Source organism: Oryctolagus cuniculus, chromosome 19 (genome assembly GCF_051225735.1).
Source record: "Oryctolagus cuniculus isolate XC-2025 breed Fujian yellow rabbit chromosome 19, ASM5122573v1, whole genome shotgun sequence".
Taxonomy (NCBI): Eukaryota; Metazoa; Chordata; class Mammalia; order Lagomorpha; family Leporidae; genus Oryctolagus; species Oryctolagus cuniculus.
Genome location: NC_142885.1, coordinates 11,142,825 through 11,197,703, shown reverse-complemented (window position 1 = coordinate 11,197,703; position 54,879 = coordinate 11,142,825). Strand labels below are relative to the sequence as shown.

Here is a 54,879-nt window from a genome sequence, read left to right as displayed (position 1 = left end):
GCGGTGTGCCGGCCGCATCGCGCCGGCCGCGGTGGCCGTTAGAGGGTGAACCAACGGCAAAAAAGGAAGACCTTTCTCTCTGTCTCTCTCTCTCACTGTCCACTCTGCCTGTCAAAAAAAAAAAAACTTTTTTAAAGATTTATTTATTTATTTGAAAGTCAGAACTACACAGAGAGAGGAGAGGCAGAGAGAGAAAGAGACAGGTCTTCCATCTGATGGCTCACTCCCCAACTGGCCACAACAGCCGGAGCTGCGCCAATCCGAAGCCAGGAACCAGGAGCTTCCTCCTCCGGGTCTGCCACGTGGGTGCAGGGGCCCAAGGACTTGGGCCATCTTCTACTGCTTTCCCAGGCCACAGCAGAGAGCTGGATCAGAAGAGGAGCAGCGGGGTCACAAACCATTGCCCATATGGGATGGCAGCGCCTCAGGCTAGGGCATCAACCCCTTGTGCCATACAACAGCCCCATAACTTTTTTTTTTTTTAAAGGAATGCATTTCTCCATCCGCGGTAGCTGTCCAGTGATGGTGTGGGAGTGAGGGAGCAGAAGCAACAGAGAAGCTGGGCCAGGCTTGCAGCTTCTGGGAGATGCTGAGCAGAGCTCTTCCACCTGGGCTGGGACAGAACCCCAGGCTCAATCTAGACCCAGCAGTGCGGTCTGAGACTCTAGGTGTTTGCAAAGCTCTGTGCATGGTTTGTCCTCTACGTGTGGTCTGCTCTGAGAGCCCCCAAGCTGAGCTGCCTGAAAAGGAAGCAAAATGGCCACGCGGCCTTCTGGGAGCGGCTGGAAGGGCCGGGGAGCTGGCGGTCTCTGAGGTTGGCGGTTCTGCTGCATCAGCCCGGCACTCATCCTTGGAGAGTGCAAATCCCACTTGGTCCCGTAATAGGAACACCGGTGCTGACGCAGCAGGCAGACGGGAGCCCAGGCTGCAGCAGGGCCAGGAGGCAGGCGCAGGCACTCAGCACCAGCCCCTGCTCGGAGCCTGCGGACAGGCCGAGGAGAGAGGGGCTGTCCCCACCGGGGCCTTCAGCAAGCAGAGATGACACAGCAGCATCGGGCCTGCATCGTGTTCGACCGGCTGCCTTCCCCGTCTGACTGCGGTTGGGGCTGGCAAACTGGAGCAGCCTGCAGAGGGACCCTCGTCCAGTAAGGGAGGCCCTTATGGCTGCTGGCCACCTCCAGCCACAAGCTGTTTGCCCACTGAGCTCTCTCTCATGCCGGGGGCCAGCCCTCATGTCCCCAGTCCTTTCTCCCCGGTAGAATTAGAGCCCTTGCTCCTCCCCCAGCAGGCTTTTATATGTGAGGCCAACGTGTGTGAGCCCTTTGGTCTCCACATCGCACAGTCCCCAGGAGAGACAGCAGGTTTTTTTTTGTTTGTTTGGTTTTTTTTTTTTTTTTTTTATCTTTTATTTAATGAATATAAATTTCCAAAGTACGTCTCATGGGTTACAATGGCTTTCCCCCCCATACCGTCCCTCCCACCCACCACCCTCCCCCCTCCCACTCCCTCTCCCCCTCCATTCACATCAAGATTCATTTTCGATTATCTTAGTATACAGAAGATCAGCTTAGTATACCTTAAGTAAGTATTTCAACAGTTTGTTCCCACACAGAAACATAAAGTGAAAAATAATAGATTGTTTGTTTGTTTTTGACAGGCAGAGTGAACAGTGAGAGACAGAGACAGAGAGAAAGGTCTTCCTTTGCCATTGGTTCACTCTCCAACGGCTGCTGCAGCCGGTGCACCACACTGATCCGATTGATCTGATGGCAGGAGCCAGGTGCTTCTCCTGGTCTCCCATGGGGTGCAGGGCCCAAGCACTGGGGCCATCCTCCACTGCACTCCCTGGCCATAGCAGAGAGCTGGCCTGGAAGAGGGGCAACCGGGACAGAATCCGGTGCCCCAACCGGGACTAGAACCCAGTGTGCCGGCGCCGCAAGGTGGAGGATTAGCCTAGTGAGCCGCGGCGCCGGCCTTGAGACAGCAGGTTCTGTCCACCAAACACCATCAGCTCCGGAAGCCGAGGATCACGTTTCTCACACGTGAACTTTGGGGGACACGCTCGGACCTTGGCAGGAAGCCACGTGGCTGATGAGGACTCCGCGACACAGCAAGGTCCAGGAACCTGCCGGGTCGCGAGGCGAGTAAGAGAAGGGGTTGGATGGCAAACCCGTGCGTGCGTCTCCACCCAGGAGTCCCCCTCAGCGGGAATTTCTGCTTTGTTGACCGCTTTTCAGAACCACGGAAAGCACACCTATGTGCACATCTCGTCTCAAAAAAAAATATAGATAGATAGATAGATAGATAGATATTTTAATTTGAAAGGTGGAGACACACAGAGAGAGGGAGAGACAGAATGAGAGAGTGATCTTCCATCTGCTGATTCATTCCTCAGATGCCCACATTAGCCAGGCCTGGGTTCAGGCTGAAGCCAGGAGCCTGGAGCTCCCAGCGGAGCCTCCCACATGGCTGGCAGGGGCCCAAGTACTCAGGCCATCGTCTGCTGACTTCCCAGGTACATTCATAAGAAGCTGGGTCAGAAGCAAAGTAGCTGGGACTCTGATTCAGGATGCAAGCATCACCTGGGTTTATTTTATTGCTGGTTCACTCCCCAAATGGCTGCAATGGCCAGAGATGGTCCTGACTGAAGCCAGAAGCCAGGAGCTTCTTCCAGGTCTCCCATGTGGGTGCAGGGGTCCAAGCGCTTGGGCCATCTGCTGCTGCTTCCCCAGGTGCATCAGCAGGGAGCTGGATGGGAAGTGGAGCAGCTGGGACTTGAACTGGTGCTGATATGGGATGCTGGCCCTGTAGGTTGTGACTTTACCCACTAGCCTACAGTGCCAGCTCCCGGAGTTTATGTCTAACCGCATCTGTGGAAGGATGCACACACAGAAAGGCGGGCAGGGTGGGAGGGGACAGAGGGCTCACTCATGGCACAAGAAGAGGTGCGGTCTGGATGCGGGGTGGGGTGGGAGGGTGAGTCAGTGTCAAGGTTCTGCTGGAAACCGAGGGAGAGCAGTTTGCAGGTGCACTGTGGCCGCTGCAGCCATCCTAGGCTCAGAGCCAGCACAGCAAACAGAGCGCTGGACACCCGGTTCCCCCAGTGGCTTGGCGAACAATCTGAAACCAATGACACCTTTTCGCTGCATCTCTGTCCCTCCTGTGCAAAATGAGAAATCACTGATCCACCTACTCGAAACTAGCCCCTTGGGTGAATTCTGAAATTTTTTTTAATTAATTTATTTGAAAAGCAGAGTTGGGGGGAGGGAGAGACTGAGAAAGGTCTTCTGTCTACTGGTTCACTCCCCAAGTGGCCACAATGGCCCAAATGGCCAGGAGTTCATTCTGGGTCTCCCATGTGGGTGCAGAGGCCCAAGCACTTGGCCATCCTCTGTTGCTTTCCCAGGCACATTAGCAGGGAGCTGGATCGGAAGTGGAGCAGCCAGGACTCGAAATGGTGCCTATATAGGATATGGCCCTGTGGGTGGCAGGCGGTTTAACCCGCTACGCCACAAAGCCAGCCCCAAATTCTGAAACCTGTCTTCCTGCTGTCACCGAAACCATCTGAACGCCAGTTACGCCGCAGATGAGAAGCATCCAGTGATGTCCTGGGGATTTCCTGGCTGTGAGTGACAGCTGGGGAATTTCCGGGGTTCTAAGTGTGGGGGAGGGGAGGATAAGTAAGAAGTTCCTGAGAGGCACCAGGGGTTAGAAAGGTGGGATCTGGCTGGCGCTGCGGCTCAGTAGGCTAATCCTCCGCCTTGCAGCGCCGGCACACCAGGTTCTAGTCCCGGTCAGGGCGCCAGATTCTGTCCCGGTTGCCCCTCTTCCAGGCCAGCTCTCTGCTGTGGCCAGGGAGTGCAGTGGAGGATGGCCCACGTGCTTGGGCCCTGCACCCCATGGGAGACCAGGAGAAGCACCTGGCTCCTGGCTCCTGCCATCAGATCAGCACGGTGCGCCGGCCGCAGCGTGCTGGCCACGGCGGCCATTGGAGGGTGAACCAATGGCAAAAGGAAGACCTTTCTCTCTGTCTCTCTCTCTCTCACTGTCCACTCTGCCTGTAAAAAAAAAAGAAAGAAAGAAAGAAAGAAAGAAAGAAAGAAAGAAAGAAAGAAAGAAAGAAAGAAAGAAAGAAAGAAAGAAAGAGAAAGATGGGATCTGATTTGCATTTCGGAACATCCACTCTGACAGCTGGGATTCAGAGTGTATTTGGGGGAGAGGGGAGGGCCAGAGCTGTGGCACAGCAGGTTAAGCCGCTTCCTGCAGAGCTGGCATCCCATATCGATGCAGGTTTGAGTCCTGGCTGCTCCACTTCCAATCCAGCTCCCTGCTAATGCACCTGGGAAAGCAGCTGAGGATGGCCCAAGTGCTTGGGCTGGATCCTGCACCCACATGGGAGACCCGGAGGAAGCTCCTGGCCGTTGCAGCCATTTGAGGAGTGAACCAGCAGATGGAAATCACTGTCTCTTCTTCTCTCTCTCTGTAACTCTACCTTTTAATTTTTATTTATTTATTTATTTATTTATTTATTTTTGACAGGCAGAGTGGACAGTGAGAGAGAGAGACAGAGAGAAAGGTCTTCCTTTTGCCATTGGTTCACCCTCCAATGGCCGCCGTGGCCAGCACGCTGCGGCCGGCGCACCGTGCTGATCTGATGGCAGGAGCCAGGAGCCAGGTGCTTTTCCTGGTCTCCCATGGGGTGCAGGGCCCAAGCACCTGGGCCATCTTCCACTGCACTCCCTGGCCACAGCAGAGAGCTGGCCTGGAAGAGGGGCAACCGGGACAGAATCCGGTGCCCCGACCGGGACTAGAACCCGGTGTGCCGGCGCTGCAAGGCGGAGGATTAGCCTAGTGAGCCGCGGCGCCGGCCTAACTCTACCTTTCAAATAAATAAATCTTTGAGAGAGAGAAAGAGAGAGGGGGAATTGAGTGGAAAGCCATTGGAAGGTTCCTGTAGTAGCCCCAGGAGGAGGAGGTGGGGGTTGGGTCAGGGCAGTGGTGGTGGACACGGGAGGAGGAGATGGCCAGAATGACTCCCAGGAAAATGGATGCATGGGGCGGTCCCATCTCTGAGATAATGAGCTCCGTTCGGGAAGTGCTGAGTGTGAAAGGGTATCCAGGTGAGATGCGCAGACAGGGGCTGGGAACGGAGATCCGAGGCCTCAGTGGGCAGGGGCTGTGGTTTGAGTGAGCCCCCGGAAGTCCACCGAGCTGGGGCCCGGTGGGAGGTGTTCGGAGACCTCGTGAATGGATTCATGCTTTCCTGGCAGGGATGGGCTCTGTTAGGGGCCCCCCACTCTCCTCTGTGTGGGCCTGCTTCCCTCTGCCTCCTGCCGTGAGTTGAAGGAGCACGGAGCCCTCACCAGAAGTTGAGCAGATACTGGTGCCCTGCTCCTGGATTTTCAGAACCATGAGCCAAAAGAAATTTTTTTTCTATAAAATTTTGTTTTACAAAATCTATTTGAGAGGCAGAGAGACCAACAGAAATTCCATCTTGCTGGTTCACTTCCCCAGGTGTCTGCAAGAGCCAGGGCTGGGCCAGGATAAAGCCAGGAGCCCGGAGCTCCCAACCGGTGTCCCAATCTCTAGGCCAAGCCTGCCCCTGTCTTACGTATCAATTACCTGTCTTGGGTGCTCTGTTAGAGCCACAGAAGACTAAATAAGACAGAAGTGGAGCCTTTGATCACAGAAGAGAAAGCAGCAGGGGCAAGCCAAGGACGACGGACTCACTAGGAGACACGGAGGAGGCATGGGGGGTGGGGGAAGCCAGGGGTCTGTGTGTCTTGTGGACCACAGAAGGACATGGCCCATGGTGTGCTCCACTACAGGGCCAGCCAGATGTCCCCACAAAGAGTCATGTAATGACAGAAGAGAAGGCCATGCATGCATTAGGGCATCTCCATTGACCTTGGCAGGTGCAATTGTTGGGGGAGGGGCCAATTAGAGCCGTTGAGGGTGGGGGGGGTGGGGGGTAGGGAGAAGCATGGAGACTTGCGGAAGAATTGACTGCTCAGGGGAAGCAGGGAGGGGCCGGCCCCAGGCAGCAGGAGGGGTCCATCCGAGTTGGAAGAGCTTCGTTGCAGGAGACCAGAGGGTTAGGGGCTGTGGAGGGGAGAAAGGGGGGAGGGTCAGGAGCGCGGAGAGGGATGGTGTTAGGACCACTGCTGGGCCGGCCGACAGCAGGCAGGCTCCCGGGGAGCTGTTTCTCTGAGCAGTAGATGCTGAAGTCATCTGCTGAGTCACAGGAGGAGGAGGGGAGGCTGCAAACTGGCAGAGCCTCCTCGGGAACGGCCGGGAACAGCCGGAGCGACCGGCCCTTCCGGGACTGCCTGGGCCCGGAGGCCACGTGCTGAGGGCCCTCCGTCTGCCCGGCCCTGGGGTTTTCTCCAGGGGCCCTCAGCCAGCGTGCGTGCGTGCGTGGGAGCAGAGGTCAGAATCAGACTACCCGGAGCGGGCAGGGGGCTTCTACAGCCAAGGGACCGGGGACAGGGAGCCCAGAGGTCAAGGGAGTGAGTGCAGGGACAAGTCAGGCAGGGGCATCAGGGACTGGAGGCCTGAGGGACCCTGAGACAGAGGGGGACAGTGGAGCCAGCCTGCCAGAGGTCAGTGGGATGTCACGGTCTGAGAGCCCCCCAGGACCCACAGAAGCCCCTGGGACGGGGGAGCCAGCTGAAGGAGGGCTGAGGCCCAGGCGTGACAGGTGCATCCTGAGTGGCTCCAGTAGAGGATGCTGGGTCCTGGGGGTGCCGGAACCCCCCAGGAAGAGGTAAGGGTTGGGGAAGGAGGGAAAGTACAGCTAAGAGGCCCCTAGGCGATAGGGGAAAGGGACGGTGCCTGGAGCTGTGGGCCCCGAGCCCCGGGGAAGGGGGCAGGCAGCACAAGCCTAAGGCTTGGACAGCCCCACTTTTCAGTTCTGCCTGGGACAGAGCCCCGCCCCCCAACCCAGCATCTTGCTCTGTAGCCCTGGGCAGCACATCCATCCCTGTGACATGAGGGTGATTCGGGCCTCTTAGGTTCACCCCGAGGCAGGAGTGGAACAAATTGGAGCATGAGCATGGTGCTCCTCTCTTGGTAATTTTGTTTGTTTTATCCAGAGGTTCATGGAGGTGGCTAAAGAGAGGCACCAGGCAGAGGGAAGGCAAGCGTGATTCCTAAGGGCTGGGTGTCCTCCGGTTACTCCTGGCACAGGGCGGGGAGATCTCAGGCAGAGAAAGAAAAAGAGAGATGATTTAAAGAATAATGACAGAGAAGCAGTGTGGAGACAGAGAACAAGAGGGAGAGAGAGAGAGAGGTTCAAGGATCTGACACAGAGAGCGACAGGAAGACAGATTGCTCGAGACACAGACAGGGAGACAAAGTGCTGAGCAGGCTGGCCGGGCGCCCACGACTCGTCCCGGAAACAGCTGGGCTGGACCCAATCAGTGCAGGATGGATGGCTGCCCTGTGAGGGCAGAGGCCACTGCGCCAGGCAGCTGGGCCTCCTCCTCCCTGCAGCAGGAAGTCCCAGCCCAGGGAGCCTGCTTCCCACAGACAGTACAGACAGAAGGAGGGGTGTGCTCAGGGCTTCCCTGGAGCAAGCATGCGGGCGCAGAAGGGGCATCTTAGTCCATTTTCCGAGACTATAATGAGATACTTGGGGCAGAGTAATTTGTAAAGGAAATAGCATTCTTTAAACATTCATTTGAAAGGCCGAGTTATAGAGAGAGAGAGAAAGAGAAGAAGAAGAGGAGGAGGAGGAGGAAGGGGAGGAGGGGGGAGGAGGGAGAGGAGGAGGAGACACAGAGGTTTGTTAGTTTTTTTTTTTTTTTTTTTTTTTTGACAGGCAGAGTGGACAGTGAGAGAGAGAGACAGAGAGAAAGGTCTTCCTTTTGCCGTTGGTTCACCCTCCAATGGCCGCCATGGCCGGCGTGCTGCAGCCAGCGCGCCGCACCTATCCCAAGGCAGGAGCCAGGTGCTTCCTCCTGGTCTCCTATGGGGTGCAGGGCCCAAGCACTTGGGCCACCCTCCACTGCACTCCTGGGCCACAGCAGAGAGCTGGCCTGGAAGAGGGGCAACCGGGACAGAATCCGGCACCCTGACCGGGACTAGAAGCCGGTGTGCTGGCGCCGCAAGGCAGAGGATTGGCCTACTGAGCCGCAGCACTGGCCACAGAGGTTTTCCATCTGCTGGTTCACTTCCGAAATGTCCACAACAGCCAGGGCTGGGCCAGGCTGCATTCGGATCTCCCACGTGGGTGCAGAGATCTGAGCACTTCGGCACCATCTTTCGCTGCCTTCCCAAGGCGCATTAGCAGGGAGCTGGATGGGAAGAGGGGCAGCCGGGGCTGCAGGGGGAGCTGCTGCTGGTTTGGACGCTGGTGGTGGCAGTGGAGATGGTGGGTAGAGGGTGCCTCGTTGACCTGTTAGTATCGGGGCCTCTGGTGCTTTAGGATCAGTGCAGTAGAGCTCCCCCGCCCGGGCTTCCACTTGTTTATTCATTTATTCAACAGATCTGTGAGCACCACCCTGGGCCAGAAATTATGCCCAGTCTCCCAGGGAAAGGAGCTCCTGGCTGACCCAGCCAGGGGATGGGAGGGCAAAGGTGACGCCTGCAAAGGGGCGGTCGCCGACCCCACTGCGGCCTCCCAGCTGCACAGTATTTGCCCATTGTCACGGGTGTTCCTCCGGGGCCCTGTTCTCACCAGGGCCTCGCTCATCTCTTTGCCGCCAGGTTTTCAGTTCTATACAGCAGGTGCAGAGGCTGATGCTCGGAGAAGGGGCTGACCTGCCCAGGTCACCACCACCAGCACCAGCACCAACGCCCTCTGGCACTGTGGGCAGACTAGGAACTGGGCTCCAACCTCCAACCGGCTTCTCTTTCCCCTGCAACGTAGCTGCCCACATTTGGGTTTCTGCAGACTGAGTCCCTCTGTCACCATCAGGGGCGCCTGCTCTCTGCCTGAGTCCAGCTCCACCCTCAAGACTGCCGCATTATTATTAACAACAGCCCACGTCTGCACAGAGCTTCGCAGGCTCCCGCTTGCCCGGGGACTCACAAGCATTGTCTCACTTGAGCCACCTGGCCACACTGGGAAGTGAAACTTACTGTGTCCATTTTGTAAGGGGGGAAAACCGAAGTTCAAGACTATGAAGCATCCATTGAACCACACCAACAGTGTCCAGCTGCTACTGTGCTGGGCTCCATAGACGACAACGTTAAACTTCACAGGGACTCTGTCCCCAAAGAGCGGACCATCTGTAGGATACGATGCGTGTACACTCCAAGCCCTTGTAGGAGACCACAGTGTGGAGACTTTGGAGAAAAACCATGGCGAGCCTCAGGCCATTCCTAGTCCAAGTTCTGGGGAGCTGGACGAGGGAGCATTTAAACTGGGTTTGAACGCTATGGATTGGGGGCTGGCGCTGTGGCATAGTGGGCTAAGCCTCCACCTGCAGTGCCGGCATCCCATATAGGCTCAAGTTTGTGTCCTGGCTGCTTCTCTTCCGATCCAGCTCTCTGCTGTGGTCTGGGAAAACAGTGGAAGATGACCCACGTCCTCGGGCTCCTGCACCCGTGTGGGAGACCTGGAAGAAGCTCCTGGCTCCTGGCTTTGGATTGGTGCAGCTCAGGCCGTTGTGACCATTTGGGGGAGTGAACCAGTGAATGGAAGGCCCTCTCTCTCTCTCTCTCTCTGCCTCTCTGTAACTCTACCTCTCAGATAAATAAATAAATCTGAAGGCCATGTGTTTGGATAGGTGTAGATGGGGAGAAGAAGCACCTGGGCCTGGCCTCTTATCCCATGCAATTATTTGTCTCACCTACCAGACGTTGGAATAAATGAACAGACAAATGAGTGGCACACAGGCAGGATGAGGCCAGGAGGCCTTGGAGAGCAGGAGGGGGTGGAGAGCCGCCATCTGAGACCAAGAACTTGGACACAGCAGGGAAACATGTCATTTCCTCCTTGCTGTAATGGCATCAGGGTTCAGTCCTGGGCTTAGGGACAAAGGAGTGGTGAGTAAGAGCCCTGAGCTACTGGAATGTTTTTGAAAGCTTTTTAAAAATCTATTTTTATTCAAAAGGCAGAGAGATCTTCCATCTATTGGTTTACCACCCTCCTCCCCCAAAATGCCTGCATTAGCCAGGGGCGGGCCAGACAGAAGGCAGGAACCAGGGATTCAGTCCAGGTTTCCCGTATGGGTGAAAGGAATCCAATATTTGCCTCTCAGGGTGCATATCAACAGGCAGGTGGATCAGAAGTGGAGCAGCCAGGACTTGAACCAGGCACTCCCACATAGGATGTCATACAGGTATCCTAAGCAGTGACTTAATCCCTGTGCCAAACGCCTGTCCCTGGTGGAGGCACCTTTAGGAGGTGGTGCCTAGAGGCTGGTGCTGTGGCCTAGTGGGTCAAGCTGCCACCTGTGGCGCCAGCATCCTATATGGGCGCTGGTTTGAGTCCTCGCCACTCCACTTCCAATCCAGCTCCCTGCTGATGCATCTGGGAGAGCAGCAGAAGATAGTCCAAGTTTTTGGGCCCCTGCACCCATGTGGGAGACCCAGAAAAGGCTCATGGCTTCAGCCTGGTCCAGCCCTGACTGTCATAGCCATTTGGGGAGTGAGCGAGCTGATGGAAGCCCCCCAAACTTTGCCTTTCAAATAAATAAATATTTTTTAAAAAAGAAATTTTGAACTTAAAAAGAGGTGGGGCCTAGTGGGAAGTCATTAGGTAACCGGGGGGTGTGCTCCTAATGGTACTACAGGTTCCTGTCTCACTTATGTGCATCTGCCAGTAGGATGCCACCCACAGTCAGGCCCTCACTAGAGGCTGAACACAGGGATCTTGGACTTTCCACCTCCAAAATTGTGAGCCAAATTAACCCCTTTCCAGGGCTGGCACTGTGGCACAGTGGCTTAAGCCACTTCCTGCCACCCATAGCAGAGATCAGAGGGAGTTCCTGGCTCCAGGCTTTGGCCTGGTCTGGCCAGTGCTATGGTGACCATTGGGGGGAACAGAAGTGAATGGAAGGTCCCGATCTCTCTCTGTTACTCTGCCTTTCAAATAAATAAATACTTCTTTTTAAAAAAAAATTCATGGAAAAAAGGTATTATGCAAAAAAATGCATGGATTTCAAAACATTTGCACTAAAATGAACTTATCATTGCATTTTCCACGAATATTTTGAAACGCTCTTGCAACGCTGATGCAACCACTGGTCTGCCTGCCAGCTGGACAGACCTGGCTCTAGGCGAGCAGGCCCTTGGTTTGCCCTGGGAATGGCCTTGCCACCCTGCTGGCACAAGGAAGGGGTTCCTACATCTCGTTGAGTAGCCCGCTGAGCTGCACCACAAACACACCAGGAAGCAGCAGGTGCAGAGGTTGGGCCTGGGTGGAGACAGAGCTTCCGGGCTACACCCAGAAGAGCGACCCTCTGGATGGCTCAGCCTCCCAGATCCAGAAACCCCCTCCCAGCCTTGCACACCTCTCAGAGCCCCTCACTGGCTGGCGGGCATTGGGCACTGCAGTTCGGAGGCCGGAGTCCCCACCCCGCTTCTGACTGCAACCACGGGTTCAAGTAGCTGACCCCTGCCACCCACGTGGGCAACTTCAGCCTCGCCCTGCGCCAGCCAGCCATCGTGGTCATCCTCCGTGTGACCCCTGCACCGGCCCCCGCACCTTTGCTGGGTGCTTCCAGGCGCAGCTGGCTGTGTTAGTCTCAGTCCAGTGCGCGTGGGGGTCGGCTTCCCTCCTCATCCCGGTGTCCCTGAGAATTGGATTCCGGTCAGTCCTGCCCTCTGTGGAGGACAGCCAAGGGCCCAGCCCGAGCCTATAGGAGAGGGATGGCAAACACAGAAACGGTCGCCTACACCGCAAGCTTTAACAGAGAGCTTCTCGACCTTTCCGTCCTGTCCCAGCGCAGGCCGCAAACCGACACACCGGGCGGTCCAGCAGCCCGCGACCCCGCCCAGGCCACTTCGCTGCCCGCCGAGGGGCGCGGCCGGAGAGGAGGATTCGCAGGGCGCAGAGGGCGTCGCCTTCGCCCTCGACCCCGCCCCACCCGCCCTCTGCAGCTTCCTGTGATTGGCTGCCCCAGCTCCCAGGCTCTCCAATCAGAAAGCGGCTGCGGTGCCAGAGGCGGGGCCCCCGAGGGAGGGTGGGGGGGGTCTCACCCCCGCAACAGGCTCCACCTCCTCCCCCGCCCCCGCCCCGCCCCGCCCTGCGCGGAGGCCGTGACTCAGCAGGAAGGAGCGACCGGACTGGGCCGGAAAGGCCGCACCCGGCCACGCCCACGCGGTGCGGGCCGCGGGCCGCGGGCCGCCTGGGGCGGGGGTCCCGGGGGTGCTGCGCGGGCCGCCTGGGGCGGGGGTCCCGGGGGCTGCTGCGCGGGCCGCCTGGGGCGGGGGTCCCGAGGGCTAGTCCCGCTTGTGGAGAGATAAGGGATGGCGGCAGGTGGGCAGTCCCCGCGCGTGACCCCGAGCAGCCCCTACAGCTGGAGCTCCCCCGGCGCCCCCTCGGGGGTCCTGAGGAGAAAGGAGCCGGAGCCTGGAGTGTGGCTGCCCTGGAGGAACAGCTTCCGGCCGAAAACGGGGCGTCCCTGCTCCACTTCCCGCCAGTGCTGGCTCGGGTCGTGGGTCCCGGCCACCCGCGTGGGAGACCCAGGTGGAGTTCTGGCTCCTGGCTTCTGCCTGGCCCACTCTCGCTTTCTGTAACTCTTCCTTTCAAATTAAAAAAAAAAAAAAAGTAAAGATAGAATTAGCACCACATGGGGCCAGTGCTGTGGCTCAGTGGCTAAAGCCACACCTGCGACGCCAGATCCCATGCGGGCACCGTTTCAAGTCCCGGCTGCTCCACTTCCCATCCAGCTCCCTGCTAGTGCCCCTGGGAAAGCAGCGGGAGACGCCGGAGTTGCCTGGGTCCCTGCACCCACGTGGGAGACCCCAAGAAGGTCCCTGGCTTCTGTCTGGCCCAGCCCTGGCCTTTATGGCCATTTGGGCAGTGAACTAACAGATGGAAAATATCTCTCTGTAACTGCCTTTCAAACAAATAAAATCAATCTTTAAAAAGAGAATTACCACCCTATGACTCAGCAGCACTGCTCCTGGGTATATACCCACGATAACAGAAAACAGGGTTGTTGGTTTTTTTTTTTTCCCTCTAAGATTCATTTATTTATTTGAAAGAGTTACAGAAAGACAGGGAGAGAGATCTTCCATTTGCTGGTTCACTCCCCAGATGGTCATTAATGGCCAGCTGCCTGAAACCAGGAGCCTGGAGCTTCTTCCAGGTCTGCCCCGTAGGTAGCAGGGGTCCAGGCACTTGGGCCATCTTCTGCTGCTTTCCCAGGCCATTAGCAGGGAGCTGGATCAGAAGTGGAGCAGCCGGGACAGGAACTGGCGCCCATGTGGGATGCCGGCGACGCAGGTGGTGGCTTTACCCGCTACACCACAATGCTGGTCCCGAAAGCAGGTTGTTGACCAGATACTTGTACATCCGGGTCTGTGGCAGCACGAGCCACATAGTGAAGAGGTGGAAACAGCCCAAGAGCTGTGGTTTCAGCGTGATTTGGTTCCCAAACTCATGCAGGACATTAAACCCCAAGGTGGCCAAGAGATGGAAACAGTCAAATTATGCTGTTCAGGAGGTGGACCTGGAGGGGAGTCCGTGGGTCCTTGGGGACTGCCAGCCGGAAGTCGTTGTCCTGAGACGACTCAGGTTGGTTATAGAAAAACCTCAAGCCGGCGCCGCGGCTCACTAGGCTAATCCTCCGCCTTGCGGCGCCGGCACACCGGGTTCTAGTCCCGGTCAGGGTGCCGGATTCTGTCCCGGTTGCCCCTCTTCCAGGCCAGCTCTCTGCTGTGGCCCGGGAAGGCAGTGGAGGATGGCCCAAGTGCTTGGGCCCTGCACCCCATGGGAGACCAGGAGAAGCACCTGGCTCCTGCCTTCAGATCAGCGCGATGCGCCGGCCGCGGCGGCCATTGGAGGGTGAACCAACGGAAAAGGGAGACCTTTCTCTGTCTCTCTCTCTCACTGTCCACTCTGCCTGTCAAACAAACAAACAAACAAACAACCTCAGATGTCCCAGCCAGTCTCTCTCTCAGCTTCCTGGCTCGCCACTCAGCCATCCGCCACCAGCCACCCTCATCAGAGCCCAGATCTAGGGGTCACCTGATCTTGGATCTGAACCTCCAAAACTGAACTAAATAAACTTTTCCCTTTATTAATAGCCCAAGATATTGTGTTGCGATAAGGAAAAAAGTTGACTGATACTCTTAAGTGTTCTCCAACCAGTGAGTGGATAAACTCAATTTGGCGGATCCAGCTGATGGAATATGATTTTGTGATGAAAAGGATGAAGCGCTGATGCGTGCTACCTTACGGGGGCACCGTGGAGTCACTGATGACACAGAAAGGCACCCACTCGCGGGTCCATTTCACCGAAGTGTCCTGAAGAGTTCTACAGAACGTGACTCATCAGCCGGCCCCGTGGCTCAATAGGCTAATCCTCTGCCTGTGGCACCAGCACACTGGGTTCTAGTCCCGGTTGGGGCGCCGGATTCTGTCCCAGTTGCTCCTCTTCCAGGCCAGCTCTCTGTTGTGGCCCGGGAGGGCAGTGGAGGATGGCCCAGGTCCTTGGGCCATGTACCTGCACCTGGCTTCTGGCTTCAGATTGGCACAGGGTGCCGGCCACAGTAGCCATTTGGGGGGTGAACCAACAGAAGGAAGACCTTTCTTTCTGTCTAATTCTGCCGGTCAAAAAACAAAAAACAAAAAACAAAAAACCTGTGACTCACCAGAGTTCCGGAAGGAGGTGAGAACTGGGAGTCACTACCAAGAAGTATGAGTTGAGTGCGTGTGTGCACGGAAGGTGATAAAATTCTCTGGAGTTAGTGACGGTTGCATAACCATGTGGAGGGATAACAGCCACTGCATTGTGTAACTCCTATCCAAGGTGAATTCTGAGGGCTGGCATTGTGGTACAGTTAGGCCTTCTGGGAGTGAACAGCAGGTAGAAGACCTCACTCCTCTGTCTCTCCTTCTGTCCCTCTGCCCTTCAAGTAAACAAATATCTCTTAAAAAAAAAAAAAAACAGGGGGAGGGTTGGCACTGTGGTGCAGCGGGTTAACGCCCTGGCCTGAAAGCGCCAGCATCCCATATGGGTGCTGGTTCAAGTCCTGGCTGCCCCTCTTCCGATCCAGCTCTCTGCTGTGGCCTGGGAAAGCAGTAGAAGATGACCCAAGTGCTTGGGCCCCTGCACCCACGTGGAAAACCCGGAAGAAGCTCCTGGCTCCTGCCTTCAGATCGGCACAGCTCCAGCGGTTGCGGCCAATTGGGGAGTGAACCATCAGATGGAAGATCTCTCTCTCTCTCTCTCTGCCTCTCCTCTCTCTGTGTAACTCTGACTTTCAAATAAATAAATCTTTAAAAAAAAATAAAAAGAGGGGGGTGAATTTTATGCTATGTGAATTATAGCTCAATACAACTGTTATTTTTAAAAAAATACAATGAGCAAAAAAGGCATTTTAGCAGGGGCCTCGCAAACCAGGGAGGAGAAAGGAGGAGGTTGAGGGGTGAGAAGGACGAGAAGGAAGGTCCCAGTGTCAGGAGAGGCCGTCAGGGGTAAGAGAAGTTATCTGCAGATGGTGATGACAGTGGGGGTATGGTGGGATGTGTGTGTGAATACACAAGGGCTTTTTAAAAAATGTATACAGCAGGTGGACATTTGACCTGGCAGTTACGACACCCACACCGGGTGCTGGACGATTCTGCGCCCGAGTCCAGCTTCCTGCTAATGCAGGCCCTGGGAGGCAGCGAGCGATGGCTCCAGTCGCTGGGTCTCTTCCGCCCATGTGGGAGACCCTGATAGATATCTGGGCTCCCCATTCCAGCTTGGCTGCAGCCTAGGCTGTTGTTGGCTTCCAGGGAGTGAATCAGCATGGGAGAGGCCTCTCTTTGTCTCCCAAGTAAAATAAATACATAAAATGTTAAAAAAAAAAAAAAAAAAACACCTCGTCCCAGGGCTCCCATCGTGGCACAGCAGGCTAAGCCACCTCCTGCAATGCCAACATCCCCTACAGATACCTGTTCTTGTCCTGTCAGCTCTGCTTCTGATCCAGCAGCAGGTGACGGCCCAGGTGCTTGGGCCCCTACACCTGCGTGGGAGACCCGATGGTGTTCCAGGCTCCTGGCTTTGTCCTGGCCCAGCCCTGGCCATTGTGGCCATTTGGATAGTGAACTAGTAAATGAAAAATCTTTCTCTCTCTGAAACTCTTTCAAATAAATAAATAACTCTTTAAAAAAATAAATAAAACTCTTGCCTGTGACCTGGAAAACCCACAGGGGCCAGCAGTCGCCAGCTTCTCCGAGTCACCTCTTTGCAAATTCCCCTTTGCTCTAATCTCTGCTCCTTTGCCGGCCAGGCTACGTCCCCACGGAAGGATCTGGAATGGTCCTCCTCAAACCTCCTGGCCACAAAGTTCACAGCCAGCCTATCTTGCTGTGTAGGCTGAGCTCAAGCCTCATGTCCTTAGAGGCCTCCCCTGGTCACTCTGGCCCTTGCACAAGTCACTGTTTCTTGACAGCTAGTGGCATAGCTCAGGTTGCCTCGCCTGTTTGTTCAATGTCTTGCCATTCAGCTCCTTTTTTGAAATTTTATTTACTTGCGGAGCAGAGAGACAGTGAGACAAGACAGACAGAGAAAGCTTCTTACTGTTGGTTCACTCCCCAGACACAACAGCCGGGCCAGGTCAAAGCTGGGAGCCAGGAACCGAATCCAAGTCTCCCATGTGGGTGGCAGGGACTCAACTATTTGAGTCACCACTGCTACCTCCCAGGGTCTGCACTGGCAGGAACTGGAGTCGGGAATGCAGCCAGGACCTGAAACCAGGCACTGGGAAATGGGCATGAGAGTGCTAACCATGGTCTTCACTGCTAGGCCAAATGCCCATGCCCCAGCTTCCCGGCTTAAAGGTCATCTCTGTGCCACGAAAATAGCAGTTTGGCCTAGGTCTCTGCTTGCTCTGTAGCCCACAGCCCAGCACAGTGCTCGGCCAAGTACCCAGGTGCTCCAGAAATACATGCGAGTGTCTACCATTCATTCGGCGAGTGTTATGTAAGCACCTGCAGGGATGAGTGTGGTTATCGAGGAGGCACAGGGTGTGACGGAGGCTCCCGGTCCAGACCAGGAGTGGGTGTCAGGGGAGTCCTTCCATCCAAAGTGAAAGCTGGGGCTGGCGCTGTGGCGCAGTGGGTTAAAGCCCCAGCCTGCAGCGCTGGCATCCCATATGGGCGCTGGTTCAAGTCCTGACTGCTCCACTTCCAACCCAGCTCCCAGTGCTTGGGCCCCTGCACCGGCGTTGGGAGGTCCAGAAGCTCCTAGCTCCTGGCTTCCGATTGGTGCAGGGAGGGTTTGAGCTGGGAAGTGGCCCGTCAGGTCTGTCAGTCTGAGCAAGCTCATGGTTCCTGCGGGATAGGGAACGGGTGAGAGATGGGAACAGCGCTGAGGCCACGGTGTGAAACGCGGGGCTGTCCAGCAGAGTCCAGCAGGTTTTAGGAAGTAGCATCAGTGGGTAAAGATGCTTTTTAAAAAGTCCACTTGGCTTCATTTTAGTTGAAGAGCTTAGAGAGAGGTGACCTACTGTCACCTGCTACCTCCCAGAGTGTGCATTAGCAAGAAGCTGGGATTGGAAGTGGAGCTGAGACTCCAACCAAGGCCCTTCACTAGGGGACGCAGGCACTCCAAGTGGCATCTCAACTGTTGTGCCAGGAGTCCGCTCCTGAATGACTTCGTTTAGAAAGGGCATGTTAGTCCAGGGAGCTGAGGAATTTCTTGGTACAAAGGAGAGCCATGCTGAAATGCGTGCAGGGCAGGAGTGGCCAAGACCACGGGGGAAGTGGGGTCTGTGCCGTGCAGGGACCGCAGGACAGCTAGACTATCCCTGTTCCTCTGCCTTGATTCCTCCAGGTCTTCAGCGTTTTCTGATCTGTCGTCATTCAACGCTCCAGCTCTCATCTCTCTTGGGAATTAGTGGGTCTCGGAGAAGTCCCTGACAAACAGAGACAAAGCCGCTCTCAGGAGCAGTTGACTTTGGAGTCAAATTGTCCCCTCTGTGGCTGGGAGCCAGGACCCAGGCTTGAGGCCTGTGGGAGGCAGAATAATGGCTCCCAGAGATGTCCATATCCTGATCCTTAGAAGCTGAGAATGTTTCTTTTCATGGCCAAAGGGCTTTTGTAGGTGTGTTTAGATTAAGGACCTGGGGGAGCGGGCATTATGGTGTCACAGGTTAACTCTCTCCTATCAGAGTGCCTGCAGAGAGTCCTGGCACCTCTGCTTGGGATCCGGCTTCCTGCTGCTGCACCCCAGGAGCCACAGACTGGCCCAGTGCTTGGGTCCTGGTGCGAAACGCAGATCTGGACTCCAGGCTGTTGCAGGCATTTGGTGGTTGGGGGTGGGAGATGTCTCCTCTCTCTGTTGCTTTGTCTTTTAAATAGATGAAAACTGGGCTGGCACTGTGGTACAGCAGGTTAACGCCCTGGCCTGAAGGGCCGACATCCCATATGGGCGCTGGTTCTAGTCCTGGCTGCTCCACTTCCCATCCAGCTCTCTGCTATGGCCTGGGAAAGCAGTGGAAGATGGCCCAAGTCCTTGGGCCCCTGCAACCACGTGGGAGACCCGGAAGAAGCTCTTGGCTCCTGGCTTCGGATTGGCGCAGTTCCAGCCATTGTGGCCAATTGGGGAGTGAACCATCGGATGGAAGACCTCTCTCTCTCTCTCTTTCTGCCTCTCCTCTCTGTGTAACTCTGACTTTTGAATAAATAAATTTAAAAAAATAGATGAAAATAAACATGGAAGGCCTTAAGAGATACAAAGAGAGAGGCACAGAGTGTAAGGGGATGCACTGACGGGAGTGATGGAAACTCACGGCTAGCAGGTCACGAGCAGGCCCAGAACGGGGTGGAGTGGGGGGGGGGGCAGCCCCACCAAGGACAGGGTAAGAAAGTGTTTTCTCTAGGTGCTCTGCAAAGAACACTGCCCTGCCAATACCCCCAAGGGAGCCCAGGGAGACCCACTTCAGACCTCCGGCTTTGAGAACCGAAAAGATAATAAAACCACAACTCAATCCAGATCTCTCGCGTGGCTGGCAGGGACCCAAGTGCGTGAGCCGCCGCCTGCTGCCTTCCCGGGTGCCCAGCAGCGGGAAGCTGGAGCTGGGACGTGGGCGTCTCCACGCCCAGGCTGGAGGCCCACTTCCTGTGTTGTCTCGAGGCACTGCTTTCCTGCAGACTGGTTACAGGGACCAGCAGGAGGCTGATGCAGGGCCTGCAGAGAGCAGGAGTGACACCGGCCAGTTGATTCCAGCAAATCATGCATCCCCTCCTCAGGGCAAGGCCTGAAGGCTTCGGGAAGTCCCCCCCGCTGGTTCTTTCTCCCTGGTCTCCCTTCCGGCCTTTTCTCTAGAGAATCCAGGTGGCGCAGTGGTTAACCTGCCACTTAGGACACTGGGTTCAGGTCCCGGCTCCACTTCCCGTCCAGCTTCCTACTAACGCTCACCCTGGGAGGCAGCAGGTGACGGCGCCAGTAGTGGGCTCCCCGCTGCCCAGGCGGGAGACCCAGATTGAACTCTCGGCTCCTGGGTTTGGCCTGGCCCAATCCCGGTGGCCGTTTGGGGAGGGAACCAGTGGGAGGGAAGATTTCTTTTCCTCTTTCTCTCTGCCTTTCAAATAAATAAATAAAAGGAAACGGATGGGCCAGGGGAACCGTCTGGGAGGCTTGGAGGCATAACACGGCGAGTCAGCATGTCCAGGGTGTGGCGGCCTGCCAGGAGCTCTCCCGGCCGCTTCCTCCTGTCCTGCCCCAGGGGGCGCACCGAGGCCCACACTCCGCCTTCCATCAACAGACCGGGGACAGTGCTTTATTCTCTTGGCACCTGTGAAAGGGTGGCTACAGGCCCCCCCGCATTCTTTGCGGCTGCAAAGTGGGAGCTCTGTGGTGGGGGCAGCACACATGAGAGACGCTGGTTCCCGCTGCGGGGAGGGGCCCCTGTCCCTGCTTCGGCCCCTCCAGTCCCCTGGTCCAGCCGAGCACCATCCGAGTCCAGGCCCTGGGAGAACAGGGCAGGCCCTGGGAGACTGAGGCGCCCCATTCACGGTGAGGCCCCCGGGCTGCAGGTCGGGGAAGACAGAGGTCGAGGGTGTCGGAATAGGAACCCCACCTAGGACAGGGGGTGAGGGGTGATTTCCCTGCCCCTCGTTTTGTTCTGGCCAAGCAAAACATGGGCGTGTCCGTGGAAGTGGACCCACAATAGCTGATGACAGGCTGGGGTCACACGGTGAGCAGGCAGGGCCGGGCTCCCCCCACCCCACCCCGCCTGCCCCCTGCAGGACCACCCCATCAGGGCAGGCTCTCTCCCAGGCAAGGGCAGGAAGGGGCGAAGTGAACTGCAGTAGCCACAGGAGGAGGAGGAGGAGGTGGGTGGCCTGCAGGGCTGGCTGGGTCATAACGGCCGGCACAGGACGCCGGCGTCCTCGCCGTGGTCACAGTTGTGAGCATCCCAGCGAATGTGGGAGCACAGAAGCAGCGTGCTCTCGTCCCCACGGCACTTGACGTTGTCCAGCAGGATGGGGCCCCGGCCCGGGCCGAAGTGGGCCTCGCCGGGGGCCGCCAGGGCCTGGCCACAGCCCAGCTGGCGGCACAGGACGCCGGCTGCCCGCAGGTCCCAGGCATCATCGCACACGGTGCCCCACTGCTGCCCCAGGAAGAGCTCCACGCGCCCCTCGCACCGGTGGGCTCCGTTGGCCAGACGAAGGTGCCCTGTGTGGGCAGAGACAAGGGCTGGGGCTGGGCGGGGTAGCCTGTGCCTGGTCGCTCCCAGGTTAGGCCAGGGAAGGGGTGGTGGTGGGGCACCCAGCACTGCCCTGGGAGCCAGTGGATGCCGGAAGGCTAAAATGGGATGGGCATGGGGGCGTCAGTCTTCCTTCAGGGGCTCAACACCGGCCCCACCCCCCAGCGCCAGGCCGAATTCTGAATTCTTCCGCTACTCCCCCTCAGGACAGGATCTCGATCCCGGCTCTCCCAGTCTCTAAAGGGCTCCAGCTTGAAACTCCCACCTCCTTCCTTTCCCCAACTCCGTCATGAGGCCTCAGAGAAGCGCCAACGGACGAGCGTCCCAGGCAGGGCCCCGTGCACACCGCGCGGGTGCTGGCCCACCCTGGTGCCTGCACTGTCGGGGGGGCCCTGGGCGCTTACCGTCCCTGGGCCGAGGCGTGGGCACCCGCGTGGTCTCAGACCCCTCCTGCTGGACCAACTCATCTGGGCCTAGCTCAGGAAGCAGATTGGAGAGGAGGCTGTCACCCTAACGGACACGCTCCTTGGGGCCAGCTCAGCCCCAGCCCTCCCCCAGGGCTGTTCAGAAACAGCAGTTCAGAAACAGGGCTGTGCTGCTTCGACTCTGGGGCCCAAAGCAAAAGCTTCCTGGGGCTCGGGCCTTTGGGGCCAGGGCTGTGGGTGGAGAAGAGAGGCTTGGGGCTGAGCTTTACAACGACCGGCCACCCTGCAAATGCCACCTTCCCCCAGGCTCGTCCCAGAGGTCACCCCTCGCCCGCGCAAGGCTGACTCCCGATTTCACCAGCGCGGCCCCACCCTCCCCAGTGGCGGAACCGCAGCCACCCTAGGGCCCGCAGCGCCGCACACGGCACCAGACCGCCTCCCGCCGCAGAGCGCCAGCCCTGCCAGCCCCGCCCCTGCCGCGCAGGCGCAGAGCGCGCCGACACGCGGGGCGCTCCTCTGCGGAGAGGGCGTTCCCCCGGGCCGCCGCCGTGCCGCAGAGCGCTCACGCGCGGCCCCGCCCACTCCCCCGCCAATCCCGTGCGGCCCCGCCCGTACCGCAGTGCCGCGTACACGTAGGCCCCGCCCACCTTTACAGGGCCTGCCCCGCCTACGCCGCAGTGCGCGCTTACGCACGGCCCCGCCCATCTCAGACCCGGCTCTGTCCTGCCCCTCCGCAGTGCGCGCGTACGTTACGGCTCCGCCCACCTCTCACATCCGACTCCGCCCCGGCCTCGTCCCCGCCCCCGCCGCAGTGCGCGCGTACGCACGGCCCCGCCCATCTCTCAGTCCCGGCCCCACCGCGCCCGGGCCGCAGTGCGCGCGCACGCACGGCCCCGCCCGTCGCTCGGCGTCTACCCTGCCCCGCCCCCGCACCACAGTGCGCGCCTGCGCGCGGTCAGGCGGTCACGCGGTGGCCTTTACCTGCGCAGAGCGCGCCGGCGTCCTCGTGGTGACCGCAGTTGTGCTGGCCCCAGCCCAGGTGGAAGCAGTCGCTCAGGCGGGCCTCGGTACCCGTGCAGCCCACGTTGTCCAGCAGCACGGGGCCGCGGCCGTAGCCGAAGTGCCCGAGGCCCGTGGCGCCCAGCGCGGGTCCGCAGCCCGCCTCGCGGCAGGCCACGCGCGCGTCCGCGAAGTCCCAGTCGTCGTCGCACACGGTGCCCCAACCCCCGGCGTACAGCACCTCCACGCGGCCGCGGCACGGGCCCGGGCCGCCCACCAGCCGCAGCCGCCCGCCTGCGGGGCGCACAGGCCCGCGGCCAGAGGGGCTGGGCTGGGGCGAACGGCTCCTGGCCAGAGCCCCGGCCCGCCCGCCCTCCCCGCCCCGCGGCCCCGGGGCCCTGCTACTTACTCTTCCTCCCCGCTGCCCAGGCGGCGGTGGTCAGCGACGCAGTCTCCCCCGAGGGCTGGGCACCGCCCCGAGTAGCTGCAGAGAAGGGGGTCGGGGAGCCCCTCCCAAAGCTGAACCGCACCCCACTCCGCCTCCAGCCCAGGGTGGCCGTGCCGTCCCTGCGTGGCCGTGGGCTCTCCAGAAAACTTGATTGGAACGAGGCGAGGTCTAATGCCAGCCGCCACTCTTAATTTCCATCCCACAGATACTGCCAACCCGAATTCCAAACGCGGTTTCTAACCGTGACTCAAACTTTAATTCAACCCCTTTCACAAGCAAGGCCCTTCAGGTCCCAAAGGCTCCTACTGCCCCCTCCCACCTTGCAGAACGCTGGGCTCCGTGTACCCCCCTGTCTGCCCCGCCCACCCCGCCTCTCTCTGATTCGAGCCTGGGGAGGGCTGGAGTCTTTACCTGCGCGCTCCGTGTGCCAGGCCGAGTCGTCTCTTGTGGCTGAGGGTGGCGGTGCTGTAGGAGTTGCAGGGTCCAGGACTGGAGCAGGAGAGAGGGGAGGCGGCAGGCTCAGAGGCTGGGGGGTTCTGTCCGGCGAGGAGGGGAGGGTGGCCCGAGAGAAGCAGACAGGACGTGGCTTTCGGGGCTGGGAGCTGAGCCCCAGCTGGGGCCCAGTGTGGTCTGCCCGGCTTGGACATCGGCTGTTATTTACTTTGGCTGCACAGGTACACGATTCACGGTTTGGACAGCCCCCCCACACACACACTTTTCATTTCTCTCCAAAGTTCTCAGAAGCCCAAGGCGTCCACGAAGTGGAAACAGAGAAAAAGACCTTTCCCACCAGGGCAGGCCATGCACAGTCCCCAGCACTGGGTAGAACAAGCTTCACCATCCCCAGGGTACGGGTGAAATAGGGCTAGACCGGGCCAGGGGTGTGAGCTCAAGGCCATGCAGCAAAGTTAGCCTGCTGCGCCCACGGCGATGCCCTGGCTCCCGGATGGCTGGAGGCGCCAGCCCTGGATTTGCTGTGAACCAGAAGGAGCCATGGGCAAGCACTGTCTGTCTTGGAGATTCTAGGCAGGGAGAAAATGCCAACGTGGAGGCACAGTGGCTAAGTCACCGCCTGCGACACCAGCATCCTGGTTGAAATCCCAGCTGCCCCGCTGCCCACAAAGAAAGAAATCTTAAAACACAGCATCGGGTTTACAGAGGGCTGTGATAGGCAATTCTGCTTTAAACAGAGAACTCTGGAGTATCTCTGGGATGATTCTAGAGTATCCTTCCTTTGAAGTAGTCCATGGAGAGTAATTGGAAATTGCTAGAAAATTCGGGATGTATTCTTAGGGTACGGGCCACAGGCCTTACACCGTGGAATACTGGCGGGGCAACACTGCAGTACTGCTGCCTGGGTTGCAGCGTGCCACGGGGGACAGTACTGAGATATTAAAAATCGCTCGCCCACTCGGGGTGCACTTTATCTCCTGCAGCATCAGGACAGGGCCCGGCCCCGCCCCGACCGGCGCCCCGCCCCTGGCCCCGCCTTCGCTTGCCACCCCGCCCCGCCCTCGGCCGGCGCCCCGCACCTGCGCAGAACACGCCCGCGTCCTCGTGATGCCCGCAGTTGTGCACGCCCCAGCCCAGGCTGGAGCAGCCGGCCAGCTGCGGCTCAACGCCTTCGCAGTGCACGTTGTCCAGCAGGATGTGGCCCGTGCCGTAGCCGAAGAAGGCGTTGGTGGTGGCGGCCAGGGCCGCGCCGCAACCCAGCTGGCGGCAGACCACGGCGGCGTCCGGCAGCCCCCAGTCGTCGTCGCACACGGTGCCCCACACCCCAGCGTGCAGGATCTCCACGCGGCCCTGACACGGGCCCGCGCCCCCCGCCAGGCGCACGCTGCCTTCGTCTGGTGCGGGGAGAGGGGCGCACGTTGCACAGGGCTGCGCCTTCCACCCCAGCGCCCCAAGACCCAGGCGTACCCACCCCCGGAGGCGCTGCCTGCCCACCGCTCAGATGGGATTGGCTTGTGGATCCCAGGAGAGACCCAGCTTGGCATTCCCGGCGTGGGGTGGGGTGGGGGGAGCCAGCCACCTTGCCTCCTATTCTCCCCAGCTTCCTCCTTTCAAGCCACAGCCCTGCCTCCAGGAAGCCTTCCCTGATTGGCCCTGATGGGACCCCCTCTTCCTCCCCCGATTGCCCTGCCTCTTTGGTCCTGACCATTACTCCGTGCATGGCCGCAGCCCCCAGCCCCACTTCCTCGCCATCCCCAATCCTCAGTTTGGGTAGGGCCTGGCTGGGGCTTGCCTCTCCTGAGCGCCCCGCACCCCACCCGGGCTCACCTCTCCCATTCTGCAGAGATGGAGGGGGCGCGCTGCTGGTCAGCGCTCTCCTTGTGGCATACTGCGAGGGCAAGAATTCTGCGGAGGAGAGGCCGGGGGCAAGAGAGGAGGTCAGCCACCTGCCTGTCCTCCACCCTCACCCCTTGGCAGCTCTTGGAAATGCGCATTCTCGGGCCGCACCCCAGACCTGCCAAGAACACCGAATCTGATGATTTTCTTGAAAGTTGGTAGCGCTGCTGTCCAGGTCCGAACCACTCCACCACGGTGCTGGGTTTCCGCCCAGCCCCTGGCGACGCAGCCCCTAGCCCCGTCCTCCGATGGCCACACAGTCCGATCCCCCCCCTCCCCGGGCCGTCTCACCCCTAAGTGGAGCCCACCGCCCAGCGGCCCGCAGCTCACCCTCGCACAGGACGGCCACGTCCTCGTAGTGGAAACAGTTGTGTACGCCCCAGCCGCGGCTGCCACACTCGCTCAGTGCCGCCTCCTGCCCGCGGCACTCCACGTTGTCCAACAGGATGGGGCCCCGGCCCTGGCCGAAGGCGAGCGGCCGCGGCACCGGCAGCGCCAGGCCGCAGCCCAGCTGGCGACACACCACGTTGGCGTCCACTACGTCCCAGTCGTCGTCGCAGACGCTCCCCCAGGAGCCGTCGTGCAGGACCTCCAGGCGCCCCCGGCAGCGGCTGGGGCCCCCCACCAGCCTCAGCTCTGCGGAGAAACAAGCTGGCGCGCCCCGGCGGGGCCAAGGGAGTCCCTGTGCCCGATCTGACCTCCGGGCGGACCCCCGTGGCCAGAAAGCCGTGGGACCCCCTGGAGTCAGTCCCTTCTGTGCAGTGGGGAGACTGTGGCGATCCCCCCACCCCCACCACACAGCCCGGGGCAAGTAGGGTCACGGCAGGGGGCTGGTGGCTCCCCACTCCCCTGAGGTCTTCTCTCAGTCCAGCTGCACACCTGGGGGCAGGGGAGGGTGAGGGTGGGCGGGGCAGCGGCACCTACCTGGGAAGGGCAGTGGAGTGGGCTGGAGGGCACTGGCTGAAACAGAGTGGGGAACAATGTGGGCCCCTCCCCCATTCCTCAGCTGCCGCCCCTCCCCCACGGTCCTCTCCATCCCCACCGCCCCCAGGACTCCTGCTTTTCCGAAGCGCCATTGTCTCTGGTCCCCGTAGGACTCCCCACTTCACCCCCACCCCAGAGAGGTCTGCCTGACTCGCCTGCTTCTCCCCTGCAGGACTCCCAGCCCCTGGGCTCTCTCTGCAAAGCGGCCTGACCAGCCTCCCTTCCTCCCTCATCTCCCCTTTGTCTGATCTCCAGCTATTTTACCCCTTCTGGTTAACCCTGCTCGTTTTAGTTCTGCAGACCCCAGACCCAGCCTGGAGCCCCTTCCTCCAGGAAGCCCTCCTGGACCCTCCGGTAGAAGCGCTGCCCGTTTCCTCGGAGTTTCCTGGGCCCCACGTGCATGCCTCTCTCTCTCTCAGGGCCACCTGTGTGGTCCCTGCCACCCCACACGGGAGACCTGGCTGCTTCCCCCGGCTCCTGGCTCTGCACTGGCCCAGCCTAGCTATTTGTGGGCATTTGGAGCGTGATCTCCGGTGAGAGATCTCTATAAGTCTGTCTCTCTGCCTTTGGAATAAATTAAGTAAACAAAAAAAAAATTTTTTTTTAAGTTTGTGGAAGGGGCCGGCATCGTGGCGTAGCGGATAAGGCTGCCACCTGCAGCACCAGAATCCCATATGGGTGCCGGTTCAAGTCCCAGCTGCTCAACTTCCTATCCAGCTCCTTGCTAATGGCCTGGGAAAGCAGTGGAAGATGACCCAAGTCCTTGGGCCCCTGCACCCACATGGGAGACCCAGAAGAAGCTCCTGGCTTCTGGCTTCTTGGGCCACCTGGGCCCAATCAGTTTTTATGGAAGATCTTTCTGTGGAACACTGAATTTCAAAAAATAAATATTAAATTTTTTTCTAAGTTTGATGGGCAATGGAATTAAAAGATAAGTTTATTTCTTAAAAAAGATTTATTTATTCATTTGAAAGGCAGAGTGACAGAGACAGAGACACACACACACACACACACACACACAGATATCTTCCACCTGCTGGTTCATTCCCCAAATGCCAGCAACAGCCAGGGGCTGGGCCAGGCTGAAGCCAGGAGCCGGAAAGCTCCATCCGGGCCTCCCACATGGGTAGCAGAGTCCAGATACTTGGGTCATCATCTGCCATCCCCCAGGGTGTGCACCACCAGGAAGCTTGAATTCTGAGTGCAGCTGGGGCTCAAACCTTCTCCTGGTACTGCAGTACGGGATACAGATGTCCCTAGCAAGATCTTAATTACTGGGCCAAACGCCCACCCCAATAAACTTCCCTTCTGATCCTACTTGTCCGTGAACTTTTTGAGGTACTCTAATACTAGCACACCCATTTCACAGATGAAGAAACTGAGGTTCCATTTCTTTCTTACCTCAGGACAGTCCTGAGGCCATCTGATTCTGTCTGTTCTACCAGCTGCCTTTCCAACAGCTACTGGTGGGCCCATCTCCCTCTTTCCTATGTCCAGGATCCCCCAGCTCCCCACTCTTGGGGTCATTTTAGCTCTCACTTCCGGTCCCGAGCCCTCTGCGCCCCCAAACTTAGCCTCTTTGCTCTTTGTCAGCCCTGGGCCAACATCCGAGCTGGAAAGAATGCCGAATACCGGCTCATTCACAACTCACCTTCCACCATAATTGTACACCCTGGGACAAGGGCCAGGGACGTGAAGGGCCGGGGACTGCGGGGTAGGGGTGAGGGGTGGCGGGGAGCACTCACCCAGCGGCAGGAGGAGAAGGAAGGACAGGGCTGGGGGCAGGGGCGAAGGGGCCGCGCCCCCATCTCCTGGCCTCCACGCCGGGGTCCTTTCATCCAGCTGGGGACCCATTCGTGCCTCTGCGTCCCCGTGCGTCCAGCCAGCCGGTGGTCCCATCAAGGGGCCGGGGAGAAGTCACAGCTGGAACATCTGGAATTCAAGACCTGCACGGCTTACTGTCCGCTGGAGGGGGGGCCAACCTCAGGCCGAAGGGCAGGCGAGGGCGGGGCCAACAGCCAGGGATGAGGAAGACGGGAGCCCACGAATCCCAGCGCATGGTGCAGGTGCCATAGGAGCCCACGTCATTTCGGGGAGCTACAGGTAGACCGTGACTGTTTTATTGTCATTGATTTTTTTTTTTTTTACAGTACTTTCCACTTATAGCAAAGAACTGTGGTGGTTGTGTTTGCTTTTTCCTAAGATTTATTTAGTTATTTATTTATTGACTTGGACAGAGAGACAGAGAGAGAGAGAAAGATCTTCCATCCACTGGTTCACTCCTCAAATGACCACAGCAGCCAGGGCTGGGCCAGGCCAAAGCCAGGAGCCAGGAACTCTCGCAGATGCCTTAACAGGAAGCTAGCTTGCAGGTGAAGCAGCCAGGGCTTGAACCAGCCCTCGGTTATGGGATCCAGTGTGGCAAGTGCTGGGTTAATCTGCTCTCCCACAGGGCCCATCTCAGAGCTCTGGTATTTATTTATTTATTTGAAAGTCAGAGTTGCACAGAGAGAAGAGAGGCAGAGAGAGAAAGAGGGGTCTTCCATCCGCTGGTTTACTCCCCAGATGGCCACAATGGCCGGAGCTGTGCCAGGAGCTTCTTCCGGGTCTCCCACGTGAGTACAGGGGCCCAAGGACTTGGGCCATCCTTTACTGCTTTCCCAGGCCATAGCAGAGAGCTGGATGGGAAGTGGAGCAGCCGGGTCTTGAACCAGTGCCCATATGGGATGCCAGCACTGCAGGCCAGGGCGTTAACCCAGTGTGCCACAGCGCTGGCCCCCTGAGCTCTGGTTTTCTATCCATTGGTACAATATGAGGGTACTTCAAAGAGTTCTTGGAAAAATGAAATCTAAAAAACATGTTTATTTGGGGACGGGCATTTAGCCTGGCGGTTAAGATGTCTGCATCCCGTATCAGGGACCTCTGGGTCTAGGACCCAGCTCTGGACCCTGACTCCAGCTCCCTGCTAATGCAGACCCCGAGAAGCGGTGGTGATGGGTCAAGTCATTAGGCTCAGGGGCCGACGCTGTGGCGTAGCAGGTAAAGCTGCCACAAGCAGGGCCAGCATCCCATGTGGCTGCTCCACTTCCGATCCAGCTCCCTGCTAATGCACCTGGGAAAGCAGTGGAAGATGGCCTAAGTCCTTGGACTCCTGCACCCACATGGGAGACCCGGAAGGAGCTGCTGGCTCCTGGCTTGGGATCAGCTCAGCTCCGGCCATTGCAGCCATGAGGGGAGTGAACCAGCGGATGGAAGACCTCTCTCTCTGCCTCTGTAATTCTGCCTTTCAAATAAATAAATCTTTTTTTTTTTTTTTGACAGGCAGAGTGGATAGTGAGAGAGAGAGAGACAGAGAGAAAGGTCATCCTTTTGCCGTTGGTTCACCCTCCAATGGCCGCCGCGGCCGGCGTGTTGCAGCCGGCACATCACGCTGATCTGAAGGCAGGAGCCAGGTGCCTCTCCTGGTCTCCCATGGGGTGCAGGGCCCAAGCACTTGGGCCATCCTCCACTGCACTCCCTGGCCACAGCAGAGAGCTGGCCTGGAAGAGGGGCAACCGGGACAGAATCCAGCACCCCAACCGGGACTAGAACCCGGTGTGCCGGCACCGCTAGGTGGAGGATTAGCCTAGTGAGCCGCAGCGCCGGCCTCAAATAAATAAATCTTAAAAAAGAAAAAGAAAAAAGTCCTTGGCCTCCTGCCAGCTGTATGGGAGACCAGGATTGAGTTTCTGGCTGCCAGCTTGGAGTACTGGAAGAGTGAATCAGTGGATAGGAAATCACTCTTTCTCTTTCCGCCTCTTAAAAGATAAGTGGATAGATGGATACACAGGTCGATAAGGCAGTGTTGCCTTTAAAAAAACATGCTTATTTTGATGCCATAAGAATTTGAAATTCACGCCTGGTTTTTTCCTAACACACACATCATCACAAACTTTTTGAAGACCTCCTGCCTCCGTAGAAAGTTTTTCTTTCAAATGAATTTAAATCAGAAGACATGAGTCAATTTAAAGAGAAGAAATTGGGGCTGGCGCAGTAGCACAGCAGGTAAAGTCATTGCCTTGATGCAGGCATCCCATATGGGCACTGGTTTGAGTCCTGGCTGCTCCACTTCCAATGCAGCTCCCTGCTAATGCGCCTGGTAAAAGCAGTACATGATGGCCCCAACATTTGGACCCCTACCACCCATGCGGGAGACCTGGAAGAAGCTCCTGGCTTCAGCCTGGCTTGGCCCTGGCTGTTGCAACCATCTGGGGAGTGAACAATTGGATGCAAGATCTCTCTCTCTCTATTCTCTCTCTCTCTCTCTCTCTCTCTCTCTCTCTCTCTCTCTCTCTCTCTCCCTGCCAAACCCCCTGTAACTCTGCCTTTCAAAATACATAAACAAATCTTAAAAAAAAAAATAAAGAGAAGAAATGTTCAGGAAATCTTGGTTCCCGTGCCCACAAATATGCCAAAGTGGCAAAGGAAGAGGCGTCTGGGAGAATTGAACAAGCAAGCGCCACCTGGGAGGCTGTGTGCTTTGGAGGGAGGAAGCCCTCGATCTTGTTTTCTGACTGAGGTATCAAAGTGGAAGGAAAAGCAGGGACCAGTGACCAACATCCAGCAACTGGGCAGGTGCACAGCGCACAGTGGGTGGGTTGGCTGATGCAGTCAGATGATGAGTGGGCAGAGAGGAAGGACCAACACAAAAGGTACCTGGACAGCTGGACTGACAGCACCTGGCTTCCCTGGGCTGTGCGGGAGCCCAGCCCCCACGATGCAGCTGTGAGGTGGTGGTGCACACGCGGGATACACTTAAGCCTGAGGTGCCCCTTCCGGGAGGATATCCCCCCTCCCCTCCCCCCTGGGCTCTCCCTGGCCTTGCCTCCGCCCGCCCTGACAGTCAGGTTGGGGAGAAGAAAACCTATCTGCACGCGGACACGGGGCTTTCAACACCCATTCATGGGGCCCGGTGCAGCCCCAGCGGAATAATCAGCTTTTGTCCTGGGCTGGGGACAGCTGGGAGATGGGGTCTGAAGCCTGGGGGGAGGGGAGCCCCTCAGTGCAATCTTGGCTGTGAGGTGGGGGGGGAAGGGAGGCACATAGTTGTCTGGGCTGTCCCCTGCCTCCCCACCTTGGGCCACCTCCCTCTTAGCCTCCTGGGACACTGCCCCACCTCCACCCCACCCCACCCCAGCTGCCACCCTGTGAGTACAGGGACAACTTCCAGGAATCCTTGGGAGCCCCCTCCCCCACTCAATCCCCCGCCCCCGGCAACCCAGCCCAGGAGCATGGAAGAAGGACCCCTAATCCTGACCCCAGGGACCTCAGATTCCGGCTGACCCCAGCAGTCTTCACGGACCTCATGAAGCCTGGTCACCTCCCTCCTCCTCAGACCGGAAGTTGCTCCCTCCCCACCCCCCAGCCTGCTCCTGCCTCCCACCCTGGGGACCAGGGTCAGGCTGGGGGTTCCTCCTCGCCAGTGCTCTCGGTGACTGTGGCCCCCCGAGGCTGTCTGGTTCCCTCTCTGCTCTCTGTACGTGCACCTGTCACCCAGGTGCGGGCAGGCAGCAGGACGCACCTGCCAGCCTCACGGTCCTCTGTGGGAGTCACTCAGCCCTTATAGCTGTTGCTAGGCTAAAGGAGCTGATGTTCGCAAAAGTGTTAGCCCAGTGTCTGGCAAAGCATCAGGGTGGACGCCATTGTCTTGACCGTCTTTCCTTCTAGACTGTGCACCTCTGAGGGTGGGAGCTGGATCATACCTGGCCCTGAGTACAGACCCGGAACATGTTTGTTGAATGACTGACTGAGGTTTATGGCTGCAGAATCTAAGAATGAAGCAGTCAGAAGGGACCCAGGAGATGGCCAAGGACACCTCCCAGACTGATCAATGGGAAACTTGTCACACGCGCGCACCCACACACACACACACATGCATCAGCACCGTGAAGGGCTCATACCTGGCGGAATGTTCTGGACTCTTTCCGTCCCTTCTCCTACAGTCCGTGCGAGGTGGAGTCGCCGTCTCCGTGCCCGGAAGTTTAAGAGGGGGAAGGCACCCCCAGACGCAGGTGGCCACGGCCCTTTCCTCTTTCCCCTCCGAGGCTGCAAGGCGAGCAGGGGCAGAGTCCCTGTCCATGGGGCTGGCCGGTGGCCCCAGCCTGTCCCCACCCAACCTTGGGGGCAGAGGGCAGTGAAGGGACCGCGGAGGTGGCCTGCACAGCCGGAGTTGGCCCCAGAGAAAGGGCGCCAGGCGGGCGGAGGAGGAGATGGGGTGTGGGGGAGGGCCCCTCCTCTCCCGGCTGTGCTGTACCCCCTCCCTGCCCCCACCCCAGGAATCAGGTTTCTGGAAGCCTGGATGGAGCTCCACCCCCGTGCAGGGCAGCCAAGCGTGCCTGATCTGAGACAGCCCTTAGCCAACCCTGGAGTCCCCGAGTGCCCTAACTCGCGTCGACCCTGAGGGACAGGCTCCCCGCGTGGGCAGGGAGGCCCTCCACACCCCTCGCAGGTGCTGCCCAAGGTGGAAGGAGGCCCTGTCTGCTGGGTGCCCGCGGGTCTGGCCTCCCGTTGCCCCCCAGCCCCCCTCCTTAGCTCACTTTCCTTGCCCTGATTTTACTCAAAGACTTTATCAACTTGAGGGAGTGATACGGCTCCCCCAGCAGGAACCCTGAACTTAAGGGAGGGGCCAGCACTGTGGTGTAGTGGTTAAGTATCCACCCGTGGCACCGGCATCCCATATGGGCACCGGTTCAAGTCCCGGCTGCTCCACTTGTCATCCAACTCCCTGTTAATGGCCTGGGAAAGCAGCGGAAGATGGCCCAAGCGCTTGGGCCCCTGTGCCCATGTGGGAGTCCTGGAAGAAGCTCCTGGCTTCAGCCTGGCCCAGCTCCAGCCATTGTGGCCATTTGGGGAATGAAGTGTGTGTGTGCGTGTGCGCACGTGTGTGTGTGTGTGGTGTGTCTTTTTCTCCCTCTCTCTCCAACTCTGCCATTCAAATAAATCTTAAAAAAAATAAAACAAAGGGGCTGGCACTGTGATTTAGCAGGCTAATCCTCCACCTGCAGTGCCGGTATCCCATATGGGTGCAGGTTCAAGTCCTGGCTGCTCCACTTCCGATCCAGCTCTCTGCTATGGCCTGGGAAAGCAGTGGAGGATGGCCCAAGTGCTTGGGCCCCTGCACCTACCAGGGAAACCCAGAAGAAGCTCCTGGCTCCTGGCTTTGTATTGGCCCAGCACTGCCGTTGCAGCTATTTGGGGAGTGAACCAGCAGATAGAAGACTCTCTCTCTCTCTCTCTCTTTCTCTCTCTGCCTCTCTGAAACTCTGCCTTTCTGATAAATAAATAATTCTTCAAAAAAAAAAAAAAAGTATCTAGGCTCAAGGAAAATACTGTTGGATTCTGCATGGTTGGTGCCTTGTTGCCACCAGGGGGCAGCACATCTCTGAAAAATGCACAAGATCTAACATTTCCACCCCGCAGGTGCTGGGCCTGTTCCCTCCCTGGTCGCAGCCTTAGGAGTCCTGCAGTCCGCTCTCTCACGAAGGGGAATGCAGCTCCACTCACGTCGTGGGCATAGACTCTCCACACCCACACTCGCCGATTTCTTCCCATTTTTTTCTCTGGGGTCCTCTGAGAGCTGAGGGTGCATGTGCAGCCTTGGGAAGCCCTGGTCTCCCATTCCCAGCCCCGCCCACCCTATTCCCAGCAACACCTGCACAGCTGCGTGCCAGCGCGGCCGCGCTCCGGGGACGCAGCCCGTCCAGCTCACTGCCCCTTGGGAACCTCGGGCTGCAGGGGCGCCTCATCTGAGCTCTCGCCAGGTTCTCTCTGCAGCCCAAGCCCCCACCTGCGGCGCTGGCGTCGAACGGGCACCGGTTCGAGTCCTGGCTGCTCCACTTCCCATCCATCTCTCTGCTATGGCCTGAGAAAGCAGCAGAAGGTGGCCCAAGTGCTTGAGCCCCTGCACCCGCGTGGGAGACCTGGAAGAAGCTCCTGGCTTCAGCCTGACCCAATCCTGGCCATCGTAGCCATCCGGGGAGTGAACCAGAGGATGGAAGACCTCTCTTGGTGTCCCTCCCTCTCTGTGTCTGTAACTCTCCCTCTCAAATAAATAAATAAATCTTTCAAAAAAGGAAGAAGCAGCAAATATTTGCAAATGAACGTGTACTTCTGTCCCCAGGAATTACACACCATGAATGTGAGAATTTCCCCTCCCCTCTGTGCTCTAGCACAGAGAATGTAGTCAGCAAGGGCTGCACCTGTCAGTCTTGCGCTGTCTCCTGCTAGGACTGGTGCAGTAGACTCTCATCTCGGGACCCCCTTCCCGCCAGGAGCCGGCCAGAGCCTGCCTAAGGCTTCAGCAAGACCTGGAGCTCCAAGATGTCCCCAGGCCCAGCCGGGGCCCCAGGACGCCTCTCCTCACAGCTGCCTCTGCCTGAGCTGACCCCCGCCCTGCTTAGTGCCAGTAAGTGGATGAATTGAGCCACCTGTCTCTCATGTGAACTCAATGGAAGCGTTGGTCCCTGGGTACTTGTATTTTTTTTTTTTTTTTGACAGGCAGAGTGAACAGAGAGAGAGAGAGACAGAGAGACAGGTCTTCCTTTGCCCTTGGTTCACCCTCCAATGGCCGCTACGGCTGGCGCACCGCGCTGATCCGAAGCCAGGAGCCAGGTACTTCTCCTGGTCTCCCATGGGGTGCAGGGCCCAAGCACTTGGGCCATCCTCCACTGCACTCCCGGGCCACAGCAGAGAGCTGGCCTGGAAGAGGGCGACCAGGACAGAATCCGGCGCCCTGACCGGGACTAGAACCCGGTGTGCCGGCGCCACAAGGCGGAGGATTAGCCTAGTGAGCCGCGGCGCCGGCCACCTGGGTACTTGTATTACAACATACTAAGAGTGAAGGTGAAAAGGTCGGGTTAGCAGGCATCGCCCGATCTGTGCAGCCAGGGGCATTGAAAGCAGTATTTCCAAACCACTAACATCGCGTGCGTTTGCCCAAGAATGGGGCCACTTCAAGAAGCCTGCGGAAAGTGGAACGAGAGGATAAGCATGGGGGGGGGGGCTCTGCTGCAGTAGGTTAAGCGTCTGCTTGCGACACCCACATTTCATATCAGAGTGCCCGGTTCAAGTCCCAGCTCTGCTTCCAATGGCAGCTCCCTGCTGTTGCACCCTGGGAAGCAGCAGGTGGCGCTCAAGCCCTTGGGTCTCTGCCATTGACCTGGGAGACCCAGGTGGAGTTCCAGGCTCCTGGTCACTGTGGGCATCTGGGGGGGGGGGGGAACCAACAGATGGGAGATTTCTCTCTCTCTCTCTCTTTCTGCTGATTTTCAAATAAAATGAACATTTTAGCGGTCAGCGCTGTGGCGCAATAGGTTAATCTTCCAACGGTGGCACTGGCATCCCATATGAGCACCAGTTTAATCCCAGCTGCTCCTCTTCCGATCCAGCTCCCTGCTGTGGCCTGGGAAAGCAGTGGAAGATGGCCCAAGCGCTTGCACCTGTGTGGGAGACCCAGAAGAAGCTCCTGGCTGAGGATCGGCCCAGCTCTGGCCGTTGCATCCATTTGGGGAGTGAATCAGTGAATCCCCGTCTCTCCTTCTGTCTGTAACTCTACTTCTCAAATAAATAAATAAAATCTTTAAAAAAATGAACATTTTAAAAAGAAAAATGTTCATTTAAAAAGGCCCATCCCTTGAAGCAGGTGAAGTGAGACTTCTCCCAAAAATAAAACCACTAAAAATATATATACAATGTGCACGTGGCCCACAGGGGCTGCCCACCGCGGAGGAGGCGTGGAGTCTGCCGAGGCCTCTCAGGCTCCCCTCCTCTGCTCTCCCACTGGAATCCAATCTCCCCAGGCTTCAGTCAAAGCCTTCCTCACCCGCTCATGGCCCGCGGACCTGTCATGGCCTGGGCTGCACCTGTGGGTGGCAGCGGGCAGGTGGTGAGAAGTTAGGGCTGAGTGGGCTGCAGGCCAATGGGAATCACCAGGGGCTTCCGGAGCTGAGACCCAGGTTCCTGGTCAGTGGGCGGGGCAGGGCAGGGAGCTCACGCCCCTCCCCTCGCAGGTGTCCGTGATGCCCTCTGACCTTGGGCCTTGCTTTGCAACTGCTGGGGCAGGGAGACAGGTGCACGTGCAGGTGGGAGCCGGCCGTCGTTCCCTGGGGTATAAGATGGCTGGCCGGTGGCTGCCCGCCACTCTGTCGGCACCATGGGGCTGAGCTACGGGCTCTTCGTTTGCCTACTGCTCTGGGGAGGCTCGGAGCTGTGCTGCCCCCAGCCGCTCTGGTTCTGGCAGGGCGGGACCCGCCAGCCCGCGCCCTCCGTGACGCCCGTGGTGGTGGAGTGTCTGGAGGCCCGGCTCGTGGTCACGGTCAGCAGGGACCTTTTTGGCACCGGGAAGCTCATCCAGGAGGCCGACCTCAGCCTGGGCCCCGAGGGCTGCGAGCCCCAGGCCTCCACGGACGCCGTGGTCAGGTTCGAGGTCGGGCTGCATGAATGTGGTAACAGCGTGCAGGTGAGGCTTGGGGCTCCCCGGCCCTGGTGGGCGGATGCGGGTACTGTGGCTGTATGAGCCATAGGGGGTCAGCTGGGGCAGACCCCTCTCGCTTGTCTATAGGCAGGTGGAGCAGCAGTGGGCAGCTCCCTGCCTGGCGTTGTGGAAATCAGATAGGTGGGGTGGAGTCCAGGGGTGGCCGTGCTTTGGGGGCCCCTCCAGGGGGTACCCCCCTAACTCCTGAGGACTTAAGCCTTCTTCCATGGCCAGCACTGGGGGAGGAGGGTCCACCAGGTACTGGCTTGGAGGCCTTGGGAACTCGGAGGAGAGACTTCCTATCCCATTCCTACCTGGCTTCCTACGAACGCACCTGGGAAAACAGAAGATGGTTCAAGCCCTTGGGCCCCTGCACCCATGCAGGAAACCAAGATGGCTGCTGGCTTCAGCCTGGTGTAGCCTCAGCTGTTGTGGCCACTTGTGGGGTGAAGCAGTAGTTGGAAGACCTCTTTATCTATGTCAGTTGGACTTTCCAAACTGTCTCAAGAGAAAGAGGGTTGGGGAAGAGGGGAGAGGGGAGAGGGGAGAGATCTTCCATCTGCTGGTTCACTCCCCAAATGGCTGCAACAGCCGGGGCTGGGCCAGGCTGAAGCCAAGAGCCAGAAACTACATTCGGGTCTCCCACATGGGTGGCAGGGGCCCAAGGACTTTGGGCCATCCTCCACTGCTTTCCCAGCCACACTAGAGAGCTGGATTGGGTGTGGGGCAGCCAGGTGCTCCGGCATGAGATGCTGATGTGAGCACAGCTTGAGCTGCCACATGCCGAGGGAGGCCAGTGTGCAAAGCTTGGAGGAAAAAGTGGAGCGGGGTTGTCCTGCAGGCCTTGATGCTGCTGACTGGCTCCCTGCAGGTGACTCCGAGCCAACGGGGCTCATGGAGGCAAGAGACCTCAGCATCCAGACCAGCCCCTCTCCCCCAAGTCAGTGGAGAAACGGGCTCAGACCACAACAAGGGGGCTCTCCCCCATCCTCCCAATCCTGGAGCAGGAGCTTGGCCGAGGCGGGGCCAGCTGGGCCCTGGAGCCTCCAGCCGGAGCTCCGATCCCACGTGTGGTTTCCAGGCTCGGGTGTTGGTGGCAGGTGGGGGTCCTTGTTTCCCTGGAGAGGGGGACCCCCGAGCAGCCAGGAGTTATCTGAGGGATAATTAAAGCTCGGTGACTCCCAAGCCTCACGCATTAGGAGCACGTGGGAGGCTTCCGAAATGCCACTGTCCAGGCTGCGCTGGGCGCTAAACCAGAGCCAGGCACGGGGCTCTGCCCTGCAACCCCTGGTGACCTCAAGGCCCAGCAAAGCCCAGCTGCTTCCTTCTCCACTGCTGCGTCCCCAGGACCATGGCCGGCCGACCGGGCCCTGTGCCTGCCCTGACCTGCAGTCCTTAACCCTTGACGAGGGGCCCCTCAAGGTTTGCCAGGGGCTGGAGGCTGAGGCTGGGGCCGGGTGGCCACCTGCGCCCCAGGTGCTCCTCTCCCTAGGCAGGCCCCTCCTCCTCCCTCTGCAGGCCCCCTGGGGGGGTGCCGATTGCCCTAGCTGCACCTGCCTGTGCTCTCCTGCCTCCGGCTTCCCTTCTGTGAAATGGGCCTGCGAGTAGGGCAGAACGGTGACAGGTGTGCAGGAAGTTCAAGTTCCTGGGACTCAGGCTGCTGCTTTGGAGCCTCCCCCCACCCCCACCCCGAGAAAGGAACCCCTGTGAGAAGGGGAGAGTGGCTGGGCGCTGTTGAGCTGATGCAGACCTCAGTCCTGTCTGTCCCCTGCCCCCCCCCAACTGGCCAGCAGAAGAGCCTGAGTCCTCCCCGCCCCCACACACCTGCTCACCCTCACTGCATCCTCGCAGGGGTGGAGCGTCCTGGGGGCTGTGACGCTGGTGGGCTTCACCCCTCCCGTTCCCTTCAGGTGACTGACGACTCCCTGGTGTACAGCTCCTTCCTGCTCCACGACCCCCGCCCCGCGGGAAACCTGTCCATCCTCAGGACCAACCGCGCCGAGGTCCCCATCGAGTGCCGCTACCCCAGGTTGGTGTGGGACGGTTGGCCGGCCGCGTGCACCCTGGAGCGAGGGCCCCGGACGTGACAGCAGGGCTGTGAGGCGGCCCCTGCCCTGTGCCCCGGGTGGGAATGCGGGATCTGCCGGGTCCACTCCGAGCCCTTGAAATGCATCTGGGGCAGCTGCAGGGGGTGCGCCCAGCTCCTGGGAGGCCAACTGTGCTACGGTGGCTTCTGCCCTCTGCCCTGGGCCTGCAACCTGCCCTCTGCCCGTGGCCCTGGTCCCTGGTGTGAAGAGTGTGCCTTGCCCTGCCGGTGGCTCCCACAGATGAGGTGGAGTCCCATACCAGGCACATGCTCAGCCCTTGAGCAGGCTGGAGGCTTGATGCCGGCATGAAGGTGCTGACCCGAGGACTCGGCCACAGGCCTGGAGGAGGCTCCCGGATGACCACCCTTGCCCCGGGCAGGGTCGTGTGGGCACACATCCAGGGCAGGGCAGGGCAGCGGGCCCCTAGCAGCCTGGGTCCCTAAAGCAAGCAGGACAAGCAGACTCAATGTTCAGATTGAGATCCCTCAGTGAGCGCCACCCAGGACGGGTGAGGACTGCTTCTCGCCCCAGGGGGTCACCTGAGAGCAGGTGGAGAACTGGGTGAGGAGCTGAGGCCCACCCTCTGACAGCCGGGGTGGGGGGAGATTAAGGAGCCGAGGGCAGGGTGCTGAGCCAGCCCTCCTGGGGCCATGGCCATCCCTGAACTCAGTAGCTCTACCTGATGCAGACGGACCCAGCCTCCAGGCTGCAGATGCCCTGGGGTGACGTGCTGTAGGCTGGGACGCTTTGACCAGCTCCGGGTACCTCGTCACAGGTGCGTCACTCGGAGGAGCAGCCCCTGCCCATTGACCTTGGGTCAGTGGGGTGGACGTCTGCAGCCACCTGGTCCCCCTCTCACAGGCCAGGGACCCGCCTGTGCCCGGCACGATCTCAGGTTCTCTTGCTGGCTTCTGGAGGGCCAAAGCCCATTTGTGCTTGTCTCTAACGGACTTTCTCAACCTTGACCCCTGCCCCCGCTCAAGAATTCCGAGGAGGACATGCAGTACAGGCAGGGCCCCCTGCCCCGGACCCCAGACTTGGCTGAAGCCGAAGAGGGGCAGATGTGGGTCTAGGAGCCAAGTGTGGAAGCTTGGATACCTTGGCACGCAGCACGCACTGGGCCACTCGTGGGTGCGGAGGTTGGGGGAGGGGGTGCAGTAAAGGACTGGCTTCAGCCTTGGGTGTCTGTTGGCGCTTCCGTTCTTAGCCATGGCCCAACGTGGGCCCAAGTGGGCAGGCCCGGGCAGCTTGGTCCCTCTCCCAGGCAGGGCAACGTGAGCAGCCGGGCGATCCTGCCGACCTGGGTGCCCTTCTGGACCACGGTACTGTCAGAGGAGAGGCTGGTGTTCTCCCTGCGCCTCATGGAGGGTAAGCTGGGGGTGGCGGTTGCCTGGGGGGAGCTGCTGTGAGAGCCTAGGGCTGTCTCAGCCCCGGCTATGCCTTCCAGAGAACTGGAGCCGAGAAAAGATGTCCCCCACCTTCCACCTGGGCGACACGGCCCACCTGCAGGCAGAGGTCCGCACGGGCAGCCACCCGCCCCTGCTGCTGTTCGTGGATCGCTGCGTGGCCACCCCGACACGGGACCAGAGCGGCTCCCCCTATCACACCATCGTGGACTTGCACGGGTGAGGGTTGGGGCTCCCTCTCTTGGGTGACCTTCCTGGCGGGGTGACCGGCCTCTCCGCGACCTCTGATGGCCTTCTCTTGCTCTCCTTCAAGCTGTCTTGTGGATGGCCTCTCCGATGGGGCTTCCAAGTTCAAAGCCCCCAGGCCGAAGCCGGACGTGCTCCAGTTCATGGTGGCCGTGTTCCACTTCGCTAATGACTCCAGGCACACGGTAACTCTGGTCTATTCTATAGCCTGGAAGCAGGTGGGACGCTGGGTCGGGCTTAGTAACCCCCTGGTATTCCTTAGAGCTCATCAGCCCAGGACTTCCTGCTCGGGCCCCCATCTGAGTGACAAGGGACCAAGCAGATCAAGCCATGGGCTGCAGCGAGGTCTCCCTGGAGAAGGCAGGAGCAACAGAGCCTTACGAGGCTGGTAGGAGACCTTGCAGGATGGAGAGGGGCAGGGGTCCTAGAAATGGGGGGCAAGCAGAGAACCAGGAGACTGAGCTGATAGCTCGAGCGACAACTATGAGGTCTGGAGACCTTGTCCTCACCAAGGCCAGCAGGGCAGAGGTCCCGCCTTCTGCAGGCTTTCTCCAAGGGCAAAGAAGGCGGGTCTGGAGGTCTGGGCAGCGTAGCCTCAGGATTTATAGGAGCCAGCTCCACCTGCAGACAGGTGTCTGGGCCCCACCTCCGGGGGTCTGGGAGGAGCCTGGGCTTTGCAGTCCTAAGGAGCTTACAGGTGAACCTACTTCTACTCAGCAAACCACTAAGATAAGCCTACCCCTGAAGCCCAAGAGGGGGAGGGAGGTGAGGATGGCTCCCTCCCGCAGGCAGGGATGGGGCAGGGCGGGCAGGGATGGGGCAGGGGGCCCGGCCTGGAGCCAGGTCAGGTGGTGCTGGCAAGGCTCACAAGTGAAGACCAGGTAGCTCGCGCACCAGCTCCCTGAGTGGGGAGTGGGGGTGGTGGCGGTTAGCAGAACCGGTGAGGGGGAAGTGAATAAAACAGTTCTCAGCGCTAGCTCCCTGGCACTGGGCTGGAAAGGGGAAACTAAGGCTGGTGTTCCCCTGGCAGGGTGGGGCCTGGCCTCCCCTGTCTCCTATCTCTGATGCTTCCCACATACACGCAGTTGGAAGAGGTTTAAAGTCAATGCCTCCGAGTTCGACCGTTAGGTGGGGTAGGGATGATCTGAGCAAAACTCTATCATTTTGCTTGGAAGTGCAACAGATGTCACAAACATCAGGTGATTGTTTGCTTCTAAAAACCGGAGGTGGAGCTGGAGCTGTGGAGCTTGGGTTAAGCCGCCTGTAGCGGGGAGTGCGGCTTTGGGTCCTGGCTATGATCCAGCTCACTACTAACGTGCCTGGGAAAGCAGCAGAAGATAGTTGGAGTCTTAGGGCCCAGGAGATAAGGACGGCGGGCCAGGCTCCTTGCTTCAGCTTGGCTAGCACAACTTGCTCTGCCACTCAGCCTTTCTTTCAAATATAGCCTCTTTTTTTTTTTTTTTTCTCTACATTGAAAGAAGCTAGAGTGCCCCATCCAGTGGTTCTCCCCAAACACCCACAATGGGTCAATGGCCAGGACTGGGTCCAGGGTTCAATCCAGGAACTCAATCCAGATCTCTCACATGGGTGTTGGAGCCAACACCTGCTGCCTCCCAGGATCAGCATTAGCAGAGAGCTGGAGCAGACACTGGGAGGCAGGTGCCTTAACTGTCGGCTAAATGCCCACCTCCCTACCACCAGGTGACTTTTCATAAAGATGTACTTACTTCAAAGGCAGAGAGGTCTTCCATCTGCTGGTTCACTCCCCAGATGGCTGCAACGGCTTCAGAGCCAGGAGTGTGTTCCGGGTCTCCCCTGTGGGTGCAGGGGCCCAAGGGCTTAGGCCATCTTCCACTGCTTTCCCAGGCCGTAGCAGAGAGCTGGATCAGAAGTGGAGCAGCCAGGACTCGAACCGGCGCCCATGTGGGATGCCAGCACTGCAGGTGGTGGCTTTACCCACTATGCCACAGTGCCGGCCCCAGGGCCAGGCAATTCTAACAAGTAATCAGCTGTGCAGTCCACTGAGGGCTGGGCAGCATTGGGGACACCAGGGGGAGTTTGCAGACTGTTCCACGATGCTCCCTTCCTGGCCTCCACAGCCTTGTAGGAAGAACAAGGGTTTCACGCAGGCTGGCAGACTGCAGGAGGGCAAGAAGCAAGACAGAGTGGGCCTGAAGCTCTCGCTTGGCGGGCCGAGTGGGGTGGGAGAACGGACAGGTGGGCAGAAGGTATCCTGGCCCACAGAAGGGGTGTTAGGGTGGAAGATCCTGGCCGGGGTAGGGAGTTGAAATGGCTCTGTGGGGCAGAGGATGGGGAAACAGTGTCAGGGGGGTGGCCAGCAGCAGGGGTGCAAATGGAGCTGGTGCCCAACTAGCAGGGCAGTGTTGACCATGGGTGGCAGGGATGGCTGTACAGCCCTAAGAGACCAGGACGACCTGCCTGAAGAGCTGCAGGGATCTCTGGCTCCGGGTAAGGCCAGAGGGATGGCTGGGAGGAAGCCAAGGACAGAAGCAGTTGTCTGTTGTGGGTAGTGATGCTGAGAGGGCGACGGAAGCCTTCCTCCTGGGACGGGGTGGGGGAGGGGGTGTCAGCCGGTCAAGGGCAGGTGGTAGATGTAGGAGCCCTGCAGAAGCTGCTGCTGGTATGGCGCCCCCTACCTGGGCAGGCAGCGAGGGACGGGCGGTGACTTAGCAATGCTCCATCCCGGGCTCATCCTGGAGTCCGATTCCTTTTTTTTTTAAATTTTACTTGAAAGCCCTAGTTACAGAGAGGGAGAAGCAGAGAATCTTCCATCTGCTGATTCAGTCCCCAAATGGCTGCAAAGGCCAGAGCTGTGCCGATCCGGAGCCAGGAGCTTCTTCCAGGTCTCCCACATGGGTGCAGGGGCCCAAGCACCTGGGCCATCTTCCACTGCTTTCCCAGGCCACAGCAGAGAGCTGGAGCAGAAGTGGAGCAGCCGGGTCTCGAACTGGCGCCCATATGGGATGCCAGCACTGCAGGCGGCAGCTTTACCCGCTATACCACAGCGCCGGCCCCAAGTCTGATTCCTTAAGCCCAGGATGGAGCACGTGAAGTGGGCGAGTCTGGGAGAGATGGACTTCTAGTCTAGAATCGGCTTTGCTACTTGTGCAATTTTGGATGAATTAACCCCTAAACCTTGAGCTTCCTTTGGCTTCATTGGAAAGGTAGAAACAGACAGCTCCCACCCTCTGGCTGATGTCTCCAATGCCATCGTCACGGTTGGGGTTGGCTGGAGCCGGGTGCCTAGGACTCAATCCGGGTCTCCCATGTGGTTGGCAGGCACCCAGCTACCTGGGCCACTGCTGCCTTCTAGGGCGCCCACTCGCTAGCAGGAAGCTGAGGAGCCCAGAATGGAACAGAATCGGGTACTGCAATATGGGCTCTGAGCCCAAGTAGCAACTTTACCTCTGCACCAAACGCCTGTCCCCTACCACTTTAGAGATGGGGCTTAGTCCTGCAGCCTGCCGAGGATCAAGGGTCTTGTTAGAGCCGCTGGTGGCAGGGTGCGCGTTTGAGCTAATGATGTGTCCCATGTCAGCATGCTCGGGTTTGGTTCACTCCCCAAACGCCTGCAACAGCCAGGGCTGGGCCAAGCTGAAGCCAGGAACCGGGAGCACCAGCCGGGTCTCCGTGCTTGAGCCACTACCTGCTGCCTTCCAGGGTGTGCATCAGCAGGAGGCCGGGTTTTTTTATTACTTTGACAGGCAGAGTGGACAGTGAAAGAAAGGTCTTCCTTTGCCATTGGCTCACCCTCCAATGGCTGCTGCGGCCGGCGCACTGCGCTGATCCGAAGGCAGGAGCCAGGTACTTCTCCTGGTCTCCCATGCGGGTGCAGGGCCCAAGCACCTGGGCCATCCTCCACTGCACTCCCGGGCCACAGCAGAGAGCTGGCCTGGAAGAGGGGCAACTGGGACAGAATCCGGCGCCCTGACCGGGACTAGAACCCGGTGTGCCGGCGCCGCAAGGTGGAGGATTAGCCTAGTGAGCCGCAGTGCCAGCAGGAGGCCGGATCTTAAACAACATGGCTGGGACTCGGACCAGGCACTTGTGGGATGCAGGCGTCATCTATAGGGGCTTAACCCGCTGCACCATAATGCCTGCTCACCAAGGGGAAAAATTCTTGGGGCCTGCGCTGTGGCACAGTGGGTTAAAGCCCTGGCCTGAGTCACCGGCATCCTGTATGGGCACCAGTTCTAGTCCCAGCTGCTCCTCTTCCAATCCAGCTCCCTGCTACGGCCTGGGAAAGCAGTAGAATACGGCTCAAGTGCTTGGGCTCCTGCACCCAAATGGGAGACCAGGAAGAAGCTCCTGGCTCCACATCAGCACAGCTCCGGCCATTGTGGCCGTCTGGGGAATGAACCAGCAGATGGAAGACCTCTCTGTCTCTACTTCTCTGTAGCTGTCCTTCAAATAGAACTTTTTAAACATTTAAAGTCACTGGCACAGCCTGGAGCTCCGCTCTGGAACTCAGTCTGCTCACAGCTGCTGTTTCTCCCAGGTCTACATCACGTGTCACCTGAGGGTCATTCCTGCCCAGCAAGCCCCGGACCGGCTCAACAAGGCTTGTTCTTTCAACCAGTCCTCCAGCAGGTGAGCAGGCCCGAGCCTGAGCGCCCCCTCCCCCTGCATCTGTTCCCCTCCGACACACACAGACCTTAGCTGCTCTCTTACTACTCTCTCAGCTGGGCCCCGGTGGAAGGCAGTGCAGACATCTGTGAGTGTTGCGGCAACGGTGACTGTGACCTCATCGCAGGCTCCCCCATGAACCAGAACCATGCTGCCCGGTCCTCTCTGCGAAGCCGCAGGCACGGTATGACGTGGGACAGCCACTGCCCTCCCTGTGGCCTTGGCCAACAGCTGCAGCTCCACCCTTGTTCCCTGTCAGGGCCGCCTAGCCCCAGGGGAAGGCAGACTCTGTCTCTTACACAGAAACCCTGGGGCTAGGTAGGAAGGGGTCTAGGTGCCCACCCGGGTGGCGGCTGCTTTAGCCCTGCCATGAGCTTGGGCCCCTGCTGGTAGGCATGTGGACAGGGCTGATGCCACTGTTCATGGGCTAAACCAGTAGATTTTACACTAAGAGCTAAACCTACAATTGGACTCCTGGCTAGGGACCAAGGTGACACTCGGGTGTTCTGTGCCTCTCACAGTGACGGAAGAAGCAGACGTCACCGTGGGCCCGCTGATCTTCCTGGGGAAGGCTGGTGACCCTGCCGGCACAGAGGGGCTGGCCTCTGCTGCGCAGGCGACCCTGGTGCTGGGCTTCGGCATGGCCACCATTGTGTTCCTGGCTGTGGCTGCTGTGGTCCTGGGCCTCACCAGGGGGCGCCACGCTGCTTCCCACCCCAGGTCTGCTTCCCAATAAAAAATCATGACTTCTGGGAGTCCTTCAGTGGGGACAGATGGGTGGGGGGAGTGGGTCAGTTGTCACCCAGAGCCCAGCGATTGCATCGCCAGTGAGAGGCCAGCGCTTGGTAGGCCCACCTGTGGCCTCTGGCTTCAAGTATCAAAGTCCCTCCTGGGGTCAGGGCTCCCCCTTCTCCCAGGGACACGTGGAACCTGCTGGTGATAAAGGCAGGGTGGGGCCCAGCCAGCCTCCTCCCAGCTCGAAGCTTGGGTCTCCCGGTCCCATGGATCTGACTCCAGGGCCAGGGAAGCAAGAAGACTTCCAATCCCCCTTCCCTAGGGGCCATGGGGGCAGGGTCTCCATCTACATTCAGGGGGCCCAAGGTCCAGAGCTGGCTGGTTCTGTACCATCAGGCAGGGACCTTAGCTCTGCTTCCTGCCCCGTCTGGGGCGATGGCCTTGAGCTGGGCGCTGTGGAGTGCACTGTTCTGGGTAATAACTGGCCGTGGGCTCTGGGAGAAGGGGTTTCTCGGCTCTAGGGGCTGGGAGGCCTGGGCCCTGCCTTGGTCTTGCTGTCCTGGCCCCCAGGAACTGAGAGTGGGCTGGGGTGGGGGGCCTGCTGACCCCGTCTCCCTTGGGAGATGGCCTCGTGTGTTTTGCTGTCCGCTGCGCTGAGCTGGCCCCAGCCTTGCTCCAGGCCCTGTCTCCTTGGGGGAAGGTCACATTTGCAGTAGCTACCTGCTGTGAGCTTGAGGCTGCTCCTGGCCAAGCTGGGCCTGGTACCTGGTGGGCGGGGTCCTTGGGCATCAACCCACAGGAGTCCCGCAGTGACTAGCGGGCCGCCTCGGCTCTGGCTGCAGGTGGGGCTCAGGTGTGTCTCAGCTAGGGAGATGGGTATCTGAAGTCCATTCGGAGCAGGGCCCGCTAAGGGCAGCAAAGTGGGGTCTGTGCACGCTGTTGGTGTCACGTGGGGGGTTGTTGGAGGTTTGGAGTCCTGGGCTCCATCCCAGGCCTGAGAATCTGCACCTGAGACTCCTGGGTGATTCTTGGTGTGGTCAAGCACACTGGGCCAGGGCATCCACATTAACAGGGACTTGGGTGGCACAGTGGGTTAAGCCACTGCCTGAGACGCCAGCATCCCATGTGCGTGCTGGGTTTGAGTCCTGGCTGCTCTGCTTCAGATCGGGCTCCCTGCTAATGCACCCGGGAAAGCTAGAAGGTGGCCCAAGTGCTCGGGCCCCTGCCACCCACGTGGGAGATCTGCATGCAGCTCCTGGCCTCAGCCTGGCCACTGCAGGCATTTGGGGAGTGAACCAGCAAATGGACTTCTCTCTTCCTCTCCCGTCCCTCACTGCTCCCTCTTAAATAAACAATCTTAAAGGAGTTGTGCCCCTCTCCAGGCAGATTCTGTTGAGCTGTGTACAGGACTGGAAGACCAAGGACTTTGGTGCCGGTGGGCTTCCTGGAGGTGGTGGTACTGAGCAGCTCCCCAAAGTACTATAGGGCAGTGGGTGTGGGTTGAGAGAAGGCAGAGCCCGTGGCTGCCAGGAAATGGTGGGGCCTGGGCTGCAGAGGGAGCCTCCTGGCATGTCCCAGGCATGGGTGTATCCCCCGGGAAATCACCCGGGACAACGGGGCGTGGCCTGCAGCCCACCTCCCTGGGCCTGGGTCCTGGCTTCCTGCTCGGCAGGTGGTGCTGATCTGTAAAATGGGCACAGCAGGACCGTTTCAGGGGGTTGACCAGATAGGACAGGGCGGTAGAATCCTGGTTCCCGTGGCAGGTCTGTGGTCCGGCAGCCTCACATGTCCCACCCGGCAGAGTTCCCTCTTCTACTTCACATCACCCCCGTCTCAGGGGAGTTTGTTCCTTTAGGGGAATGGCGAGAATTTTTTTTTGACAGGCAGAGTGGACAGTGAGAGAGAGACAGAGAGGAAAGTCTTCCTTTGCCATTGGTTCACCCTCCAATGGCCGCCGCGGCCAGCACACTGCGGCCGGCGCACCGCGCTGATCCGAAGCCAGGAGCCAGGTGCTTCTTGTCTCCCATGGGGTGCAGGCCCCAAGCACTTGGGCCATCCTCCACTGCACTCCCTGGCCACAGCAGAGAGCTGGCCTGGAAGAGGGGCAACTGGGACAGAATCCGCCGCCCCGACCGGGACTATAACCCGGTGTGCCAGCACTGCAAGGTGGAAGATTAGCCTAGTGAGCTGTGGCACCGGCCTATGGCAAGGATTAATTGGACTGAGGGACACTGGGTTCCCGGCGTGTCTTTGTCAGGCAGATTCATAAGCTCTTTCTGCCGGGGTATGTTGGGGACCGGCCCCTGCTGATGAACCCCCCCCCCCCCCCAGCTGGGCCTTTGCCTGGAAGTCCCTGTGTGTTGCAACATCCGGAGGAGATCTCGTCCTTGACTCAACTTCTGTCCTCAGCAGAGAGAACGGGTGCCTAGGGCGGGACTTGAGTGTGCGGTCCAATAGCACCACGGCTTGCCGCACAGGAGCCATAGGGGCGGGCGCTGTGGCACAGCAGGTTAAGCCACTGGGTGGAAAGGGTGCTTGTTCAAGTCCTGGCTCCTCTGCTGTGGATCTGGCACCCTGCTCACGCATCCTGGGAGGCACCAGATGATGGCTCAAGTTCCTGGGCTCCTGCCACCCCTGTGGGAGACCAGGATGAAATGCCGAGTTCCTGGCTTCAGCCTGGCTCGGCGCTGGCTGTTGTGGGCGTTTGGGGCGTGAACCAGCAGATGAAAGAGGCTTCTCTCTCCATCACTCTGCTTTTCAAATAAAAGAAACTGTTACCAGTGAATGGCAGGGTTCTTGTCTTCCCGCAGGAGAGAATTCAGGCATGAGACAGTAGTGGAAAGTAAAGTAGCAAGGTTTATTAGGGAAGGGACATCCGCAAGAAAGGATGGGCACCTCTCCAGACAGGACCTGAGAAAGTGTGCCCAGTCGCTCAGACTGGGGGGGGGGGGCAAGGTTACATGGTTGTGTGGGGAGATTACACCTGGGCAGGCAGGTGGGCGGCTCAGCTAGACAGAGCGCTGAGCGCACAGTCCGGTTGAGGCCGGTGGGGGGGGGGGGGGGGTTTAAGGAGATGGGTCTTTGTCTTCACACATCTCCTCCTGAAACAAAGGATTTTATGGATGTAAATATTAAGAAGCTCCTATCTGAATTTTCCCCTGAAGGTATCAGACAGGAGGAAGCCTAGCTGGCGCCGTCCTAACCCAGGATCCGGACCAGGTCTGGAGCAGGGTATTTGAAATGCAGATACTGGGCTGCATCTGGGAGACTGTGGAAGATTGTCGGGCAGAAGGGGCAGGGACCCCCACCTGGCAGGTTATTGGGTAGAAGAGGACAGGGCAGGATGTGAACACTGGGCTGCCCCTGAAGCGTTATCGGGATGACTTTGAGATGCAGATGCATATGCTGGACATAGACGTCTTTTCTTTAGGCCTTTGTCACACACACACATAAGCTCATATCTGACTTCCTAACAAAACATTTAAAAACTCTCAAAGTGGTTGGACGAATCTCCATAGCCTCCCCCACCAAAAAACTGGATCCGCTCACCCAAAGCACAGCAAACCAGTTACCAAGATGGCGGAGAAAAGCAGGTGTCTAATACAAAGCACCGACCAACGACCCAGGCAGCTATGACTTCAACCCTGAGCTCCTTGAGAGGTTACATTGCAAGGGTTCTTATGGATTGAGGCTGGGGTTGAGAGGGGCGTGTTCAGCTCACATCCAGGTCTCTGGTTGGTCCACAGTACTCACGGCTCTCCTTTGATGGGGCAGTGATGTGTTCTTCAGGGAATTTCGATGATGGCAAGGTAGGCTCCAGCCAGTCGAGTGGAAGTTATTCTTTGCTTGGACTAAGACTCCATGTCAAATCGTTATCTTTAGGGGTGGTAGATGATCTCATGCCTCTGTTCAGGGCCCCTGTTGGACTGGGAGCACCATGCCCTCCACTCATGAGCTAATCTTTTTTGACAGAGTGGACAGTGAGAGAAACAGAAAAGTCTTCCTTTTGCCATTGGTTCACCCTCCAATGGCTGCCGCAGCTGGCACACTGCGGCCACTGATCCGAAGCCAGGAGCCAGGTGCTCCTCCTGGTCTCCCATGCGGGTGCAGGGCCCAAGCACTTGGGTCATCCTCCACTGCCTTCCCGGGCCACAGCAGAGAGCTGGCCTGGAAGAGGGGCAACCAGGACAGAATCCGGCGCCCCGACCGGGACTAGAACCCGGTGTGCCGGCGCCGCAAGGCGGAGGATTAGCCTAGTGAGCTGCAGCGCTGGCCGAGCTAATCTTAAGAGGTTGATCTGCAGAACAAGGCAACCCAGCTTGAGGGAGTGGGTCTGGGAGACCGCGGGAGACTAGAACCGTATCCCAGGCACTGGGTCTAGGCTCAGCTACAAGGCCAAGGGAGTGTCCTCCTCCTCCAAGCTGACCAAAACCAGCAGTCATGACGGCAAAGGGCCCAGCTTCCTGCCTCCAGGTGTGGTGGGGCTGGATTTATTCCAAGTTCTGGACTCAGATGAATTCCAAGCAGGGACATGAAGTGCAAGCATGGAGAACCAGAGCAGAGTTTACTGAGAGACAGTGCTGGCAGCTTCGGGGATGTCGAGAGACAAAGTTACAACAAATGGAATTTAGAGATCCAACTGGGTTGTTATCAGGGATCCATGAATCCAGCAGCATTTCATCCTACGCATTCAGACAAGGCTGTCTCCTGGGTGTGGCAGGAGCATGGGTTTCTTCTTTTTAAAAAATGTTTATTCGAAAGGCGGAGTTAGAGGCAGAGAGAGATGTCTTCCACCCACTGGTTCACTTCCTCAATGGCCAGAGCTGAGATGATCCGAGGCCAGGAGCCAGGAGCTTCTTCAGGGTCTCCCGTGTGGAAGCAGGGGCCTGAGCACTTGGGCCATCTTCCGCTGCTTTTCCAGGCCATTAGCAGGCGGTTGGATCGGAAGAGGAGCAGCCGGGACTTGAACCAGCAAGTGATTAAAATATGCAAGTGATTAAAAGGCCTAGAGCAGGCTGGGCTCCTTGTTGCTTTACGATATCGTCCAGTCTTATTAACTTTGGATATTAATAACCCTGTGGGTTTGATATTGGGATTGGCCCCAAATTCCACTTTCACCACTACTGATCCCTTCTCTTCAGCAAGCCACAGGGCCAGGGTACTCCTCGGCCAGGATGTCCACACCTGAAGGTGGAAGGTGGGGTGTGCTCGCCGCCTTCCCCAGGCAAATCGAGCACCTGAGCACGCATCTGTTACTTCAGAGTGGCAGGAAGGGAAGCTGGCCTCTGACTTGGCAAGGGGGGAGGGACCCCTGCACCTTCAGAGCTGCTGCGGTGTAGGTCACACCTGGGGCCCAGGTGGGGACCCAGGCCAGCTGTGGCCTCTGACCAGACAGTCCTGCCAGAGCATCAGATGCAGCCCAATTAGCCGGGGCAGTAGGCAGGAGCATTCTGCCTTGCTAAGCACGTGGGCAGAAAAAGCCAGAAACCCCCGGAGGTAATGGGGTGGGGGGATGTCCCACGTTTTACCTTTTCTCGGGGGGGGGGAGGGGGGAAGATGTCCCATGTTTTACCTTTTTTTAAATTTTTATTTATTTATTTATTTTTTTGACAGGCAGAGTGGACAGAGAGAGAGACAGAGAGAAAGGTCTTCCTTTGCCGTTGGTTCACCCTCCAATGGCCGCCGTGGCTGGCACGCATCGCGCTGATCCGAAGGCAGAAGCCAGGTGCTTCTCCTGGTCTCCCATGGGGTGCAGGGCCCAAGCACCTGGGCCATCCTCCACTGCACTCCCTGGCCACAGCAGAGAGCTGGCCTGGAAGAGGGGCAACCGGGACAGAATCCGGCGCCCCGACCGGGACTAGAACCCGGTGTGCTGGTGCCGCTAGGCGGAGGATTAGCCTAGTGAGCCACGGCGCCGGCCCCATGTTTTACCTTTTCTCAGGTTTGCATTGATCTTTTTTTGCTCCTGGGTGAGCTGAGCGGCATATAAGGACTTAAAAAATACATACATACATATATATATATATACACACACATAAATGTCTTAAGATATATTTTCATTTTCCATGGATGCATAATTGCAGATACATATGGGATACAGTGTGATAGTTCAATATATGCAAGACCATTGGCAATTCCATCTTTCCTTTTTTTAAAAAAAAAAAAAAACAGAGAGAGAAAAGTCTTCCTTCCGTTGGTTCACCCCTCAAGTGGCCGCTACGGCCGGCATGCTGCACCGATGTGAAGCCAGGAGCCAGGTGCCAGGTGCTTCCTCCTGGTCTCCCAGGCGGGTGCAGGGCCCAAGCACTTGGGCCATCCTCCACTGCACTCCCGGGCCACAGCAGAGAGCTGGACTGGAAGAGGAGCAACTGGGACTAGAACTCGGGGTGCCAGCACAGCAGGCAGAGGGAGGATTAGTCTAGGGAGCCGTGGCGCCGGCCCCATCTTTCCTTTGTGCTAGGAATATTCAAATCCTCTCTCCAAGCCACTTTAAAACAAGCAGTTAATTGCTGTCAACCTAGCCATCCAGCTTGGAACGTTGTTGGTTACTTCTCTTACCCGAGGGCACTGCCTTTGATCCAAGTTCCCTGGGTCATGCCCCCTCCCTCTGGCCAGGGGTCAGGATCTCTTCTGGGCTATGCCAGTCCTTCCCAGCTGCTCCTGGGCACACCGGGCCCTAAGGGCAGGCAGCAGCTGGAACCCCAGGCAATTCAGAAAGAGACAGAAAAGGGCACCTCCCTCTAGGTTTGCGACAAAGGACCCTCACCAGGAACATTTCTACTCCACAAAGCTGCCCGTGTCGGTGGGGGTCCTGCCCAACATATACCTAACAAAACACTTTGGCTGGGGCCGGTTTCCGGTGCAGAGATTAAGAAGGGGGGCGCGGGGAGGGGAATACTCAGGTCTTGGAGCTGTGCTTTCACTGCTTCCTGCTCCAGCTGCCTGCCAATGTGCACCCTGGGGGGGCAGCCCAAGTCCTAGGGCTCTGGTCCCTGATGTGGGAGGACTGGGATGGGGCTCCCGGCTCTGGGTGTGTGTCCTAGCCCTGGGCTATTGTGGGCATTTGAGGAGCGAACCAGCAGGTGGACTTTTTTTTTCCTCTGTCTCCGCCTTTCAAATAAATGTAAATAAATAAACCTTTAGAAGTGAAAATCGGACGGCACTGCGGCTTACTAGGCTAATCCTCCGCCTGTGGCGCCAGCACTAGTCCCGGTGGGGCGCCAGATTCTGTCCCAGTTGCTCCTCTTCCAGGCCAGCTCTCTGCTGTGGCCCGGGAAGGCAGTGGAGGATGGCCCAGGTGTTTGGGCCCTGCACCCGCATGGGAGACCAGGAGGAAGCTCCTGGCTTCGGATTGGCGCAGCGCACCGGCTGCAGCACGCCAGCTGTGGTGGCTGTTTGGGGGGTGAACCAATGGAAGGAAGACCTTTCTCTCTCTCATTGTCTAACTCTGTCCAAAAAAAAAAAAAAAAAAAAAAGTGAAAATCCATTCGGTTCCGCCCCTGACTTCCTAGGGCTCCCTGGGTTTCCTCCTGGACACTTCCCGAGGGAGGGAGGACAAATAGCCTTAGACCCGTGTTGGCCTCTCCCCTACATAGCAGCATGCAGGCCCCCACTTCTCTGGACTGCTGGACACACCGCTCTCTGAGGAGCCCAGCCATCAGCCTGAGCTCTCCGGATCCTCCCAGGCTCTCGCCCCGCCGGCTCAGCAGCTCAGCCCTGGAGTCCAGCCTCAGCCCACACCCCTCCCAGCTCACACAGGAACCCGCAGGACCTTTAAAAGGAGCCCAAGCAAACCCCTTCCTGCCACTTTGCCCTATATAAACCACTCGTCTGTAGGGGAGGGGGCTCGCTCGCTCTCGCCTTTCCTAACGCGTCCTGTGCCTGTAAGCCTGTGTGTTGCATGGAATTATTTTATTTCTTGAAGATTTACTCATTTTTAGACGGAGATAGATCCTCCATAACTCTGGTTCACGCCCCAAAAAGCTACTGGCGGGTGTGTGTGCGTGTGCGCGGGGACTGGGCCTGGAACTCCTTCTAGTGTCCCCTGTGGGTGGCAGCGATGGGGAGGGGCACTTCCCTGGGGCATCACATGCAAATATTTAAGAAATCCAGGCAGCCGCATATTCCGCTCTGCCCTCCATTCTGAAAGGTCCTTTTTACTTAACAATAGAGCTTGGCCTGCCTCATTCTTTCTAAGGCTACCTGAGTCCTTTAGCCACCTGCTGGTCGGTTCCTCTGACTCTGGCCCTTTGCTATGTATATGAAAGCCCTGTGCTCCCGCGGGTAGGCGGGTAGTGCCGGGGTTCCCTGGGGGCCTCCTGCTGCAGCCTCTGGCACCACGCACTGACCTGTCTTCTGAAAAAAGGCAAAGTCCAGGCTCCCCATTCGTTCTCTCTGGCTGCTGCCCTATTTTGCTTCTTATCACAACCAGAACGTTCTTTTCTGCAAATAAAAATAGTCTGTCTTGTCAGCTTATAAAAATGGGGCCCATTCATCAGGGGGCACGTTCGCAGGAACAGAGAAAGGGCAAGGCACCCACGATCTGCCCCGGGGGCTTCTGTGTCAGCCACGGTCCTCACTAACGTGGACTCAGCCGTAGGCCTCCCCAGCCAGGATAGCGGCGACGAGGGTGGTGACAGTGGGGGTGTTAGCGGAGAAGGTTCCTGTCTTTGTGCAAGGAAGAATTCAGACGTGAGACAGAACAGTAGTCGGCAAGGTAGCCAGGTCTATTGGGGCGGGGCATCCGTCAGGACAGGTGGGACAGAATCGGAGAGCGAGTGCTCGGTCACTCAGACTGGGGACAGCAAGGTTACGTGGTTACATGGAGAGAATGCACCTGGCAGGCCAGGCGGGCGGCTCCGCGGAGAGCTGAGAGCCAAGCGCACTTTCTGTATGCAGGCTGGGGAAAGGGGTCCAGTTCTTCCTGCTGGTTCTCCTTCCCCTCCTCCCCCTCCTCCTCCAAGACAAAGGGTTGCTGAGTGAATTAGGTGAAATTCTGCCCAAGGTTTCCCCACTCAGTGAGATCAGACGGGGGGGGGGCCCACCTGGCGCCAGCAGAGGCGCCTCCCCTAGGGTGCCCGCCTAAAGGAAAGATTTTATTGCTTAATGTTAATCAGGCCAGGTAGCCCATTTGGTGCTGAGCAGAGAGGATTCTCCCGGGAGCTTTCCAAGGTGGGGAGCTGAGACCACCTGGGAAGTTGTCAGGGTCAGGGCAGGACTTTGC

At 58.6% G+C, this 54,879-nt stretch overlaps 2 protein-coding genes and 1 long non-coding RNA gene across 5 annotated transcripts; 2 read left to right on the top strand and 1 right to left on the bottom strand.

Annotated features, from left to right (window-relative positions):
* Positions 1–6,283: 6,283 nt before the first annotated feature.
* On the top strand, positions 6,284–9,716 carry LOC138847003 (uncharacterized). The gene is made up of 2 exons (XR_016225841.1): positions 6,284–6,429; positions 8,710–9,716. It is a non-coding gene; the product is annotated as an uncharacterized LOC138847003 (long non-coding RNA).
* A 10,147-nt stretch (positions 9,717–19,863) lies between these two features.
* SSC4D (scavenger receptor cysteine rich family member with 4 domains) lies at positions 19,864–32,267 on the bottom strand. Of its 2 annotated transcripts, none has more exons than XM_089321096.1 (11): positions 31,965–32,267; positions 27,771–27,971; positions 25,966–26,001; positions 25,372–25,677; positions 24,973–25,050; positions 24,225–24,539; positions 23,104–23,181; positions 22,654–22,728; positions 22,227–22,538; positions 21,225–21,293; positions 19,864–20,789 (listed from the first exon to the last, which is right to left on the bottom strand). In XM_089321096.1, exons 2-11 carry the CDS (start codon positions 27,922–27,924, stop codon positions 20,473–20,475), a joined length of 1,740 nt encoding a protein of 579 aa, XP_089177222.1. In that variant the 5' UTR covers positions 27,925–27,971; positions 31,965–32,267; the 3' UTR covers positions 19,864–20,472. The 2 variants fall into 2 exon arrangements, with proteins under 2 accessions (XP_089177222.1, XP_008256202.1); XM_008257980.4 differs by having other exon boundaries at positions 27,771–27,957.
* Positions 32,268–36,149: 3,882 nt separating this feature from the next.
* On the top strand, positions 36,150–45,671 carry ZP3 (zona pellucida glycoprotein 3). 2 transcript variants are annotated; one of them, XM_089320609.1, is made up of 8 exons: positions 36,150–36,520; positions 38,446–38,564; positions 39,830–39,990; positions 40,070–40,247; positions 40,342–40,459; positions 44,794–44,885; positions 44,978–45,105; positions 45,443–45,671. In XM_089320609.1, exons 1-8 carry the CDS (start codon positions 36,215–36,217, stop codon positions 45,655–45,657), a joined length of 1,317 nt encoding a protein of 438 aa, XP_089176735.1. In that variant the 5' UTR covers positions 36,150–36,214; the 3' UTR covers positions 45,658–45,671. The 2 variants fall into 2 exon arrangements, with proteins under 2 accessions (XP_089176735.1, NP_001182649.1); NM_001195720.1 differs by having other exon boundaries at positions 36,215–36,520; positions 39,887–39,990; positions 45,443–45,670.
* Positions 45,672–54,879: the final 9,208 nt, after the last annotated feature.

Coding starts and splice junctions, on each gene's coding strand:
- SSC4D (XM_089321096.1), bottom strand. CDS start 27,924: ATGGGACCACCGGCTGGCTGGACGCACGGGGACGCAGAGGCACGAATG. Junction 23,182..24,224: donor CGCGGGCGTGTTCTGCGCAG/GTGCGGGGCGCC, acceptor CTCCTGCTCCAG/TCCTGGACCCTGCAACTCCT. Junction 20,790..21,224: donor CACGCCTCGGCCCAGGGACG/GTAAGCGCCCAG, acceptor CTGCCCACACAG/GGCACCTTCGTCTGGCCAAC.
- ZP3 (XM_089320609.1), top strand. CDS start 36,215: ATGGGGCTGAGCTACGGGCTCTTCGTTTGCCTACTGCTCTGGGGAGGC. Junction 39,991..40,069: donor CTCCCTGCGCCTCATGGAGG/GTAAGCTGGGGG, acceptor TATGCCTTCCAG/AGAACTGGAGCCGAGAAAAG. Junction 45,106..45,442: donor TCTGCGAAGCCGCAGGCACG/GTATGACGTGGG, acceptor TGCCTCTCACAG/TGACGGAAGAAGCAGACGTC.